General features: G+C 42.2%; 2 protein-coding genes across 2 annotated transcripts in view; one reads left to right on the top strand and one right to left on the bottom strand.

The window, feature by feature from the left end:
* Positions 1–21877: 21877 nt before the first annotated feature.
* Positions 21878–55914, bottom strand: cxcl18b (chemokine (C-X-C motif) ligand 18b). Its single transcript, XM_030778927.1, has 6 exons — positions 55831–55914; positions 55192–55306; positions 54731–54811; positions 23548–23558; positions 23074–23154; positions 21878–21951 (listed from the first exon to the last, which is right to left on the bottom strand). Exons 1-6 carry the CDS (start codon positions 55895–55897, stop codon positions 21878–21880), a joined length of 429 nt encoding a protein of 142 aa, XP_030634787.1. The 5' UTR covers positions 55898–55914.
* Positions 55915–69062: 13148 nt separating this feature from the next.
* caly (calcyon neuron-specific vesicular protein) overlaps positions 69063–72089 on the top strand; it is a 4085-nt gene continuing 1058 nt past the window's right edge. The window contains exons 1-3 of the mRNA XM_030780826.1: positions 69063–69191; positions 70327–70443; positions 70833–70946. Coding sequence (XP_030636686.1) covers positions 69063–69191; positions 70327–70443; positions 70833–70946 — 360 coding nt within the window. The remainder of the gene's footprint in view (positions 69192–70326; positions 70444–70832; positions 70947–72089) is intronic.

Raw genomic sequence — 72089 nt, 5'->3', positions numbered from 1 at the left:
TTTGACTTTAGCAGACGTCCATTGTTTTGAGGACTTTTCTGATATTATTTTTTTTTATCCACTATCATTCTGAAATCACTCAAGCTTGTTTTTTTTTTTTTCTCGTCTTTCTCTTTTCCCACAGTCGTTGGCTCAGGAGTTGGTGCAATCAAAAAGACAGAAAGACAGAAAGAAAGAAACAGATCAGGGGAACGCTCCCAGGTGGATGAGTATCATGATCTTTGTCCTTCTTTCGAGTGACAGACAGAGAGAGAGAGAGAGAGAGAGAAAGAAGCTAAAAAATGAAAGCTGAGTTTCATGAGCCCAAACTCAACTCGAAATTGTGAGGCAGCCGCACTGCCCTTGAGGTGTAAATCTGTGGCTTATAACCTCTCTCTCTCTCTCTCTCTCTCTCTCTCTCTCTCTCTCTCCCTCTCTCTCCCTCTCTCTCTCTCTCTCTCTCTCCCTCTCTCTCCCTCTCTCTCTCTCTCTCTCTCTCTCTCCCTCTCTCTCTCTCTCTCTCTCTCTCTCTCTCTCTCTCTCTCTCTCTCCCTCTCTCTCTCTCTCTCTCCTCCTCCTCTTGCTTTCTCGTTCTCTCTCATCTCCGAGACAAAACTTGGACAGCATTTACTAAGTGCGTGGGAGGTACAGCAGCTTAATCTCACTCTAGCTATTGCTTTTGATCAAGACTGTGAACGTAATGTCACTAGAAAGCCTGACTTTGTCTAGCCTTACGGTTATTGGATAACGGTGAGCCGTACCGGTACAACAAGAGAGCGTTTCTCTGGCTTAATCGAAACTTAGATGAAGTCCACATTCCAGTCGTGTTTGCGTTTGCCGTACACGTGTTTGTGCGGCGGATTCCGCTGATGTCGGTGTTACCCCTGCGACGCGCGCATAGATTAAACACGTTCGTGTTTGCATAAAGTAGCAAACTATCATTTGTTCGACCCTCGAGGCAAGGATCAACTTTTTTTTTTCCCCATTGTTTTTCACCCAAACCAATTTGATCAATAGAATGATTCATTAAAATGCGATTAAACCCGGACATCCTGTCTCACTTGTTTCTCCTTCACACGTACCATTAGGAGCACAATTTGAGATTACCGCCGGTTAGTTGGTGTATTAACTCAAATAACAGTAAAGCTCGTTTTGGGCTCTGCTTTTGTATTCATTTTTAATGAGCGTTTTTCCGACTATTTATTTACTTCGGCTTTAATTGTGCTATAAACTGAATCTTTTAAATGAGTTGTAAATAAAAGCCAGAAGCAAAAAAAAAAAAAAAGGCGCGCTGAGAAACGTTTAGGCCTTTTACTTTTACCGAGACAATTTCGTTGGGTTTGTAAACACTCTTTATCTTCTAAAAGCCTCATTGGTTTCTCACAACACACTTAGTCTTTTACATTTCTCTCCTTTTTTCACTCCATTCTGCCATTCTTCATTTCTACGCAGCTGCTCTCAAACTATTTCTAAACCGAGAGAGAGAGAGAGAGAGAGAGACAGTGAAAAAAGCAGTTATGGTGGCGTTTGTTTGTGATTCCTTCCTCTGTAGAGAAGCCATCTCATGTGTCGGCCTGTTTCATTCACACGTGTCATGCATGTGGACCAAATGTTTCTCCTCTGCTCCACAGATCCCTTTCTGTTCCGTCCTGTCGTTCTGTGAATGCAATATGGAAAGGAGACACTATTCTTGTATGCTCGAAGAAAACAGGATGGTAGAAAAAAAGAAAAAAAAAAAAACCCTCCGGACACACAGAGAAGATCAGGTTTTGTGCAGCACCACCATCCTATCTTTATGGGTCTCCCTGACCCCGCTCGGAATAAAGAGACGACAGGGAACGCAGAAGGGAACGCGGGCGAAAAATCGTGGAAGGAGGACACTTCTCGATTCTGTGTGTTGTGACGGCTTTGCTGTTGGAGGGAAAGATCTGACAATGGGAGCGTTTGTTCCAAAATGGCAGCTTCTCGATGGATGAACCGAGACAGCCTCGGGCAGGGGAGCTAACAGTGCAATCTGTATGCTGCAAGACTTCAGAATGAACTCCGAAATGTGACGCAATCACTAATTTATCTCGCACTGAGTCTCCTCACTGTTTGCTTTGTTTCTACAGCTCCACAGACGTTTGGCAAGAAATTCCATAGGGTGAGTTTTAACTGCTGTTCCCAAAGAAAAAATCACCAGCACATTTTACCACATAAATGTGATATATATATATAGATATATAGATATATATATATATATAGAGAGAGAGAGAGAGAGAGAGAGAGAGATACACACACACACACACACACATATATATATATATATATGTATACATTCATTGTAAGGGGTTGGTGAGAGATGCTAGGAATAGACTTATGATGTGAAAAACTTAGGGGGCAGAATTTGTTTACATTTGGACACTGGGCCTCATGCAAGAACATTTCCATATCCTTATCTTAACTACCATATAAGGCTACGCATTCAGCCCCATATGTCAGGAGGTGTTCATTCATGAAAATGGCATCAAAGACTAAAAAAGAAGAACTTCACGAGCTCAGAGGTTGAAGTCCTGCTTTCGGAGATCCATAAAAGTAAGCCTGTCATTTTTAACAGCGTGATCAGTGAAATGAAGGGACCCGCTAAAGCCAAGGTATGGTGAAAAAAAAATAACCAGCGCCGTTAATGCCGTGTCACCCGAGGGTCGTACTGTCACCGAGGTAAAGAAGGACTGGTTCGATATGAAAATGGCTTCGGAAAAAAAACGTCTCGCCACAGCAAGGCAATCGATGACTGCAACGAGGGGGGGGGGGGGGGGGGGATCAAGGGGAAGTCTCCATCACGGAGATGGACGACAGAGTATGCGCTGTAATAGGTGATGTTGCGCTGTCAGGCAACGCTGTTCCCCCGGACAACGACCGGCATAAACCTGCATGTGAAGACGGGGCCAACGGGCCTGACAGTAACGGTGCGACGTAAAACCGTTTTTCATTTATAAATTCATAAATGCAACCACGTTATCGTGATCAACCGGCATAAAACGGACAAAGCTTAGAAATCGAATTCAGACTCCCTCGATCCTACTCTTTTATTTTCCTTTGTCCGAATGTCGTGAATGTACGTTATGTGGAAGGAATTGTCAAACAATCGTTTTTTTTTTTATTTTTTTTGTTATTCCGAAGAAGATCTCTGCACACCGCAGGCGGAACCGTCCGATGCTCCCCGTCACCGTCGTCTCCCGTGCACAGCGAGCGGTGTTTGATGCAGTCCTGATAGATCAGGAGAAGATGTTGAAACGATGTCTTCAAACTATGCCACCTTAGAAAAAATGTCAGACAGTTTAGCAAACATAACTGATGCGTTTCAAAAAAAAAATCTCGTGCCAATAAAATCGAAAAACTAATCATTCTTGCCTAAGCAAAGTCGTCGATTATTTCCCATTAATTACAGTATGGTTGCCTACCCCACAAGCCGTGCAGTTACCTAATCACGATGGCATTTTGGCGGTGTGGTCCGTGTCGGGGGTCGTGACGCATGTTCTCTGCAGGAGCCGGACCCAGTAATGGAACGTCTTCATCCATCGCAATGTTATGCAACACACAGCGTGCTAAACACACAGCATGCTAAAATAATCTGACATGCCTTCCCTGGGGGGTAGAGCAGCTTGCCACCAGCTGTGTCAGGGCACATCCACCTGGCCTTCAAAAACCCCAATTTTGCACTCTACCACTGCACGGGTGCACGCGTATGACGCTTGTTGTATTAGCGCTACTGTCAGCTCTGCGGGTTGAGTAGAGGTGTCATGAGCCAGGCAGCTAGAGCATAACCTCGATCACCTGGAGAAAATAGTGAATTTTAGTGAAATGAACATAGTTTGCATGGTGACAGTTGACACGTTGACAAGTCACTTGCCAATAGGCCAACCATCTCCGTGGGTGCCTCGTCCCAACCTCTCTGTTCTGCAGCACAAAAGAAGTTGTGCGCTCCCCCAGGTCATCGAACAACGACATTTAGCAGGTTGTGTTTTGCACCTGATATAATTTGGACATGGATTCAGTGATACCGCTTGCGGTTGAGGAAGGGGAATGCGTCAGGTGAAGGCGCTTGGATGCGTACATGTGCACAGTCTATTGCTCCTATGCAGAGGTGGACAAAGTACACAACTCCACTACTTGAGTCAAAGTATAGATACTCCTGGTCAAATATTACTCCGATACAAGTGAAAATTGTTGAGTCAAATTTTTACTTGAGTTAAAGCACTGGAGTCCTTGCTTTTAAAAATACTTAAGTATTCAGAAGTACATTTTCTTTTTAATGTCAACACATTGTTGTATTGTTGCCACAATCCATTTACAGAACCTCACGACTCTGAAACAACCTACTGAATGCACCGAATTGCTTGTAGAACCTGTAGAATAAAAAGCTTTTGGAATATGCTACAAAGCCTATAGAAACCCAGTTGAATCAACAACTGTCATTTTCATTTTCTTACTGAACACCCCACCCCCCACAAAACAGCATGGCAGTGTTCTGACACAGCTCTGGCCGTGTGTGTGCGTGTGTGTGTTTTTTCTGCGAATCAGAAACAATTATAGTTTTTTATTATTATCTTTTTCATCATCATCATCATCATCATAATCGTCATGATTAAGCAAGTATACAAGTTCAGTGTTTAAAAAAGCGGAAATGAGAAACTGACCATGGAACATTTAGTGATTTTCAAGTCGCATCTCATATCTACTGTGGCAACATGGTTGTATAAGTGAGCAGTGAGCACCACATCACAGCCACCTACAAAAAAAAGTTAGGCGAACACAGCGCATGAATGTGTACAGGAACCAGTTGGCTTGAAAACAAGTTGAGACATAACATCGGTCCCAGTACGACAATTTGGTCCCAGTACGACAAATCCATAAAAACTCGAATGCAGCACGCACTTTCAACTTGACTGACAGCGTAGGATTGGTTTCCTGTGATTGGTTTTTCTCCTGTGAGGAACCCAAATATGGCCTATCGCATTTTAGAAAAGAAAATTCATCCTCCGACTTTGAAGCTATGCTTGAAGGTAATGGGGAAGGAGAGCCTTCATAGAAATGTAGTGGAGTCAAAAGTACAATATTTGTCTTTCAAATGCAGTGGAGTAAAAGTCAGAAGTTTCCAGTAAAACTGATACTCAAGCGAAGTACAGATATTCAAAGAATGAACTTAAGTGCAGTACTCAAGGAAAAGTACTTCATTACTGTCCACCCCTGCTCCTATGATATTGGGTAGTCCAGCAATGTCGTGACAGTTCCTCTTAATTTGCACTTGTTCGACGGTGATGTACGGGAATTTGATGCACCTGGGTGATAATCTGATGAGGGCTTCGATGACCGAGGGGAGCACACCACTCACGGAATACCGGGACACACCCGATCCGTCTCCTGTCTCCCGTCTGGAAAGTTCCTGTGGCCAGGGATCCGACTGGGGTGAGTACCTGGACCTGCGGTGGAACAGGGTTGGATCGGGATGTCTGTCTGCGGAGTGGCAGCCCTGCCGAGTTACAGATTTGTGGAAGTACAGCCCGTGGTAATCTAAACCACGAGAACAACCATTCATCCGTCTGTGCCAATACGTCAGCACGCTGTCTAAAGAGACGCTCTCTTCCGAGGGCCTGACGCGCCAAGGCATCCAAAAGAAGAAGGTCAGCCATGACGCGCCTAGTTACATTTCCCGACGACCTTATTATATACGCAGACAAATTAACTTTCAATTAGTGCATACCTTCAAGTCGTTTTGCAGTCTGAGATGTTCGTATTGATATTGTACCATTATACAATAGAATCCCTAGCCAATTTTAATTAATGATGATATTGTCAGGCTATATGAGTACATTTAGTTTTTTTTCATTCAAATTAAAGAGTCAAACAGTATAATGTCAACATAATTATGAAGTACATAATATTTTCAAATTCAGAATTGCTTCAAAGTAATGAAATATACAATCCATTAGTGAGAAACTTAGGTTTGGATAACAGCAGACTAATTGCACATGACTCCTACAACAGGTCTTGACCGCTCGTAAATTGTGTTCGTGCACGAAGAGAAAATTCAAAATACGAGATTGGCGAATGCGGCAAGTTCTTCTAAATCACTCATGCAAGCCACTTAACGAACGAATCTGTTCGTACGAGTGGTTCATGCATGAGGTCTACTGATTGATATACATATATTTTTTTTTCCCCAACAGGCTTCGAGTCACGCGTGCTCTCGTTTGGCGGAAGTATTGATGTGCCAGACGATGGTGATTGGTTAGTTAATCATTTGGACTTTCATCCTTCGTGAGGTACTCCATTTTCTATTAAAAACAGCATTTCAACATCACTTTGATGTAGTCTTACTGTGGGGGGGGGGGGGGGGGGGGGGGGGGGGGGGGGATTAAGCGATACATAAAGGGACGTTTAAACCATTTTTTTTACTCCCACAACAAGTTTACCACCTGCTTTATTCGCTGACTGAAACCGTATTGATTTTGATTACTGCTTCGTTTTCGCGATGAGACCCTGGGATCACATTCATAAACACGCGCGCACACACACACACACACAAAAATCACCATGTGTGTCTGTTCCCTTTTGCAGTAGCTGGAGAATATTCACTGCCTTCCTCCACGCTGCCACACACTGGATGGTACATGGCCTTAGACATGAACCTGCTAAGGGGAAGATTGCGGGTGCTTTTCAAGGTTATGGCTCTCAGAACTGACTCGGAGCATTATCTGTTCACTGGAGCGAGAGTTTTCCCCCTTTTTTTTTTTTTGCTTCGACTAGCCTGCAGCCTGCTGTACAACCTGGGGATCTTTCACCTCAGCCAAACACAGTTCACCAATTACCACCCTTCAATATGGACTCCCCCCCACCCCTCTCTCTTTCTCTCTCTCTCTCTGTCTCTCTCACACACACACACACACCCCTCACACATGTTCGCAACCTCATTCTCTCCAGCTGCTTACACTCTCTCTCTCCCTCTCTCTCCCTCTCTCCCTCCCTCTCTCTCTCTCTCTCTCTCTCCCTGCTAGAGCTGCTGTCATTTTTTTTTTCCGTAACTGTCTAGTTGGTCAGATCTGCCCATGGGCGTTCCTCTCTCTCATAATTAGTGACAAGGTTGTCTTAATACTCTGTCATACACACACTTCATCACGTGAGTCCAGCCAAAAGAGATATCGTTCAGACGATTTACCATTTTCCTGTTTTGAGTCTGAAATCATTCGTTCTCATATTGTCACGTATTGTACATATGGTCATTTTGATCCCAGGGCATTTCATTACACGACATCACTCCAAATGGTACAGCGCCGCCGATTCCGCGCTGTGGCAATTTTGCACGAGAATTTCTCAAAAAAACTGTTTCGTTTTTTGCAGGGGGGGGGGGGGGGGTTTTGGGGAGGAAACCATCAGTTTGAAATAATAAAAGATCATACCTCAGTCACGGTCCTATTATCCAGTCTGTTGCATGCGCAGAATACAAAACGTCAGCTACTGACAGTGAGCGAATTAAGCTAGGAATCGGTCTATCTATGATTAGCATTTTGCGGAGAAGATCAAAGACAGAGGCCTGCCAAAAGCCCAAAAGAAAATAATTGAATACATCCATTGCATAAACAGAACACCTACCAGGTCTTGGCCAAGAATTAAATCAGTCTTAAACAAAATAAGAAAAAAAAAAAAAAAAAAAACGGCTCTTAGGTCTGACCGCTGCAGTCTGAGACGCTTGGCTGCTTTCTCGAGGATTTTGATGGGACGTTAAAAGGGCCCTCGGAGCGTGATCGTTGTACGAGGCAAAGCAGACGTGCTTTTGTGGACAAACCGCGTCTATGTTGTCCCCCTTCTTCTCGCCGGTCACGCCATCTGAGAGACAGACTCAATCTTCCAAGTTTGAGTAGAGGAGTGTAGTATGGACCACCGTCCGGACCAGGACTGGTGCGCGCTGGTTCGGATTCTGTCCCCCTGTGACACCTCGGTGTCTTAACCAGTAGCCCGCCTGAGGCCTAATCTAGTTCAAACTACACTGACAGGCATGAACACAGATATACAGTCGTCAATAAAATACCTCAGCTTACGAGCGTGTGGGAGTGTGTGTGTGTATGTGTGTGTTTCTAAAGAGAAAAGAAAAGAAAACCTGACATTAAGGAGACAACCGTCTATTTAAATCCCCCGTCACTCTGGCAACAATAAAAACAATATAACGTATCACAGAGATATTCCTCTTCACCAGGCAATTAGCTTGACTAATCGTTTTATCCCGTCAGCCGGGAAATAATCAAAACTTAACTGCCTTCAGAACAGTGTTGTAGTTTAAGGTCGACAAGAAAAAAGGCAACACACATGCGCACGTTAAGGCAAACACTGAATAAAGGCATGTGTATATAGTAACCGACATGTTAAAATCAACATATAAAGTAAACATCACGCTAACATGACCGTGAAAATGAAACAGGATGACAGTCTTAAAGCAATGATGCCTGGCTTTCATTAGCACACACCCCCAGAGGGAAATATTAGTATAAACGTAAAATGTGATATTTCCCACGTATATAATTATAATAGTGCCAATCTCGACCACACCACTCCAAACTACAGCGGAACTGGGATGTAGGGCAAAGGTCACACTGTGTCTGAGACAACCACCTATAAGAAATAACAGCTTAAAAACTGTGCAGTCAACGAATTACTCGATAATGAATTAAAACAGACTAATATAATATCGCATCTGTAATGGTCCTGCGATTACAATCAGCACTGGGCCGTTTGGACGAGGAGTGAGGCGCTTTATTATCTGATTACACACTGTAACTGGAATGAAGACGTCACACATTTAGCGTCACTACACGAAAAATAGTACAGGTTTCGTCTGTAAATGAGCATTCGATACTAAAATTTAAGATTGAACAACCATATCGATGATCCCTGCCTCGACCGTTGTAATGGACATAATACGGTACTCTCTCTCTCTCTCTCTCTTTCTCTCTCTCTCTCTCTCTCTGTGTGTGTCAAACTCAGGAGAAGAAAGTTTAAGACATTGAGGAGACGTCTTTGCTGGAAGCATAGATTCATTACATCCCCTGTGTACTGCTGACGTCAACTTTTGTTTTGATTAATAATCAAACGGAAAGAACAAAACTGGCGGCATTTTCTCCAGTACAGAAAACGAGATCGGTTCAAAATGAAGAAAAAGAATAATTTGTTGAACCACTTGGTGCGTGAAACTCAATTTGAGTGGTACATTTCTGAAGTGTGTTTCATTAGAATACATTGAAGGTTGTGTCTATGATTTGATATCATGAGATGAGATGGCTAGCTTTGTGGGGGGAAAAATGTGTGTGTGTGTGTGTGTGTGTGCGTGTGTGTGTGCGTGCGTGTGTGTGTGCGTGTGTGTGTGCGTGTGTGAGTGCGTGCATGTGCGCTTGCATGTGCGTTTGCACTTGCATTTGCAAATGCGGGTGCGTGTCTGTGTGTTTGTATGTAGATGTGTGTGTATGTGTGTGTGCGCACACGCGTGTGCGTGATGAAAAATATGCACGCTGCCAATCTGCCTATTTCAAAGAACTCTTCCCAAAAGAAATGATGAATGTGAACACTCTGAGTCATACAGGTTAATTAAAAAACCGCCACACCTTGAAGATGACGGATTGCACACGTGAAAATAGATCAAATCATGGGAATCAGTCTCCACGGGTTTTAATCCAAATGACTCCTAACTTGTTGTGTAGGAACCAAAGCTGTTTCTTCATCTCAGCTCATTGACAAGTGGTTACACAATTTTCATCAAAACACATTAAAACTACTGCCAAAATCAACTTAAGAACCCCAAATATGTGAGTGCTTGTGGGCTTTCGGGGATGCGTTTCAAAGTTCCATTTTCATAATTAGAGTATTTGAGCAAAACTGGACCTGTGCCCTTATGTGGCTCCATTATCTCGTGTCTTTTTTTTCACTTAAGTGATTAAAAATCGGACTGGACCGAGGGTGTCGAAGCAACACCAAACATCACATGAACGTCTTCATCCAAAGTTTGACCTGTCGATGAAGAGAGTAAGGTTACACAGGAAGCAGGAAGCGCTGAAGTAAATTGGGACAAGGCCCAGATTTTCTAATACTTTAAACCTTTAGTTGTCATATTGTTTCATTGTCATAAATACATAACCTGAGCTTTAACTTCCATAGTACCATATTTCCAGTCTTTTTGTCAATGCCATCAAATAAAGTGTCCAGTCTACGCACACAGCTTACCTGAGGTTACTGAAAAAAAAAAAGTGAATTACTTTGTTTGGTTAACAGATTTGTAGTAAGGTTTCAGGGTGGCTTGGCACTTATGGGACACAACTGTGGAATATTTCTAGAATATTTATTATTTATTCTAGAGTTATTCTAGAATATTCCCTTTTTTTTCATAGTCAGAGAGAGAGATATGCATGGCCAAAGGAAAACGAGGCATGGCACAATAAATCCCCTGTAATATATCTGTGGTCTCCACTCAAGGAAGGTCAAGACTTGAATATCTGTCAGAACAGTGGCGTTCGGTCATCCGAACTTTGACCTTTCCAAGGCTTTTTGCCCACGGGGACTAACCTAAGTTTCCCTGTGTCAGCGATCATTCCATCAAGCAGAATTTTCCGGCGTAAAGCGGGTTCGTCGTTTATCGACGTATTCGTATTCACCGGGGGTGGGGACAAGCTCCATTATGACCTTGATCTCTTCAACGACCTGCGGAAGGGTACTTGTTCGCCCACTCGCTGGGCGATCTCCAGCTGCGCCTCGCTGCTGATTGGCAAACACTCGAATCAGGAATGAGGTCCCTCTCACGTTTGTCTTGACTCAAGGATTGTAGAAGTGAGCAGTGAAAAAAAAAAAAAAACTTGAGTTTGTTTTAGTTGTTGTCCTTCAGCTAACAACTATCAACAGCTCTTCAAGAGCTCGACTTTTATCTGTTATTGCGTCAAGAGCAGGGTACAAAAGAAAAAAAAAAAACAACTTTACCGCGCGAAACACTCAGGCTCTACCTCACGCGAGATGAAAAAAACGGCTTAATGGATATTGTGAATGAGGCGATCACTGTTGCCTCAAGGTTGTGTTCGTCTCCAGTGCGGAGACCATAATTTTGGTAATCATCGCTCTCTCTGCAAACACAAAAATCCCTTATCTCTGTGCGTCGGAATGACACAATGACAATTATCTCAGCTGCCTCGATGGAAATCATCAGAATTCCGCCTTTTTTTTTTTTTCTTTTTTCTTTTTTTTTTGTCCGCCGCTGCTGGCATTGTGCTAAAAGCTGCGTCAGCTATTTTCGTCCTGTCCTCGGTGTACGGAGACATTGCAGTGGAGTAACTGCAGAGTCACTAGTAGTTCTGTGCCCTTTCTCTGTCTCTCTCTTTTTCTCTCTTTCCTTCTCCCTTTCTCTCTCTCTCTCTCTGTTTTCTGGGAACACAGCAGGAGTCTGGCGGTAGAGAGGAATCCGAGGTCTAACTGAGACAGAATGCATGAGACAGTGGCTGATGGTCATTATCAAACCCAATGAGGCCTCAATTAGGCAAAAAAATGCTAACGATGAACGCGGATGCAAACACAGGCACAAATTAAAGAAATGCCATTAACTTACCACTGTGAGTACACCTACGACTAAGTACCGACTTCAGAAACACCTGCCGGTTACCTGTGAGGAGGCTCGCGGCAGGGGGGTGGGAGGGGATTAAATATTTGATAAATAATCAGTTTGTCATTCTGAGAACAGTCCTTCACTGTTTTCCGTCTCTTTTCGCGAAATGCGCTATTAGAAAGCGATTAGAATGTCTCCGCGTCCCCCTTTTTTTTATCTCGTTCGCATCCGCGCGTGTTTATGCCTTCGACGTCTCCCGTTTGATCGTTTTTGATGTAAAGGTCTCCATACGATGAATAACGCATGAGATACAAAATGCCGACGCAGTCTAATAATCAGATGCTAAAGTGGATCCTTTAACAAGAGGCAATTACAGGATTTTTCAGCTTTTTCTCCCTCGTTCTTCTACTCTCCCTCTCTCGTGGGTTTTTTTTTTCTTCTTCCTCTCAAAACAGTGGCGGTTTTCACATATTTAATCCAACCACAACAGCGCCCAAGTATTGTACTTTTTTGAGAAGCCGCACAGTTAAACGGGGGAAAAGGGGGAAGGCTAATTTTGAAAAGCAAAAAAAAAAAAACATCCACTCGTCATATTGGAAATTCAGGAAATAAGGGCAAGGATTTTTTTTATTTTTTTTTTTTGTGAGGAGGTCAGTACGAATGAAATAGCTGCATTTCTACGTATGGGCTGTTTCTTTTGTCTCCAACAGTTACCAAGACACCAGAAAATATTTTTGAGAATAAGGCTCAATTTTAGAGCCTTATTCTCAAATTTTTTTGTTCACACTTTTTTGCGCTGTCCATGTCGTATGGAGCTCAACTGAAACTCCCGCCTGATTTAATGCAACCAGTAAAAGCAAATTAGCGAATTGGAAATAAAAGCGTGTTCAGTTGCGTGTTCGGAAAAGACTAACGGTCACTCGGTCTCTCTGTCTTAAAATCAAGCTTTCTTTTCTTTTTCAGTGTCGATAATCAATCAGTCAAAAAAGGAAAAAAAAAAACAGAGCGCATGCATTCTGTAATTTTACTTACACACCTTGACAGCCTGAAATGAATCTCATAAACATTTAATGTTTACATGGAATGGACATGAAGTTAACAAACGACTCTGGCACCTCATCAAATAAGAAATATAATAAATGCACCGTCTGGCGTTATAAATCTCACCAGGCCCTTTCTCCTACTGGACGCTTTCATACCAGCGCCTGGGGACAAGCCACAAAGTACAAGGTATCGCGCACACACACACACACACACGTACATACACAGATACACACACACCCCAACACGGCTTGTGGTTAATGTGGCATGCATTAAGAGGGAGGCCCGTACAAAACCTTACTAGGCTTGTTAAATTTAATGTTCAAAAAAAGAAAAAGAAAAAAAAAACAAATGACTAGCGATGTACCCTGTCAAGAGGTGCACCGTCAATGCAGAGACGCTCGGTAGTTCCTGGGAGAAACATCAAATGAAAAAAAAAAAAGAGCAAAGAAGTCTACAATAATGTATAATTTAATGTTTTATAATCATTTCATGGTCCAGTAAACCAATAAGATGTTAAGCAGTGGAACAGTCTGGCGCAGGTTCGGAACAAGTTTTCCTTGGAGAGACCTCGAGCTCCACTAGGAAAGAGGTATAATTTCACTCCACATCATCAGGACCGTCAGGCACTTAATGACAGGTGGTGTGTCTTTTTTTTCTTTGGGGGGGGGGGGGGGTATCTTGCTTCTATACTCCGTTTCAGAAAGCACATATTTTTCTCTTTTAAGAAACGATGCCACCCTTTGGATTTGCTACTTTTAGTCGAGGATGATCTGATTTTAATGGGGCGTCGACCATTAAGTCAGCTTCAACCGCAGGGCAGGTTGGAGGCACTGCTTCGTCTGCGCGGTTCTTCATTAGACAAAAGAGCTGCCGGGAGTCCCCATGAAGCTGCCTCTGCCAGGCTCATAAATGAGCTTGCGTGCGCAGCTGCCAGCTAACGCCAGCTTCGGCTGGAATTTATTTTTTTTTTTTTTTTTGCTACTCCGAGCGGTTGGACGGCCACACAAAGTCAGATCCGGGTAATTAAATGAAAGCGTTTTCACGCCTTTTAGATTTATTTTTATATTTTACTCATCCCCACCCAAATGGCGAGCATTTATAACCGGACAGCAGACAGGCAGTAACTTCGTCTGTAATAACGGATTCCACGGAGGTCTTGCGGTGCTCTCTGAAACTCCGTCGCAGCGTTGAGTTTGTCGTGGCCCAAAACTATCGACCGTCACCTACACAGTAAACTGCCAGTTTCTAGCATTAAATTTCCTGCAGGTGCATTCTGTTTCACAAGTTGGCATTCTAATGGTCAACATCTTTAACTGGTCAGAATCAAACAACACTCTGGGGAGTTGATTCAAATCAACATTTAACTCCAAAAGCAGTGTTAACACCCTACTGTTACGAGTTATAAGAATTCATCATACATAGCTGAGAGCAGATTATATTAACAGTGAAAAGTGTTCAAACCTATTTTAACACCGGTAAAGTTGCTTTATATATGGTTCTTATATAATGAACTACAGAGATGATTGAAAGGATGGAGAAGCCCAGAGGCGTACCACACAAAGCAGCATTTCTCCGTCAGCCACACAACTTCAACCAACATCAAAACTGTCTACAAGAACAGCTGACAAACAGTATTGACCTTCGACCTCAGTTATCCTCCTAACCGAATAAACATGCTGTGTAGGCGCCCCCCCCCTCCCCAACACCTTCCTCCTCAGACTCTCTCCCCTGACATAATAACACAGAAGAGATGACTATATATGACTTATCATATATAATCATGTCTTTATGTGTGTAACATAGTCATGTGTTAAATGTTTCCCCTGGATATTAGTTTTAGGAAACTGATCTGGTCATTATGGGACAGACATTGTGAAGGGAGTCCATATTTTCCCAAAGTCACAGGTGAGGAGTGCGTATTTCCACTCTCGCTCCGCGTAGACAAGATAAGCGTAACAGAACAGACTCTTTTTTTTTTTTTTTTAAATCAGGCTCGCCCATTACCAGAGCGTCTGAAACGCCTTTGACCGCAAACCAAAATGTGTTTTCTTTTTGGGTTTGCTGTCATTTCAGATAAATAAACAAATAAATAAACTCCACTGATTTACTTTACCTATTGAAGATATCGCATATCCCAACACCTTGCTTTTATTTCAGAAATAATCCTTAGTGTGTTTATGCTTCGTCTCGTCCCCCCCCCCCCTCAATTACCCACCCAAATGTGATTAGGACCTTCGCCTCTGGAATATTTACCATTTCAAAGACAAGGGAGTGATCTTTTGGCTACGCATCCGTCCCATACAGCAAACAAAGGCGGCAGGCTTTGCGTTTTGTTGACATCAGCAAGCCCGGTAATGTAATCTCCATGCATCCATGGCTTTGTGTTGTTTTTGGAGGAATACCCAGGGAATATTTCAGTATCCTCCCTCAATTAAAAACTGTGTTTGCTTTTATACTGTTTGCGTACGGGTTGATGGAATACCAATTTACTTGATGGCTTTGACGCAAAGAATTGTCGTGGTCAGTAAGGAAACTTTACGGAATTGGAATTGAATTCCACTTGAAAACCGTCCCGGCAGGACGGAACGATGACCAAACCAAACTTTCAGCGGAACAGCGAGCTCCGAGAGACACCTAACGTAGCTCGTCTTTTCATATAAAACAGCACCAGAGTTTTATGAGGGTCAAAGACAAAAGTTGAACCTTTCTCTCTCTCTCTCTCTCTCTCTCTCTCTCTCTCTCTCTCGGCTATGAATATTTTCATTTCGTTCTCTCCTCTCTTTGTTGTTTTAATTGAATTCATAGTCGAGTCCAAGAAACCACAGGTGTCTGTCTTTGTCTCTGTCTCACTGTGGTTGGATCTGATCTGGTTCGTACCTTTATCTCTGATCACATTTAATGTTTATCTTAAAGATGAATAACCAGTCTCTCTGGTCTCCCAGATCATCCAAATAAAAAAAAAAAAAAAGAGAGAGGACGAGACTGATTTTAATTCGACGGTTTGGCGAACGCATGGAAATTCAGGTATTAGAGTGTAAATCCTCCTTCCTCGGCTTTGCAGCTTGCCACATTGTGTATTGTTTGTTTTCATCTTATTCCAGAGAAGTCACATCAAAAGCTACATCCTCATATTTCTCTATGCAAATGAAATCTAGTCACCAGGTTTCTAAGCCTTCCGTATTTGTGCTCGTACGTTTGTTAAGATCAACACTGTCTTCATGAGACCAGAGGAAAACACATATCCAGTTATCTGATCTGACACATGCAAAGGATTTAATTCATATGGCAAAATACACTATTCATGAAGGCCAACTATACCCGTCATCTGGCGTACCACTTTTGACGACCAGGAAAGTAAGTTTATTAATATCCTCTTGATACAATACACAGAAAAGGTTTCTGTGCTTTATATGGTTTTATATGCTTACAACTAATTTTACAAATTTTACAAAAATTTTGTAAAAACCTACATCTGTTTGTTGTGCTACAATGTTTGTTCCTGTCAAAGGCATTGTATTATACTGTATTTTTTAATGATGTGATATGTGACTCGTGTAACATATGTGTTATGAGAGCCCAGGGTGAATATGAACTTTTTATTTAACTAATGTATTTATTCCATGTTCAAAATATACTATATGTACTGACATTACACTGGCTTCTTTCTCCACATCATTTTAGGCTTTATACTGGTTTTTACTCAAATTCATATGACAGCTAACGTTTATAAAGCAATTGTATGTACTTTTCTTCTTACAGTTTTCCTCATATATAGCAATAATGTAACATTTGCATTGTATGTTTTGAACTTTTCTAAACATGACCCCAAACTCTCTCTCTCTGAGCTCTTTGCCCATAATATAGGGACATGCGTCTGTTTCATAGTCCATAGACATTAAACTATATGTTTTATACTACGTCGGTGTTTACTCAGCTTTGTGTTAAATGAAAGCTTTGTTGACCCATACGCTTTGATGATGATTCTGTGTTCTTTCCGAAACAGTTGCACAGCATACAGCAAGATCGGGGGCCAGGGACCGGTCCCCTTAGGAACTTTTCTTTCTGTAAGAAAATAATGAACAGACAACCATCTTTAAACTACATGTTCTTTTAGTTTGGTGAGCAGTTGTTGTGTGACCCAACAAATGAAGACCAGCAGATGAGACACAAACTCACTTGCCAGCATTATTGAGCAGTTTCACTTGTTCTGTATGCGCTATGAGATTGCCTGTATGAAATACCCCTTCCCCCCATCCCCCACCCCCCTTGAAACTTCTCACATCTTTATGTGCCTTGTCTTAAGCATTACTGGTGTGTTAAATGTGATAAGCCTGCGTGTGCTTTTGAGATATCTAAACTCTTTAAACAAAGAGTTAAACATCAAAGAAAACCGGGGGCGGGACTGAACTGCAAGGCCGAATTATGATACTAGCGCCTCGAAACTTGTGATTCTTGTTCGTTTCACGTGGAATCGACGTTTTGAGCTGAGCTGACCTTTCTGGAGATTTCGGTGCTCCTCTGAATGACAAACACATCCCACGGCACAGTACTTTTGTCTCTTATTAAAATTAAGAACTCTCTCTGGGAGCTCACAGAAGAATCCAGAAATTTCACAGTCACACCTGAGTAACACAAAGCTCAGCCAGAGACCTATGCCTATGCCGATAAACGAAGGAGCAGACGCTTAAATAAAATGTATTTCTCGGAAGAGCTGCACGCAACTGTACGGACGTTTAACGTTAGCGGTTTTAGTCGTGCGTGCCGATAAGAACGCATTTGAAGTGCGCGGATTCTGGTGAACTTCATAAAACATCAGTCACGTTTCTCACACAATCTTCGTGAAACTCATCCCTCTGAACATTTCTAAGGTCACCTTCACCATTAACCTCGTTTCACTTCCTTGTTTTGGAACCTATTTTTTTTACGACCTTTGTTGCTTTTTGATATTTCTTTTTTCATGTCAGACCTTGTTCTTAAGAAATGCTGAAAGCTGACTTTGAGACTTTTAAAGAAGAGCCCAGCTTTCTGTCTCTTTTTATCGCTGATTCAATGAGGAGTCGATAGACTTTCCAACCGAAAAGACTGAAATGTTCTGTTAGCGCCGCGGTTAAATAACCTTGGCCTGAAACTGACAGGTTTGCGGTGGCTATTTATTACAGACAACACCTCCTAAATCACGGCCTTGAAAATGATTAGCTTTGCATATCCTGTGGATGTCAGCACTGCTGTAGAAGTGGCAATCTTCTAGTCTCCAGTAAATTAAATATTATCCCTCATCCTCCCCCGCACTGTGACGGTGTGTAATATTTTACTGAATCACCAGATGAGTGTGATTAACGCTGAAAGGAAAAAGCTCACCATCTATGTGAGAGAGAATTATCCCTCTGCCCATCAGTCAGGCAAAGTACCTCTGAGTACGTTCCCCGTGCAAACAACCTCATTCTGTTCTTTCGCTCTCGGTCATAAACGTTTTTTTGGACGGCTAAAAATTAAAATTTTGTCTTTCAGTGTTTGGTACATATGTCTTTCTCTCTAGAAAGAGAGCTGATCCCAAAATTTTCAGAAAAGAAGCTTAATAAGGACTTTTTAATATCATCCAGTTAGAAACACTAACATCTAACACCCAGTTAGATTAATCCCTCGGTTTGAATTTGAGAAAATTATACGTGAATTGTCCCATCCGTTAAGCCACGAGTGCTTTGAAACATCACTCGAGTCTCACTGCACAAACATTCGCGGCAGTTCACAGAACACCTTTGTGGTGGGTCCGATTTCAAACAGAGTGAGATGACAACGTAATTTTATCTCAGAAATCTCTCACCTTTTTTTTTTTTTTTTTTTTTTACCTGAAATCTCTGTCGTTGTATTGCAGTATACTTCCATCGCAGCCTGTCAGGATTCTGTGTTAGAGTGGCAATCAAAAGGCCATCTGAACATCTTGGATGACAGCAGAGGTTTGTTCTCTGTTGACACTACAAGTGGAAGTAAGAACGCCATTTGTCGATTTTCCTCATTAAAACGTTATCAGAAAAAAAAAGCTCATAGCTAAAATTCTACACAACACTTAAAGAAACACAACACTAAAATACCTTACCTTAAAAAAATGTACAAATGGGCCACTTTTTATGTACAGCATATATATATATGTGTGTATATATATATATATATATATATATACAAGCACGTATGACTGGGCACAAAGTAAGGATTAAGTGATAATAATAATAATAATAATAATAATAATATGAAATGCAAAACCATTCTGCTGAATAATCTTTAAAATGCTGATATTGTCTTTGTTTCAGTTTAAGATCCCATGAAGAGTAAGGAGACATTCATTTGCACTTTGATCTATGAGTGTATCTGTGGTAAGCCAATCCTTTCATTATGTTACTTCATGTAATCTGTGTTTTGTGACAGTAGGCTAATAGGTGTTTAATTATTTTTCCATTACAACCAGCTGTCAGCATTTAAAGTGTTAATATACTATTTATTTAAGCAATTTCTATTTATATCAATATATTTTGTTTAACTATTAATTTACGTAACAACAAAGAAGAGCTTGGATTGTTATACTACATATGGAAGTAGTTCATTAGTAACAACTATGTAATAAGCAATTTACAAACTAGTTATTACAGTCGCTGTGTAGTGATGTCATTTCAAAGGGTTGCTAGGTAACCATTAACTGTAAATTTTCACAGGAGGTAGTTAGCCCTAATCAGCGTTTTCAAATTCGGTCGAATGCACTGGAACACAGCACCCTCCATATGCCACAGCTAATGAGGTCAGCAAAATAAACCCTTTTTTTTTTCAAGAGTTGGCCAAGCTGCTGTATAATTAGTCTATGTGTTTGTGTATACTAATGGTCTGGCATTAATAAGCTCACCCTGACATCCACAGAGGGTGGGTGTCTGATTCATCTTCTCCACCTCCATTAGACACATGTGCAAATTTTATGCGAATCAAACAATGGCTACCGTCATTTGAGTGGGGTTTTTTTGGGGTTTTTTTTTTTTTGTGTGTGTGATGCTAAGAATAGAGCCCGTTAGTTTTCAGCACTTTCATCATAAAGTCCTCATACTTCTGCTTGTTGGCCCACACCGGTTGCCATGGTTATGAAAGGAGCTCTGATATATTTGGTACCCTCTGTTCTATTAAATTTTATGACCTTGAGTTTCTGAATGGTTGTTATGCATTATGCCACAGGGTCACTTTGTTAACGTTTAATCAGAGGAAGAAATTAATTGACCCGGGACTCTGCTCTCAATGACCAAAGACGCCGTCTCATTCATTTATTTATTTATTTATTTATTTATTTATTTTGCTTGCCTGAAGCAAACTAAATAGTTATTCGGCGTAAGTGAGATTTTAGTGGCTATAGCAGCGCCGTGACTTTCCGGGAGTCTGGCACATTTCGCTGATGAGAGATAGGGGGGCGAAAAGGCAAACACAGATCTTTTCTTAAATCAGCCTTCTAGCATTCGTCCTCAGGGCAGCAGTATGTTTTAGCTGATACCAGTGGTTTTTATTTATTTATTTATTTATTTTGTCATCAGGGACTGTGGAACGCGTCGACAAAATGCGCTGATTTACGCCATCTCGTTTAACAAAAAAAAAAATCCATATTTCATCATTAAACTTGAGACCTCCTCTCTTTCACGCCAATACTCGTCAACAACGTTATTCTTTCATTTAAAGGGCTGACGACAAACCCGTCGCCTATCTGCTCCGAGCCTGGCTCTCCGCTTTTTGTGTCGGGCTCACTCTGAACTGAAGCATCTGAATTTTTGTGATAAGCGTGTCCTGATAGTCGTATGGAACCTCGCACGTCCCGTCTCGGGACCAGAAACCACATTACGTCTTGCGCTGACGGAGCACTTTGCTTCTCAATGAGGTCAGACGGCAGTAAATGACACTCCGAAAAAGACTCTTAAACCGCTCGACTTTGAGGATCGAAGTGTATTTGGGAGGTAATTGCACGTTTGTACCCCCACACGAGTACAGCTAAACCAGCAGTACGACCACGTCTGACATTACACCTGCCGGTCGTGGAAAAGACGGTCGCTCCCGGCGAACGATCGTCCGTCAGTGTTATTAATGTGATCCACAGGCGCGTCCTCCGTAGAGATGTCGGGCCTGCAGTTTGTATTGTAAAGAGTATTGGTACAGTCATAGTTTGTTTATGAAGTTATCCACATCTGTAGTGGAGAATACTATTAAGCTGAAGACACACATGGATTTGAACCACCTACTGATTTACAGTTTGCCAATCCTAAAGATTAGCAGTATTTTTTTTTTTTTTTATCTTACATGGCTCACCTTCCTCTTCTTTTTTTTTTTTTTTTTTTTTTTTTAAAAAGGCCACAGACATGTAACTACATTACTCTGACAACAATTGTATTGACATTTCTCTGTGTACCACGCGATAAAGTGATTTAAAAGTGGTCTCGTAAGCAAGTTTCATCCCTCACGTTTATTGGTTAGAAAAAAGGCACGGGCAGCATACCAGGTTAAGAAAAAAAAAAAGAAACTTTGGAGAAAGTGAACAAATTGCTGAATCAGGTCAAATACCCCCCCCCCCAAAAAAAACAGTCTCTTTAGAAAGAAACAGTCTCTTTTTTTTGCAGTCATGGCAAAAAAAAAAAAAATCACGTCATATGGTGAAACCCATGTCATGACGTGTACCTTCAGCCGACGCCCCTCATTTTTCCTTGAGCGCCCTTTTACTGCGGGATAATTTCTCCGTGTACTAAAAACAAATGGGAGACGCTTAAAAGCCTCTCTCACAGATAAGTGAAGGCGCAAGAGGAGGGTCAGCGCCGCTTTTTATTTTCACATTATTTCCCAGCATGCTTTGCACCCAGCATGTTACATTTGCCTGTGCTCCATCACATGAAGACACTCTCTCTCTCTCTCTCTCACTCTCTCTCTCATATTTTTTTCCTCCCATATTACTAAATAGCAAATGAAGACAAAAATCCTGCTCTTGGGGCCCATTAAATTGCCTATGATTAGTAGTTTTCCATTTCGTGAGCTCTCAACCATCACAGACACTGAACGCTCTATAATATCGCCAAGCAGAGCCATTGCTCTTCAATCCTCCGACTCTCTCGCGCTTGTTTTATTGCGTCTCCGGAGTAACAAAACGGGCTATTATTCACCCGGGCCGGTTCCCCGGGAGGACTGGCCTCCTCATTGTCACCCGGAGCATTTCAAAAAGCACGCAGCCACGGGGGCAGGTTACTCTCCCTGGGCTCCTTGAAAGTAATCGCAGATTCGGAGGCCCCAGGGGGAGGTGCTGAAGTGACAGTGTTCTGTCCACACCAGAGGAGAGGAGAGGAGAGGAACAGAAGAGGAGAGATCCTCTCAGGCAGTCCTGTTGTTCCTATAGCCTTTTTTTTTTTTTTACTTAACCACACGGAGCGGTGAGGAAGTCTGCAGACGTCTGTCCAATTAAGACCAGGACAATATGTTCACACTCACTCTCTTCCTCCCAGAGAATTAAAGAGGGAAATTGAATATGCTGAAAGGATGTTCATGTTTCTTATATAACCAGTATAATAAGATATGCCCAGGGCCTGAATTCACGGAATTGTAATCCTTTGTGAACGTATAGAGCCTGTCACAGGATATCTGCCTATAAATTTGAAAAAGGAAAAGATTGTTATTTATTGAATTGTACTTTTCACATTGAAAAACCTGCATTATACTTTTTTTTTACATTTTAATCAATACAGGTAGACTGAGGGACACGGCTGGAAATATGTTAAAAGAGTAATGTGTTGGGGTTTTTTTGTTTTTTTTCCAGTTGGTGCCTGTCCTGCATTACAATGAGCTTGTGTTGTGTCTTTTTCTCGGATCAGTTGTAATAATAATATCAGTCTTAGAGTGAAATGCAGTGTGAGACTTCATTTTAAGTGTTACAAAAGAGCAACGGAGTCATTTTAACAATTTTCTCGCGCCAGCCTATTCAACCAAAATCGCTGCTGCCAGCAGCCAAAATTCAGATGTGACGTTTCCTGATATATTTGGTTGTTTTGTGTTTGAAAGCTGAGACAAAAATGAATGTTAAATACCTTACCCAAACAACAACAACCACAACAACAACAACAATGCCAATGAAAAAAAAATAAATAAATAAAAACGAGATGTCTTGAGAAGATAAAAACAAAGAGAACGACAGAGGAAATCAGGTGACCCAGAGTTTGAAAGAGAGCAGACCAGTCGACAGACGCTGGTGGAATGCAGGCAGCCCTCACATCGCCTGGCAACAACACGCACTCGGCAGCTGATGCTCCTGTATCAGCACCATAATGTGATTTCACTTCCAAACGGAGGATATTGCCGTAGCGGGGCGATGGATCCGTAATGAGGTCATTCCCGTATTGCCGAGCGCGTGGCACATCAGACCTCCGCTCAACCTCATTTGTCGTGACGCCTCTGAGACGGCTGAAGGTTTGACATCTGAATCTGCAACAGCGGCGGGGCGATTTCGTCAGGGTCGGAGAGGGAACGCTCTGAGAGTTTAAACACTGAGAGATGCAAAAGTATCACTTTTTTAACAAGGACTGAAGCGACTCACTTGCTCCGACTCCGCGCTCTTAGCCCACGTTCATCAAACAACGTCACAGAACCCGTGTCTGACACGCGTAAGACGTGCTCGGATTTGGACGGCTCTGTTTTGTTCTTCGTCTCCCCCAGAGCTATATCCGGATTCTTTCGTTGTCGCCTGGCGTGTTTACCCCATCATGTCATCTCACCTGCGATGCACCGTCATTATCGGCTATTAAAATCGCCTGGGCGACATCTGACAAGAAAATCTTGGAGTCTGACTGGATAAACGGTTATTTTCCCAGTACTAAGTTCTAGTATTTCATCAACCAAGGCTGGCAGCAGCCCCTTAGACCTACCAATGGAACATCTGCAAAAGAAACAACGCAATTATGAAAGCCATCTGGAACAATAACGCGGCAGAATGGATATGATTAACACCACCATAAACAGATGGTAAAATGTTAGATTGCTGTTCAACAAGCCCATAATGAAAGCGACCTTAAGTCTAATTATTTGGCCAGTGCTGCCTGTGTAAAAGGAAAGGTGGCTAACTGAGAACCAGAGTCGTGGCCCCAACAGAAGACCCACGTCAGCCAGCCTTGTTTGGAGAAAAGGATCATCTCTCCAGCAACAATCGCGCAAATGCGGTTGGGTATTTAAGCGTATCGCGACAAGAGGTCAGAGCACGTGACGGTTCACGTGCGTCATATCGTAACCGACCGTGGTTCAATTACACGTTGTCAGATTAAATTCAAAACTCAGGGACAGGCAACGCGCTTTGGCGCGACATAAGGAAAGCCTCAACGGGCATACTTCCTATGAGGTTACACCATATGACAAATCATATTGTGTGATCCCATCACACCCATCTCAATTCAGTGCTGAGAATACTTTGGTCTAAGTCCTTACTCAAGTCCCTCGTGGAGTTACACTAAGGTAATTGAGATGATTGGTGAGGTGGAGAATCCTTTTTTTTTCGCCGGCTCTTTTTTTTTCCAGAATCGAATGGAAAATTCCATTTTGAAAGCATCAGGTTTTTTTCTGCCTCATTTAGAGACCCGTCTCAAACTCCCCGGCTGTAATCGACCTGCGTGAAGGGAACGGGGAAGGGGAAAGAAAAAAAAGGAGAAGACCAGCGGATGAATGGCCGTCCCCACAGCTCTCTTCTCCGTAGCAGCTTGTCTTCGCTCCCTGAGAACGTAATCAGAAGGATGTTGACAAGTAATTGCATCCAGCAGGACCCACCTCATCAAGCCATTTTCGACTGAGCATCTGTTCCTCTTCCACCAGGGCTGCAACAAAAACTATTCACCTTCCAAAAAATCATTTCCCCCCTCTGCCCACCAATAGGCGAATGGTTGTTCTAGAGGCTAGGTTTGCTAAGGGGAGGGGCGGGTGGGGGGGGGGTGGGGGGGTGGCTAGAGGGAGTTCTTTAAGCATTAGCAGGTTTTTTTTTTTTTGGCTATCGGAAGGTGAAAGATATACGACAGCCCCTCAACATTTCATCCATTTTAATCATGCCGAGGAACACCCTGGGACACTGCGACTCATCTTCCACTCTGATGAAGAAAATGAGTTAGGAATAAACACAATAAACAGATGATATATTCGGGAGCAATAGGAGTAGATGAAGTAAGGTAGTGAAGTGTCACACACACACACACACACACACAGCAGCAGCAGCAGCAACATAGGGAAAGAGAGAGAGAGAGAGGAAAGAGAGACAGAGAAAGAGAGAGGGAGGGAGGGCATTTGAGGAAATACTAATGCTTGCACTGGCATTAACCCAAGTTAACATTTCCATATAAGAAGTTCCCTGCATATGTTACCTGGTTTCTCTCTCTCACTCTCTCTCTCTCTCTCTCTCTCTCTCTCTCTCTCTCTCTGTCCCCCTCTCTCTCTCTCTCTCTCTCTCTGATGTGTGACTAATACTGAGCAAAAGCCATTCAATCCAGCGTTATGCTGACTGTTATGCGCGTGTACCTCCTTCGCCGGGCCCGGCCGCCGCGCCATCATAAACCCGCTTGAGTGGCAGCACAGAGGGGTCGTCGTTGAGGACATCCAGGGGAAGAAAAAAAGACAGCTACAAAGCCCCTTGGCCCATGCATACTTTATGAGCAGCAAAGGCAATGGGAACAGCCTCCGCTCAACCCCCCCCCCCGTCGACGCGTACCTTGGCGTTGTCATTCAGATTCCATCGAGCGCCAGACGAGGTAAACAAAAAGACGTGTAAATATCAAAGCCGGCGCCCCAACATGCCCCTTCTGGTCGTTTCCATTTTTAAAACAACAAAGCCGCCGCTTATTACGGGCCACAAAACCCAAGGGCTAGCTAGGCCCTGTCATCGCAGGACTGACTCGGCGCCAGGTACGGCACTTAAACCTCGCGCGTTTTCTGCCGCGATTAGCTACGTGGACTCATTAGTGGAGCTCCCGCTAAATAAATGAAATAAGAAAAGCTCATTTGAATTTATTATTAATTTTTGCTGGCAGGACGAAAGGTTGCATGCACGTCGACAGGGCTGACGTGCTCTCGGGGTTTTTTTTATTTATGTGACAGTTTCAACCTGAGATGCTTTCTCCAGTCGCAGATTGAGCTGAGAGAGACGGGTTTTTTTTTTTTGTTCGTTTTTTTTTTTACCGTTGAAAGATGTCACTGTCAGTTCCTGAACATCACTAAGCAATTACCGGGCCATCTCTGAGGAAAACGAGAGTGACATTTGCCAACATGTTTCATTCTTTTCCTTTTTTTTTTTGTTTTCTTTTCTTTTCTTTTCTTTTTTTTTTCTAAGCGACGGTTTTGAATATTTTACATGTTAAGTCTTTAGGCTTTGGAGGTTGTTTATGATTCAGAACTACCGGCTAACGCGTTTGCTTGCCAATTACGTTTAATCCTCTTTGGGGCTGAAACGATCTTTCTTTCATTAAGTGCTTGTTTAAGAGTCGCTTTTTTTTATATATCACGTCCGCGTCGGACAAGCAGTGACTCATTTCCAGCATTTAATTATTCATTAAAAGAGAGACATGAGTGTGTGGCCAATGAGAGAGGCTCTTCCCTCCACATCCTGCGCTAACACTCTTGGACAATACTTTTGGATTATTCGAACATTCTAATGAGAAGTATCTCCCAAATGGGAAATTTCCAGTGAAGTCGAAAGACAGAGATGAGGGAGTGTGGGAGAGCCGGATGTGAGAGAGACGTGTTAAAAAAAAAAAAGAAGAAAGAAAGAGAGAGAGAGAGAGAAAAAAAACAAACCGCTAGTCACCATCTGCTATAATCAAATATTAACCAAAGCTTGAGCTGCTGTTTCTGAGTGAGATGTAAACCCCGCCAAAGTTCTGGTACCAGTCATTAATGGGATGGTTTCATGTGAAACTGAGAATGAAGTTAGTCTGAATAGTTAAACCGTTTTTTAAGTCAGACATTATTCCTCTGACATTGCAGAATGGCAGCACCAGCGGAGACAATATCGTTCAGATAAAAAAAAAGAGGGAGAGAAAGAAAGAAAGAGAGAGAGAGAGAGAGAGAGAGAGAGACATAGTTTCGTTTCTGCGGTCAAGACTTGAGACATACTCATTCACACCTCTGTGGAGGACTTTTGAAATGGATGTTGAGATGTATGATGTTTAGCTGACTGTGATTAAGTACGATGGAAATTTTCAAAAACAACAAACTCATATCCTTTGGAATCTAATGGGCTGTGACGTCTGTCACCAAAGAAATTAATCCACAGAAAACCAAAACTCATTTTCATCATTAGTTTTCTTCTTTTTGTCCAAACTGAGTGGCATGTATTGACTATAGTGGACAGACTGTCGTTATTTTTGTTGTGTTGTATTTCCTTTCTCATGAATCATTTTGAGTTAAGGTCCTCAGGCTTTTGGTTTGATTAGTGTTCTGTTACTCTTACCGTTCTTGCCTGAGTCAGTCTTGCAGAAAAAAACAAAACCCAAAAAAAAAACAAAGAAAACAAAAACAGTGAAAGTAAGTGTTGTTTACTCTTTGGTACACTGTGGTCATTTCTTGGTCGGTTTCTTTGTGTCATCACAGATTAACCACCGAGTTCATTTCCTGAGCGTCTGGATGTGATTCCCAAGGCAGGGATGCACAAATAGCAATCACAGATACACGCGCGCACGCACGCGCTCACACACACACGCACACACACACAAACGATCAGTATATGTATTTATATATTTATGGACAGAGAATAATTCAGAGATCTTGGGAATGTTGAGAGGTTGCTGAATAGCATTATTTCAGGGAGTATTTCCATGTGGATTTAAAAAAAAAAAAAGTAAAAAAAGGAGGGTTTCAGTGTGTGTATGTTTTAAAGAAGAGGTGTCTTCCTTTTTTAAAGTTTAAAGAGAAGAGGGAAGAGTTGAGAGATTGCACTGACCGAATCATTCAAAGTCTAGAACTTTCTCCAGCATCGCATTCCTGCCGTTCGAATGATGTGACAGCCTTAAACAGTTTCCTCCTTTGGACAGGACAGCTATTTAATGTTAAACTCAAAGCCCTGGGCACCGGACTTACCACCCCCCTCACCCCCCGTGTCCGAATGTGCTCAATCTACGTTTCAGAGAGCATTTGAAGAAGGGAAAGGCAGAGAAATCGGAACATCGCCACCAGAAAACCCTATAACTTTCCGGGGTTTTTCATTTATTTATTTATTTAGTTATTTATCTATTCATTGAATTCGGTTTAAAACCAGAGCCGCGTTAGATCCTGCAATGAAAAAGAAAGGTTCTCCTCGCCATCACTCTCTGTCTTTCGCCTTCTGGTCTTTTCCCTGATCAAACTCATCTCACCTTCCTCCCACGCTTATAAAACCAAAGACGCTTCGCCAATTATGAGAATAACTGCCTGCACCGCGTTAGCGATCAAATGAAACATGTTATTCAGGCCCACCGCGTGTACGTAAAACACATCGCTGGACTGTATCAATAAAACATCTGATGCCCCTTATATTAAACCGTAGCCCATATGGTTCTTGCCTGAGGTGCTATATATCTGCATTAGCTGAGTCTATATATAGGCTGTAGAAGCAGTTCGGCAGCGGTCTAGCGGATGGGACCCCGGTGCACGCTTTGGCTGTCTTGCCCTCTGTGGGTGTCGTACTTAGGCCGATGTCTTATCATCGAAGAGAATAGGCTTTGTACAGACTTGCCAACTCAGCAAGGGGAATCTCTCCATCTCCCTGCTCAATTGAGACCTCACACACACGCCTGCATACACACGCCTGCACACACACACACACACTGCACATATACGCACGCACACACACACACGCACACGTGTACACACACACACGTGCACACACACACGTGCACACACACACACATATAGTCACAGTCCTCAAGGGTAGGTGTGGGGCACGGCTGGCTGTACTGGCTCCATGGTCTGCACAGATGTGCTGGCTGGGCGGGGTGTTAGCATGGGTCAGAGCAATGCTAACTCAACCTCTGCAGATTTTTTTTTTTTGGGGGCGGGGGGGGCGGGGGGTTCAGTGGATGGTGCCAGAGCGAAAGGGCGAGTGCAGCTGTCTGGGTTCCTCTGTTCACTTTAATGAGAAGAATTCAGACTCATGTTGTAATTAGACCTACTTTGCACATTTCATCCTTTCTGAATACACACAGATTTTTTTTTTTTTTTTTTTGAAAGCGTGCAGAAATGATGACTGTATATGTACAGGGCATAACTGTTTTTCAAATGTGGTTTTAGAAATTTAATTCAACAGAATAAATTCTGTTGGGGGGGGGGGGGGGGGGGGGTTGCTGCCCCGTTTAAAAGGATGACTGAATATCTGACGCATTAAACCTAATTTACCACAAAAAAAAAAATAAATAAATCACCCTGGAAACCTCCATTTCATCTGTGCTTATGCCATAAATTTGAGTCGAGTCGTTATGGAGGCCGCTTCTTCATCAGACACATTTGCCCAAAAAATTACCTTCATCTCAACGGCTTGCCGGCCTGTCCGAGTGCTTTGGAGGGCCGGCACTCTCCGGAGTTTAAACTTTTCATTATGACAGATTCTTCATCGAGATTGTTCATCAGGGGCTAACCGTTTTCGTCGAAGGTCGTTTAACCTCTGATAGCCTCCGTCAGCTTCTTTACCTTCCTCAGCCCTGCCGACAGAGCACGGAGCCTCCGGCGGAGTTACACCACCGGGGGACCTCCAACTCCGTAATTTAGTCGTCATTCGCAGAGAATTGGATTAGTATCGAATTGCATTAATTGCGTATTTAACGTGACTCTCCGTCGGGGCCCTCTGAAAGACTTCTGTCTTCTAGGCTTTTTTGAAACAGCTTTTTTTTGGGGGGGGGGGGGGGGGGTTTGGCGAACAGTTTCTAAAGGGGCCCCGGGTTAAAGGGTTTTGTTTCAGAGGAACCCTGGTCTTTTGACAGTGTAAGAGGTACTCTGAAAGCAAAATGTGGCCTGAGGCTAGACAGATCAGATGGTGGGGGGGGGGGGGGGGGGGGGGTGGGAATTTAAGTTCAGGATAAAGAAAGGGATAGATAAAGATTAGGGTTAGATTTGAGGTTATACTTACCCCTCAGTCTACTCTTAGAAGTGCTTTGAGTCCACTTAAAAAAAAACCACCATGTGCCCTTTTGGAAAAAGTGAGAACAGAAAGGAAAAAAGAGAAAAAAAAAGGGGGGGGGTGGCATAAGAGAAGCACATTAACATTCATGCACTGGTTTGGAAGCAATTTAAAATGAGCACCTCTCCATTGCTAACAGTATGTTATGAAGTGTGTAATTTTCACAGGTGACATTGAAGTTACCTTACATCTGTCTCCTCCAGAGAGTGGGGGGAGGGTGGGGGGTGGGGGGGGGGTGTGGAGGGTTCAAAAACTGCATTGCAAACTGTACTCCGTACTACCTCTTTTTTTTTTTTTAAAGATACTAGCACCATCACATCAAATGCTCCTGACAAAGTCGAATTCTCAAGGTCCGTATACTTATTGTCACCGAAGTGGATCCTTCTCGTGGGTTGAGGACGTTCGAGCAAAAAAAAAAAAAAAAAACAAGAAAAAAAAAAAAGAGGATGAGAATTTCGTTTCCTGCTCAAAGAGAAGATGTAAACCTAATGTATATTCATCAGCGTTGGGAAAGGTGACGGACCTATTGAAAATATGTCACGACCTATTCAATTTCGGATCCGCGCAGGGCACGACGCCAGGGAAGAGCAGGGCACCCCGAAAGGAACGCGGATCAGATGCGGAGAGAGGTCACGGAAAAGAGCGACCTTTCAGAATTTGATAGATACTTTGCAGCGTCGTCGCGTCCTTCCGTGTCTTCAAGGTCACGTCGTTGTTCAGCGCACGGTTGCCCGATAGGAAACGTAAAGAAAGAAAAAGAAAAGAAAAGGTTTTTTGAGGATTTTTTTTTTTCTTTTTTTTTTTTTTTTTGCATTGTGAAGCGAATTATACAGCTGTAGAACTATTGGACTATGGGATGCACACGTGTTGAAAAGAACAGCAATTTTACAGAGTGCAGTTTCAGTCAAAGAACATAGGCGATCAACTAGTTTCTAATGGCTTTCTTTGAAAGCACAACATGCTTCAGACAATGGAGGCATATGCAATCCATATGACTGGAGCCAATCCCCCCCCTGTGTTGAGTGGCAGCATATCAGTGTCAATATCAAGCCCTTTAACACGCATCCCGAGTGTGTATGTTCTTGGTCGAGCGTTTCGATTCATTTTATGATCACATAATTTGAGCCGAAGTAAATTACAGACCGGTTCGTTGAACACATCAATACGGGCTGGGATAAGAGGAAAAATGATGCATTCGTGTTTAAACAGGCTTCTTTTCTGTGCTGAGAAGTAATTGTCTGTTATTTGGACGGGAGTTGAGTGACGGGTAATTGCAAGGCTCACGATTCATACTGGGTGTTAGCTCCTCACACACTGTGACCAAAAAAAAAAGAAAGAAAAAGAAAAAAGTACTAACCCAGATTCACTTTGGGGGGGGGGGGGGGGGTGGGGGGTCCACAGAACTCATAGTCCAATAATGTCAGTCCATGTTTGCAAAAAGCCACCTAAGCTCAGTTCTTGACATGTTCTTTATTACTTTAGAGGGCTGTAAGCAGTAGGCGATTTGTTATGTTTAACTGGGGGGGGGGGGGGGGTTCCAGTGGTAACTGACACTATTCTATAGAGTATATGGGGGGATGGCAGGTTAATGAGGGGGGATGCATTTTGGTCATTTTGCTAACAAGGGGGATGGCACCCCCCCCCCCCATCCCCCCTACAAATCACCTAGCGGCTGTAAGTCTCATATCAACGTTAAGAAGGGGGGCATACCAGTACTACTCTATTCTCTCTCTGTCTCTCTCTCTCCCTCCCATACTCTCTCTCTCTCTCTCTCTCTCTCTCTCTTACACTCTCTCTCTCTCTGTCTCTCTGTAGAGGAAAGTAATTTCATATAGCGTACAATGCTTTAATCTAAAAAAGAAACTTAAACTTAGTATGTTTCTATTTCATATGCACAAACATTCATTTCATCTGTCCTTTTAGTTCTATTGGCAATCATGTCATTCACAGTGTGTGTTTCATGTTTTTTTTTATTTCTTTTTTCAGACTCAGTGAAAATTTTACACAGGCTAAAGCCCTCCTTTATTTGGTCCAGATATTGCAAACCTTGTGATCTTATGAAATGAAAGTGCTTTTCGTTTCACTGATTTTAATTGGATTACATTTTTTTTGCCATGTTTGATATGAGCCACTACTTCTTTAAGCTAAATCTCTTTTTAAATTATTTCTCCATTTCCAACTTTTGAACAGCTTAGTCTCACCTTTACAGAGTCAAATCGAAACGTTTCGTCATATTCCAACTCTCCAGAAGCCAGCAAATACGACCGTGATGCATTCAATGCATGCATTGAAACAGAAAAAAAACCCCGAGGACCCGTTAATGACATAAATACTACATATTAAATAATAACGCAATACATCCCTCATCATTTGGTGGGAAACAAAACATTTTTTCGGAGATACCGCAGGGAAATTGATTTTTTAGACAGCACTGTAAATCATTAAGACACTCGCAGTATAAATCTTCTGGTTGATTGCGTTTCGCAAATGGCCCGGTGCCAAGCAACGGGAAATCTCCCGTCCATCGAGAGGGGAAGAGGGTGTCCTGATCACCAAGTTCAAGGTAACGGCGGAGGTCAACGATCAAGCGCATGGCGTCTCATTTAATTAATCGACCGTCGTCGTCAATACGGATACCTGATCAGCAAAGATTCCAAAAGCAATCGATCAACTCTCTTTGGCGTTGACGACACAATAACTTAGGATCCGTAAATCATTTAATTGCTGAACGGTTTTGCTTGGGACGTCCGTGTGCGCTCATGCGGTTCTTTAGATTACAAGCCAACACCAAATTTATCATGTGGAAGTGTTCTTACTCAGTGTGTATGAGAGGCTTCTGCGTTGCTGGTTTTCATAACATTTGTCATCTGTTCTAATCAGGATGGTGGAGCTCACTGCTTAGTTGGCATATCTAGTAACTGAGTATATATTTAATTATCAGGCCATGTTATTTATTTATTTGTTTATTTATTTATTTGTTCGTTCGTTCATTCATTGTAAACCCTTTAGTATTATGCTGAAGACAATGTCTCTCGATGTATGTCAGTGTGTTTATGTCAGTGTTTTAATACTGCTCTCCCATATTAAATTACATGTTCAGTATTTTTTTTTTCCCCTCAAGTATCACATTCTGATCCTAAGTGTGTTTGATGCCACCAGTTCACAGGCTATGGCGTCTGAGTTTCAAGATGCAAATGTTAGCATGCTTACCTATTGGAAAACAGTGGTAATGTGGCTAAAATCTCCAAATCACGACCTCATTTACTCCCATTACTTCACGGATCCCCAAACTCAGCATTCTCAGCCGGTGGAATAAATCAAATCTCCGTCAAGGTTAGAGACACTGACGGTCAAAAAGTTAGTGAGCACTTTGATATCTATATATTACCTGTGGATATGTGCAGAACAGCCCTGATAGAGAAAGGCTAGACCTCCCAGTACAGTTAAGAAATATAGTGTTAGTGGGAAACATTGTGTGTGAACTACAGTTTCTATAAATAACTGACCTTGAGGCACTGTGTCTCAGACACAACTCATTTTATACCATGGCATAACACGCGTGTCGCTGATATGTAGAGGAAAACTGTTTGGAATCATGATACCCCTAGTCTAGCTTAATAACTGACAAGGAGAACATTCCAGAACCTTTGCCATGGGAAACAAAGCTGGAACTTATTCTAATGAACCTTAACATTCTGTTTTTGCCCTTTTTTTTTTTTTTTGCTTTTTTTTTTTTTTTTTATTAAGGAAGAGTTCTGTTGGCTATGTGTGCAACACAACAGCCTCCTTCATTTATTCTCTTAGATGGCAACCTTTCAACTGTGGCAGCGGATCTATTAAAAACTACCGCCGTCACGCTCGTCACGCGCGATAAAAGCGCCGTTTGAAAACAATGTCAAAATATTGTACCATCAGCATAGCAAATAATCTCCATGGCTTCGGCAAGCCACCGGGTAAGGAGAGATCGCCCCGGTATCAGATGAGAAAGGAACAGCGGAGACGAAGACAGCCGTATGACAGATAGGCGGCTACGCACAGCACCTGTAAATTTAAAGACAAAAAAACACCTGCGACTCTTTCTCGGTACGCTCAAAGCCCGGCCCGCGAATCAGGCCACGATAAAAAAGAAACCTCAGGCTCTTGACCTACAAAGACAGAGAAGCGTGTGCGCGCGGCATCTGAATCACTGTACAAAAACATACTCCCTCTAGTGGCAACTGCTTAAGCAGCACTGGCAGGTGCTTGGGGGAAAAATATCTCTCTCTCTTTCTCTCTCTCTCTCTCTCTCTCTCTCTCTCTCTATATATATATATATATATATATATATATATATATATATATATATCACATTATTGTGATTTGCGAGGACTGATTGTGCTGTGTGTAAAAAAAAACACACTGCAGCATTGCGAAGGCCGTGAGGGAATACCGTTAATTTAAAAAAAAAAAAAAAAAAAAAAGGACTCCGTGGAAGTCGAGCCGTCCCTGAGTTTTTTGGCTGTTTCCTGCTTGTATCTACAGAGGTCTTTTGTCTTTGAGATTTACTGTACGCTCTAATCCACAGGCATAGCGTGCTTTTACAGCCGCGGAGAGCGAGACGCGTTCATCACTTCGCCCTCCTTCCTCGGGTATACAAGAAGAAAAAAAAAACAAAAAAGCAGTCGTAAATATGAGCTCTTCAGAACACTCTCTGAATGGAGGAACGGGGATTTGCATTCATTGGTGCACAGTTTTATTCTTTATTGGTATGTAGGCAGTCATTAAACTGAATGGTGTATTAACTTGCGCGGTTATTAGGGGAACCTGCATACCTTTTAAGACCGAGCGAAAACAGGATTTCAAATGTAGTCGATGAGAACTTATTAGTGTACAAAGGCTTGTAACCGAGCTAACATATTGCGTACAGCTGGGCGGTTTCCTTTAATAGTGCAGCTTGGATTTTTTTTTTTTTTTTTTTTTAAATGAGTACAGATGGTAATTATTCAAGATTTGTCAAAAAATTGACAAATGTTTCAGCCATTCCCTTCTGTTCGTCTTTGTATGGAGTGTTTTCACTCACACCAAATGCAGTGGAAAGCATACTTGGCTTATTGATGGAGTCTGAGTCTATTTTTTGGGGAGATTCCCAAAACCCCAATAAGTCATATGGCGTTTGAGTTGATTGGGACATTATGTTAATGTGATTGCGAATATGTCCTAATTTATGATGATTGAGAGCTGTTTAAACCATTAGCGTTGGTACAAATTACAAATTACAGAGTAGTTAGACTGACTCATGGCTCTTAAAGGGGAAATTTTGATAATGATGCTCGTATTATAAACCATTTACACTATTAAAGTGATGTTTTCCCCGTGGCAAGGAGAGTATTTCTGTTTGGCTCAATCGTGCTGTTCATGTTTGGAAAGACACGAAAATTTGAGTGAAAAAAAAAAAAAACATCATCATAGCACAATGAACTTTTGTCTGTCTGTCTGTCTATCTCTCCCTCTCTCTCCCTCTCTCTCTCTCTTTCCCTCTCTCTGTCACAGTGTCAGTGAAAACATACAGTTTGCAAGACAGAGCTCTGTTTTTGTTGGTGGTGCATTAAATGTGGATAATTGACCAAACAAAACGAGCATGGCTATGTTCATGAATGATCAAAGATTAGCACTAATAAGATGCATCATCAGGCTGCTTGAGCTTCACTCGTCTAACAGCAACAAAAAAAACAACAGACAAAAGAGGACAGCAGACACAGTTTTATCTGAAATAGGAACATACCCACCCCCCCCCCCAAAAAAAAGAGAGAAAAAAACCCCAGAATGGCTCAGTTGGCTTACTGCATTGCAACAGCTTCAAAGGAACAAACATCCAGGGATCCAATTTATTTAGTCTGTATATATATATATATATATAGGATCCGTCTGTGTGTTCTCACTTTCAGCTTGACTGGATCACTGTGCCTACAGACTTAGAACTGGTGGGAGAGAAAAGGTGTGAGCTTCCATCCGTTTGTAAGATTGTGTATGTGTTTGTTTGTTTGCTTGTTTGTTTGTTTGGGGTGGTGACCATTACAGAGCTTTATCCGATGCTTCCTCTTTGTCCACGACTTGACCTATGCTGAGCAGTGATTGATTGATTGAGTGAGTGATTGATTGATTGATTGATTGGTTGATCCATTTTTTCATTGATAATACCTCAGATCAGATTCAAGCAGGTGTGTCACACTGATTCTCATAGAGTCACTGTGTCGCTGCATTAGGTGTCGCTGTGTGTGATTGGTGGATATGAGGACAATGTTACATTAACCCTGAGAGTGTTTCCACTGCCTGACACTGGTCCAGACTGGGACAGTCGGAACTCTCTTAAAGCTCATTTCAGATTGGCCAGTCTGCTGTGCTGTTTACTCGAACCCGCGACAGAGGATGAACAAACGTTTTTCAAGATCTCTGTTCAGTCACCTCTGCCTTAGCCATTACATTACACTGGATATAAAAGAGAGAGAGAGAGAGAGAGAAAGAGAGAAAGAGAGAGAGAGACAGAGAGAGAGAAAGATTCTGGCTCTTGTCAGTTTTGAAGAAACGCTAGAGAACGATAACAATGCACTAACTCAGTGGCTGCCCAGAGAACGTCAAAACGCTGTTCATCATTAGAGGGGGAGAGAACAGCCCTGTATTTCTCTCTTTGATAAATGTACATCAAGTCTAACACCTCACAGATCTTGTAGAGGAGCTCCGTAACTAGGGGCAGGGAGTCCAGGGTGGAAACGGCTGGCGGGAGAACAATTATTTTACAGGAGAAAAGGACTTTGTTGGGTTTATGAGATACTTTCTTACGGTGTCGTGCAGCGTAAGACTACATTCGCCGAGCATCTGTTTGTTTCGGGTTGTTCTTTACATGCTTTAATATGACTTGTTTTCAAGCATGGATGAACATGCTGAATTCGAAATAGGTTGTAACCTTTTTTTTTTGTAACACAACCACAACAAGCCGTGATGCGACAGAGCACATAGCGCTCCTTATATTATTTTTTATATTATTTATCCTTGTACATCCATATGTCTGATTTTATTTTATGCAACTAATATCAAATGACTGGTCATTGGGAAGCGCTGTGTATATGGGCCTAATGTGTTTGTTTTGTTTTTGTTTGTTTGTTTGTTTCTTTGTTTGTTTTCTTGTCTTTGTTTGGGCCAAAATGAAGCCTGCATCGGAGATTACCACCATTTCACTGTTACTGGTTTCCAACCTCACTGTCGCATGATTCCCAGCACTATATGACAGCGGATCAACAAGCATACATTACCCACAATTCCACACATATCGCCAACGGCCGCCTTTAAACCTTTTAAAGGAGTAAAACCAGTGATAAAAAGATGTTTGAAATCCATGAGAAGTGGAACACAACCCCAGGACGAAGGCAGTAAGGGGAAGAAAAGCTATGGGAGCAGATGGCTATCAGAGATTCATTCGCAGTAGCCTATTAAAAGATTTTGCCATTAGTCTCCCCGGGTTGGACAGGAGAGATATTGATTGGACGTATTGACAGGTACTGGGCAGACCCATCCGGACAGTGCTGAAATGATTGATCGGTGCAGGAGAGAAAATTTCAGGCTCCACCGTCTCCCGGTAGCTTCACTTCCACATACTCGCTCACACACACACACACACACACACACAAACACACAAACACACACACACAAACACACACACACATACACACACTCTCTCTGTGCACCTTGCCACACTTGGCAGATCTATCTCTCTAAATATCCCAGCAGTCCTTTAGGCGTACGCTGTGTGTCTCCAGATCCATTTCAGGTATATGTGCGTTGGTCTAACCAGTCAGTCACCTGTGAAGCCACAGGCCCCACAGAGATCTTCAGGATGCCCCCCCTCCCCCCCCATGCTCATCTCAGTCTGAAGAGACTCAAATAAAATACTAAAGACGTTAGGAAAGCTCTTTCTCAAAAGAAGAACAAAAGAAATGGACCACTTTGGCCCTCTGTGGATACCAAGCAACTAGTAAATTCAATCCACCAATTAGCACTGAAAACTGATATAATAAAACTTAAGTCAGGGGAAAGCGAGAGAGAGAGAGAGAGAGAGAGAGAGAGAACAGAAGGAGGCAAACTGAATTTTTAGGATGGCTCCGTGGAGTACGTAGTGCTTCGGTAATCATCAGAACGGTGAAACAACAAGCAGTGCGGCCATTCTGCCAAATCAAAGCAAATAAAGCTAATTCAGATACAATGCAACTCCAAGTTCATTAAGATGCGTTGATATGGAATTCGGCACGCAGAGTTACAGGTGAGATTGATGTAATTAAATGTGGTTATTGAAGACGAGACAGAAGCTCCTCTGAACATTGTGATACGACTGTGGTATGAATGATATTTCAATTACTGCCCTAGCTTATCGCTACCATTGTAATCATGTTTCATAATAGTCTATTATCCATAGCCACAGCATGTTTTTCATGCCTGATTATTAAATAGAATTCCTCTCCGTTCAGCGGCACAACCGCTACCAGCAACCGTAAATAGCGAGGAGAATTGAGAATTGATTTCGTATTCCAAATAGACACACGCGCATGCACGCACACACACACTCTCTCTCTCACACACACACACACATGCACGCGCACACAAACATAGGCACACATCACACAGACACACACACATGCACGCACACACACACACACACACACACACAGATACACGCACATACACACACCTACCAAAGCAAAATCAAAACACAGATTCCAATTTAGAGAGAACATGATTGTGTTATCAAGAGCTGCCAGGCCGCAACAGCCACATCGCCCCCCCCCCCCCCGGCCCCCCCTCCTTCTGCTTTAGTTTTTTGTTTTTTCTCTTTAGCTGAGCTGCTGCCACACCGTGGGTCCACTGGGGGAAACGTCAGGGCCGGCAGTGGAGAGCGGTGGCGGGGAGAGATAGCGGTTAGCCCGCCCCACGCACGTTTGTGTTATAGAGTGTCCCCCTGTCCCCGGCCTTCCTTTAACGATTTGACCGGCCTGCCGCGGCGCTCTCGACTTCAGCGCTGTCACGGTTACACGCTCTGAAACCCCCCCCCCAGACACAATGATTCGGTTCACTGGTCTGTCTCCGGCCCCTCGCCCTCACCAGGGGTGTGTGTGTGTGTGTGTGTGCGTGCGTGTTGTGTGTGTGTGTTCCAAATCATTATGCAGAATACACACATAATAATTATGCAGAATACATACATACACTGATAAAGCAGATAGCTAGATACATAGATAGATAGATGTATTTTTATAAGCAAACACATTTTAACCCAGCATCCCATGGCCCGTAGCTACTAAAGAAGTCCACCCTCAGGGGTTTCAGCACCACGGAGAGTGACAGCCACATGCAAAGGCGTTTTACCAGCTGTTCCTCAATACCAGCTGTATTGAGTCGCCCTTTCTCATGGTAACTGTAGGTTATGACATGAAGTTGCATTCATTCAACTAGTTCTATTTGAAATGCCGAAAGACAGCAACTCCCATGGTTCTCTGTGATGAAGAAGGCCTTGAGCAGAGAGAAGAGGCGGTGTGCGATTAGCACCACAGTCAATAAAGCTCACAAGAGTCCTATGCCCTTGTTAAACAAAAGAAACAGAGAGGAACCCGATTTTAAAAAAAAAAACACATTCTCTTTCTCCTCACCTGCGCGTTTCCTTTCATGTTGTCATAGTAACCGTGACTCTAACGCGAAGATCCTTACACCTAATATTAGAGCCGCTGGTGCACGTTATAACGCGGTTGAAAGAGAGAAAAAAACAGAAAAAACTTTCCACACTCATATACACTGAGGAATGAGAGCAATGTCATTCATATCATCATTTCCCCCTTCACATTACACCTAACTCATCTTTTACTGATTGTTCATTCAAACCGCACACTCCAGCTTAACGGTTCACTGAGCGTGTCTTTGTACTAAAGTTATTCAATTCTGTCCTAATTATTAGCCACAATTACTGACTTTGGAATTTGGAAAGGATACATCATTTTGTTCACGGCCTATTTAACTCAGTTTTTTTTTCAGAGTTATTATAGATAAGCTTGGGTGTTAAATATCTTGCGTTTCTAGAATGCAGAACTTGAAAGTGATGTCCTCAACTATCCTTCTCTCTCTCTCTCTCTCTCTCTCTCTCTCTCTTTCTCGCTCTCTCTCTCTCTCTCTTTTTTTTGGAGGGAGCTTCAAATGTTGAATAGAAGGAACGGTGATGAATTTCTAAAGTAGGAGATGCCAAATGCCGTGTAATACAGCTAGCGTGTCCTGTTCAGCGAATCAGATCTTTAGGTTTTGATTTAGTTAAGATGAAGATCAAAGGTCCCATCTGGAAAGACAGGAGTCTCACAGGAGGGTTTTTTTTTTTTTTCCTTTTTTTTTTCTTTTTTTGGACAGGAGTGAGCTTTTGACAACCATAATCTGCGATTTCATTTTGAAATCTTTCAGATACTTTAATCAGCCTCTCTTTATTTCCTCGGGCAAACTACAGTATCTTATCTGCCACATTCCAAGATACCAAAGCTCTTAGGTCCAAAAAACACATTGAGAGTTTGTGAGTGAAATATGATTAAATTATACATCAGAGACACTGGGTATCAGTGGACTGGCTTCAACTTCCCCACGTTGTCAGGTGCTTTTTAAACCGCTTGTGAAACGTTTCAGACGCTTTTGAGAGTTTCTCTTTTTTTTTCTTTTTTTTTTTCTTTCTGGTGAAAAAAAAATGGAAAACAAAAACAACAGCAACAGAAAAAAAGAACACTCAAAACATGCTTTTATCGCAGTATTCTGAATTAAACATCTTGTCATACCTTCTGGGGTGTTTTTTTTTGGGGGGGGGGGGGTTTCTAGTGATTACATTAAGTACTTATGTTAATGCTTATCCTTCATGAATTAAATGAGGAGTTTGCTCCACAAGTCATGCAATGGAGCCACACCACAAATTGTGTCTAATCTAAAGGTTTTTTCTTTTAAATTCAAGAGTCAACCAGTGTTGTTGTTGTTGAGTTTCCACCAAGCTCTACTGCTGTGAAATCCTACGGTACTTGAGAGAGGACTTGAACGTTCGTTGGTTGTTTAAATCTAGCCCAGATAGTTTTATTACGATATAATCCCAGTTTATTACAATCATTAAGCGCTGGCGGGCTTTAAAGACAATGATTTGGCAAGGTGGAAATGAAGCCATTCGCTGTTAGCGCTGATATAAACAGGCTTCCGGGAGAGTAACAACTTTCGATTGCCGTGAGTCTTAAACTAGCCCAAAAATTGAGACTATTCATTTTAGGGCGACTCCATTTCCCTTTCTACGACCGGTGACATTTTAAACTTAATTTTCTAGCCTTCTAACTTTTTCTGTCTCAATGAAAGGGTTTTTTTTTGGGGGGGGGGGGGGGGGGGGGGGGGGATGAAGAACAACCGGTAGGCAAAAAAACCAAAAAACTTTCAGTTAACTGCAACAAAGGCAGGTGTATGCATTGTAATCACTGGACCCTACATGAGGCAGAGGCTCAAATTGTGAAACAATTATTCTGTCATTACAAAGCATGAAGTATTAAATGGAATTGACCTAGAGGGGAAAAGAAAGGAGTTGCTGATGGATTCTGAGTTAATGAAACATGATCTTCCACTTATTAAGGAAATTGCTCCGTTAAGTTACCGTTGCAGTGACCTGAAGCTCCGGTGTGTGTGTGTTGTATGGATTAATAGAATGACTTAACCTTAGACTTCGCTAAGTAAAGACAGTCGTGTGTTATTAGCATAATAATGAACAGGACAGTTTCAGGCTAACGCTATTCAAATCGAGGTGAAAAGAGTTCACATATGTTCCGCGTATGGTAAGGTAAAGACACTTACTTAACGTATTGTATGACTTCAGATCTCACACGCTGACTCTAAACTTGCATCATACATTGTTAGCTTTGCTCATCTCGCTAGCAGATTTGAGTACCACACTAGTGTAACTACACCTCACCATGACAACGTTTCACCTTAGCATAAGGGATATGGAGACCCGTCTGGGATTTTCTGTGCTCTTTTTTTTTTTTTTTTTTTTTTTTGGCAAAGGCAAAAGAGAGAGAGAGTTAAGAAAAACGAAGCAAATACAGTTATAAATAGATGTGAACTTTTTTTCACTTCACTGCGAAATGCCAAACCGTTCCTACTCTAGTTCCAGCAACACAAAGCACAGCTGTGTGCTTCTCCAAGCGGCGCACTTCTCCAAACGTGAAGGAAAAGAGGCAGGAGCAAAACAGAGTTAAATCCTTTCAGAATAACCATGAATGTTTCATGAATTAGCAGAAAAGTGCAGCATAGCATACACACACACACACACGCGCGCACATATACACACACACACACACACACACACATGTGCGCGCACACACACACACACACACACACACACACATACACATAAGTCACATTCACACTCCAAATACGATGACGTTAGCACACTGGCATGCTTAGACAACAAAACACGGAAACTGCTGGGATTTCTTTCAGTAATGATATGAATAATTAATTTCAGACCTTAAGCTCCAGTGTTTCCTCAGTAAAAAAAAAAAAACCTGCAGATCTGCTGAGCGAAAAGGGAGTGTAACAACCCACCGTAAATTCGAGAGGGAGATCCGAAAAACACCGAGATGAGGAAATACAGAACAAATTCACCACAGTAACCAGACAGACTGGTTTGATTAAGGATCAGGAGATCTCGGGAGATTTCTAGGGCTTGATTTCATGACTTGCTGCAAAACATAGACAAAGGCTGATGAGAATAATACGACGATGAGTAATTTTTTTTTTTTTTTTTTTCATGCCGCCGTGATAAAGACAGGAGAAATGATGTGTTTATTTTGAAATTTCATTGTTTTGTTTTGGGGGTTTTTTTCTTGAACTTCTCTTTGGCTGAAAGGAAAATAATTAGCAAACTCTTTGTTACAGCACATTCTAGCAAAACGACTGCCATTGACAAAAAAAAGGCTCACGCGTCTCTTTGAAAAACAATGCGCTTTAAAAAAAAACCACACAAACGCTACTCCATTCACACTAAACTTCCCCCTATTTGTACTGGATACACTTTCCCGTCGGAACCTTTTTAGTGCTAATTTCACAGTTGCATGGGTCCAGGAGAATTCAATCTGCATAGGCCAAACAAGTTCTCCATGATCTCTGGACTTCAAACAGGAGTATAACGAAAATTCAGCCCAGCTCCTTGTCCAATTAGCTTTGACATATCCAATACCTCTTTTTGACTGAATGATTTCCATCACAGTTTATTGGCTGTACACCCAATTAAATAACTTTCAACTCGTCTGACTAATACAGCCCCCCTTTGAGTCTTTCTGTACGCCGTTGATAGATGTGAGGGGATTTAAAAAAAAAAAAAAAAAGAAAAAAGGGGGGGGGGGGGGTCCAAAATTGGCCTCACGCACTTGAGAAATTAGTTGAAATGCGTATTCTGTATGAAATGTCAGCTGTAAAAAGTTACGTTTGATGAGTTTAAAATCCTCCGACGCAGTCCCCGGAGGGACTGGGTAAATATCTTCCCCCAGATAGATTTCATTTCCAGTCAGCGGCCGCTCGGACGGCCGACTGAGGCGAACAGCGAGCCGGGGGAATGCTCTGGATTACTGAATCACATTAATTGTCCTTTTAAAAGCACTGGCCTGAGGCACATCTTCTATCTCCTCCTCCAGAAGATGCTGAGTGCTTAGCTCTGACCTGCTGACTGTCTCACATGCATTAACTGCCCAGGCGTGGAATAACGGAGCTGATAACAGGCTTAGCTTGTTACACCGTCTCAAAGACCGTACACAATGGCTATTCAACCACGTGACAAGATACCTGCAGCTGTGTCTGCGATGTGTTATGCGGCTGTGTCATTGTTAATGTGACGTCACGTGATTCTGATTCCGACCGTGATGGGATTGGGATGACGGCGCCGTCGCTGTGTGTGATGCGTCCTTGGTTACGTCACCTGATTTTAATGTGACTGTGATGTCATGCAATCGTGTCATGCGACTGTGATGTCATGACTGCGACGTGATTTGGTCGGGTCATTTGAGCGTGACACAGTATTAATGTCATGCGATGTGATGTGATGCATTTGCAATGTGAAATTATTGCGATTTGTATTTATAGTGCCGTTCCACTGCGCGCAGGGTTGGCGAAGAAGAGGAATGCTGAAATATTTATTTGTTCTATTACAGAGACTGAAAGTGTTGGCAGCTGGGCCAACAGAATATTTTTCACCACATGAAATTTATTATGCATTTGAGCAGATGAGTCTTTATTGTGGTTGAATAACAGACTTTTTAGGGGAAAAAAAAATTCCTTAGAAAATGATACGCTGAAATATTTCACAAATTCCTCTGAACTCTTAAGTGCATCTGCAAATAAGCAAACATTTTTCTTGAAAGATATCCTTCAAAATAAGCTGACTTTTTAAAAAAAAAAAAAAAGAAAAAAAAAAAGAAAAGAAAAGAAAAAAAAATCGCTTTGTGTGGCATGGTGCTTAAAGAGACAGGAGAGCTATTGAAAAGTCTCTGCCTTCAAAGGTCCTCGTTTCCTGTACGTCGGGGCAAGATCTTCCTTATTTATGATCTAAAGGCAGTGGTGTACTGATGGGCCTTCTCCGAGGGACGCAAGCGCCGTTCTCTATTCGCAGCCGTGTCATGTTTTTCTGTCGGTTGTTGTGCAGTCCTCAGGAGAGTCCTTTTATACTCTTGTCAGTGGAGCATCACAAAAGTCCACAGTACTGTTCAACCAGAACCTCTGTGAGTCATTATGAGGGCTCTGTAACCATGACGAGGATGGAATGCATCCTCAGAACCCTGCCTGTTAGGAGCAGTCGAAATCTTAGCGGTGAATACCATAAGGAAAAAAAAAAAACCACAAAAAGCAAAAGGCTAATTAAATTACAAAAAAAAAATCGAATCGAAGGCTGAAGGTGACGCCCTGTCTCACACACACCAAAAAAAAAACCTGCTGTTTATTTGTTTGTTGTTTACTTCTTTGCTTTGTTTCAGATTTGTTCTTTAACAATTCGCAGTTCATTTTCATTCGTCACATGCTTCATGTGTTTCAGTGATGTGTCACCCCAATAGCTGTTTGTTTGTTTGTTTGTTTGGTTGTTTGGTTGTTTGGTTGGTTGGTTGGGTGGGTGGGTGGGTGGTTGGTTGGTTGGCTGGTTGGTTCTTGGTTATTTGTTTGTTTGTTTTACAGACATGTAATCTTGTAATAATGTAATCTTAATTGTCACGGCCCTCTGGGCTTTGCCCCTTTTCCCCCAGGCCATGGTTTTGTTTATCTTTTTGTGTGTTCCCTGGTAGGCATGCTGGTGGTGTGGCAGGAGGCAATCAGCCCAGTTGGGTACACCGGCGCGCAGTTGTACCTGAGATTAAAAGCTCTGCACCCTCCACCTCTCCCCGCCCCTCCTCTCCTCTCTTTTTTGTTTGTCTGCTTTAGGCTGCCGGGGTGGACGATGTTCATTTCGGAGGTGGCCGGTCAGACCGACGTTGTGTTTTCGGTCATTGAACTTTTTTTTGGAACCCCTGATGGCTCGCATCCGTTTTCTTTTGCGTTGATTAAATAAATGATATTTGTTCAAGCCTGATCCGCATTTTCTCCCCCCTTAATTATTGTTGCACTCACTTTGTGAGCGTAACATAATTCAGTACTTTTAATTCTGTACCACAGATTTCACATTTTCTAAAACAGTCAAGTGAAATACGTTCTTTGCCATGTTCATCGAGAAGTCATTTCATATCTAATTACTTATTCATCATATGACCACTATCACTGACACAAAGTACTCATCTTTCACCAATCACCAAGATTATCCCTGCCTCATCTGGATTTCACCAATCACCCTGATTAATCCCTGCCTCATCTGGATTTCACCAATCACCCTGATTAATCCCTGCCTCGTCTGGACTTCACCAATCACCCTGATTAATCCCTGCCTCGTCTGGACTTCACCAATCACCCTGATTAATCCCTGGCTCGTCTGGACTTCACCAATCACCCTGATTAATCCCTGCCTCATCTGGATTTCACCAATCACCCTGATTAATCCCTGCCTCACCTGGATTTCACCAATCACCCTGATCAATCCCTGCCTCATCTGGATTTCACCAATCACCCTGATTAACCCCTGCCTCACCTGGACTTCACCAATCACCCTGATTAATCCCTGCCTCATCTGGACTTCACCAATCACCCTGATTAATCCCTGCCTCACCTGGATTTCACCAATCACCCTGATCAATCCCTGCCTCATCTGGATTTCACCAATCACCCTGATTAACCCCTGCCTCACCTGGACTTCACCAATCACCCTGATTAACCCCTGCCTCACCTGGACTTCACCAATCACCCTGATTAATCCCTGCCTCGTCTGGACTTCACCAATCACCCTGATTAATCCCTGCCTCATCTGGACTTCACCAATCACCCTGATTAATCCCTGCCTCATCTGGATTTCACCAATCACCCTGATTAATCCCTGCCTCATCTGGACTTCACCAATCACCCTGATTAATCCCTGCCTCGTCTGGACTTCACCAATCACCCTGATTAATCCCTGCCTCATCTGGATTTCACCAATCACCCTGATTAATCCCTGCCTCGTCCGGATTTAACCAGTCATCCTGATTAATCCCTGCCTCGTCTGGACTTCACCAGTCACCCTGATTAATCCCTGCCTCGTCCGGACTTCACCAGTCACCCTGATTAATCCCTGCCTCGTCCGGACTTCACCAATCACCCTGATTAATCCCTGCCTCGTCTGGATTTCACCAATCACCAATGATTAATGGGCAGCCGTGGTCTAAAGGTTAGAGAACTGGGCTTGTGACCGGAGGGTTGCCGGTTCGATTCCCAGGACCAACAGCCACAGCTGTGTGCCCTTGAGCAAGGCACTTATGCTCCCCGGGCACAGAGGAATGCTGCCCACTGCTCCTGCGTCTGTTGTGTGTTCACTACTGGTGTGTTGGATGGGTTAAATGCAGAGACAAATTCACTGTTCACAGTGTGTGTGTGCAATCACAGAGACTTTACTTTACTTGATCCCTGCCTCGTCTGGACTTCACCAATCACCCTGATTAACCCCTGCCTCGTCTGGATTTCACCAATCACCCTGATTAATCCCTGCCTCGTCCAGATTTCACCAGTCATCCTGATTATCCACGTCTCGTCTGGATCCTCATCAGCTCCAATATGGCATTCCTTTGCCATGGCGACAATGGCCCGTAACAGTGAACAGTTAGCACAGATGCTCTTGTCATGCTTGTGTAGCCATGAGGCTCATGGTGTGGGAATTGGTTTAAACTTAACTACCCCATGCTTTGACAAGGAACTCCCAAATCACAGGGCAAATTACACGCTAATAAAACATCACATTATAACAGAAGTTTGACTCTAGGTTTTTTGTTTTTTTTTTCTCCTTGAGAATGGACATTAAATTGTTCAGCAGTAAGACAATTCTATAGGTTTTATCTATAGTATGTCTTTCTCCATATGGACAGGCAACAGTGGCACAATATACCTAAAGTGAATTTCGTAACAGACTAACATAGTTGCACAGAAATCACTTCAAAAATCAATGAAACTGTTTGCACTTATGGGCCAGTTCCACCATGGCAGGTGAATAACGATTGAGAGGAATACTAATGATAATTTCAGTTTTACACGCTGTATTAAATATGGTTCTAAACAGAGGCTGCAGCAACTTGATCAAACGTTTCTGCATAATTCTTGCTCCAAGCACCTCTTTGAGTATTCTCTCCTTTGTGTTGAAGAGCCAAAATTTAAAAAAAAAAATGTTCCTGTCAACTTTTTTTTTCTGTAGTGGTGAAAATAATTCAACTAATTTACATCAAAAGTGCTTTCCAGAAAAATCAAGCTCACTGGATGAAACGTGTGGTCAAACGCTAAGTGCAGGAAGTAGAGAATCAATTTTACGTTGTTTTCTGACCAAAATGAGGGCCAAAACGTTTTTTTTTTTTTTAAACAAAGCTTCTCGCTCTCCGAGCACACCACTCAAACACGTTTCAAAAAAAGCGTTCACGTCGTTTTTTTTTTTTTACGCAGAACTGAACTGGACTCGTACCCTGCCGCGTCCGTCTCGGAACGTTCTGGCATTTCTTTCTCACTCTCAACGTAATCTGACTTCCCCTCGTCTCACACCGCAGATCTTAAAAAGCGTATACGGGTCCTCAGGTGCGCGTAGGTAGAGCCACGTCCCCTGTTCTGACCAAAGCCCAACCTTGATCTCACTCCTGTTACATCCTCCCTCATTAAAACTTCTCTCCCATGCTCAGGCTGCCGTTTATTAATACACAAATCTCTCGGCGTGGCTTCGTAATACAGAGAGAGAGAGAGAGAGAGAGAGAAATTTCTACCACCTCTTCGAATTTCCTTTATGTAACTCCCCGCAGTGTCTCAACCTCTCCTGATGCAAAAACGCGTTCCTCTCTCTCCGACGGAGATCCCTCTCATTTTCTGTACTTTTAATTCAGATTGATCTGCCTGCTCATCCCTTTTCATGCCGATGATCACTTGTTTTCTGTGCCGCGGATCACACGCAGAATCGAGAAGTCCGGGGGTTGTGAGGAACTGAGTTTTTTTTTTTTTTTTTTGGTACTGAGTCGCAAAGCACACACACACACACGAAAAACAACTCAACACCAAAACATTGACTCAAACTCTGTATAATTCATGGCAAGTTTTCATCTCTTCTGCGAATTCTTTGTTTATCATGTGAAATGTTTTTGCTGAGCAAAGTCAAGCACAAAAAAAAACATCACTGTGTATAAAAGTTTGCTCTACAGCTCTGCATTTGGTAAAGAGAGAGAGAAAAAAAAACAGGAATTCTTCTTGTTCCCCGAGGCTTGCAATGTTTCGGTCAAACAGTTCAGAATCAATTTAAGGTCATGGCCGGGCCACTCCAAAGCATATCATAAGTTTCAATTATCCTAAAACGTTACAAAAGATATAATTAGAAGTATAGAACATTTTGTACAAGACGTTCATTTAGTGTGAGGGGGGTCTTTAAGTTAAATAGAAAGTTCACAGTTTACTCTGTCTGGTCATACAGCATGAAAACCCTGAGGGTCAATTTATACGTTCTCCCTTCCCTTTTCCTTTCCTCTCCTGCAGCGTCTGCCGCCTGTCATGGAATATTTGTCTCCTTCCTATTCTCATTTTAACACTGCCTCTTTTTCATCTGTCGGTTTTGAGGCTTTTGGACTTTTCTGGTTATTAACGAGGATTCTGTGTTCGGCTCTACGGAGATTTCCATCCAAGGTCACACTAGGCCTAGCGTTTGCAGGCGAGTTTAGTCGACAACAAAAGATGTCAAAAATTCGTTTGGAAAAACATTGCCTCCTCATGACGATATTAATTTGCACGCCTAAAACGAAAATCTCTTGGTATCAGGTGTTAGTATAGAGACTCGCTTGTTTTACCACAACCCTGGAGTATAATATATTTGTATGATTTGAAAGTTTGAAATGGAGATGTCCCAGCATTGACACTGAACAGGTATACCCCCGAGGTGTCCGCCAATTCAGTTAGTAAACAAAACACTTTTAGACGCTCTGAGGCCAAAACCCTAGAGGCTGCAGAGCCTTTTACACTCTTTAGTTTAAAACTAGATTGTACTGTGCAAAAGAGTATCTTCTGACAGAAAATTGAGCTCTTCCCTCATTTGGAGAATAGCCCCTTTTCCATAGATGTCAAAGAGAAGAGGACCCTCCAACAGCCACAAGTGGATTTTAAAAATTCTCAAATTCAGAAGTTCCATTTTATCCGAGTATGACAAATCTATTGAAGATATGACCGTGGCGACAGTATTAACTGGTACGTTATGGAGTCGTCACAAACATCGCATTTCGGGGGTTTTTTGCTTTCATTAAAGGACCAGAGGAAAGTGCTATTGTTCAAAAATTCTCTCTACAATGACTCGCAAGAGTGCTTATCTTGACACAAATCATCGCTGAAAGCTCACTTATAACTGCAAGAAAACCCATCACAGAAGCTCCGATCAGATAATTGTCGGCGCACGCGTAAAGTTTCAAACAATTTGTCGCCTGTCGGACAACGACACGTCAAGGTTTTTCTGGGGAGCCTCTTGGCTTGGTCGTGTTGCCACAAGCGTTGAGTGAGTTTGTGAATAACTAAGTGTCTGATGGGAGATGACACTTTTAGATGAGAACAAATGAGGGGCTGAAACCTTCTGGAACCTTCCACCACCGTGTGGCTGACCCCTAATACCCCCTCCCTCGCTGAAGCGTTTATGAGGCTCAGAGGCAGGTCTCCAGTTGCGCTTGTGTTTTCTAGCAAAAGCGGTGAAAAGGTTAATGAATTCAACACTGTGGAGAGGCCGCATCTCTAACAGCGGCCACCGCGGGATCTCAGAGGATAGCAGGGCCTTTTTTACACTGCATAATGATTAGCGAGAGCAGCCTTAGAAGATGCCTCTGCTGCCCCCTTTAGGTTTGATGGTGTGATTACAACGTCCTTGTTTATGTGTTTGTTTTCTTGTTTGTTTGTTTGTTTTTTGTTTGGTTGGTTGGTTGTTTTTGCAAATATCCATAAGAATCTGATGCCTGACATTTCAAAACTGAACAAGACAGTGAGAAGTGATGTTACATACTGAATACTCCTCTTCATTGTGAATTATAGTGTGGCATAATGGCTAGGGTGGCTTTGTGTCTTAGTTTTCTAAACTTGAGTACCTCAGTATCTCAGAACACGAAACAACAGGGAGTGGAGTGTCTCATTTGGAAATCAGCTCTGTGTGTGTGTATTTGTTTGTTTGTTTGTTTGTGTGTGTGTGGGAGGGGAGAGAATACTCTCAGTTGTCCAGAATTTTAATCGGTCACTAAAAACTAAGTGCACACAGACAATAGCTTCAGAGTTTCAAAGTTTGAGAAAACAGCATTCAGTTCCAGTAAATGCGTCCAAGCACATACGGACTATAACACTGAGAGAGAGAGTCTCTCTCTCTTTCAATACTCTGTTCATACAGTCATACAGACTTCGATCTGTTTCAGCTTAATCATTCATCCAAAGATTTGATTTCATTAGTCGCGTTACTGGAATTCACGGTTATTCTCGGTGGAAATGCCTACAGTTATGTGCCGGGATGTGCACAAACGATGCTGCTACAGTGGACATGTAGGAGCACCTATTTACATGATGATTACCCGTGGCTGATAATTGTGTGTGATTTGGAGTACGTCCAAGTCTATGCTGAACAAAGCACCCACTGTTGTTTTATACTCTCTCTCTCTCTCTCTCTCTCTCTCTCTCTCTCTCTCTCTCTCTCCCCCGCCCAATCTCTTTGACTTTCAAATGACAACCAGTGTGTTACTGTAGAGCATTCAAGCACCACAAATGCAGGGCTTGTCATTCTTTATTCATGGGTCTTTCTACACAGTTTGAATAACACGTGGGCGTTAACTTGTTCCCTGTAAAAAAAAAAAAATACTGGAATGGGTGACACCTCGCAGCAGAAGCTTTCAGATTTGTCGAGACATGACTTAAGTTGCCCCTTATAAGTGTTGCGTGGTGTGTCCGTGAATGTTTTTTTTTGTCTTTCTTTCTTTTCATTTTGTTTTTCTCGCCTTCTCTGTTCGTTCTGTTCTACTTGAAGTCCAGTATCACTCGCCCCACCGATACGTTTCGAGTGCATGAAAGCGTTGTCGCACAGCGACGCATGAATATTGCATTGGAGCAGACGGGTTTGGCCAATTTACACTTTCTGTTTGTGTGACCGCGACATCAACAAGCTTTTGGGCGCGTTCCGCTCCTCTATAAATAAAATATGGTGTTGTAAATGTAGGGAAAAGTTCTCTGTACATCAGACGATCTAGCATGTGTTCGTTGGACAGCACAGGCGGCAATGGCAGCTCTCAAATGATTTTGTTTCAACCCTTCATTGTGTGTTTGTGTCTGCCTGAGAGAGAGAGAGAGTCTTTTTAAAAGCTATATATAAACTTCAAAGCGAAGCAAACGACACGTAATATCATGGAAATAAAATGTGAAAAGTTTCTCTCTGGAATTCTGCTTGCCGCAGAATGTTTAAAAATTAACATCACGAGCGGTTCTGGCAAAACGGCAGATAAGCTGTTAGAGGCTTTTACAGTGCTTAGAATGGAAACAAATGTGTCTTCTTTGTGGACTTTCGCAAGGGGATGTATCATGTATTTCTTGCCCCAGTGGTGCGTGGCAAGGAGTAATATAGTGAGTGGCTATTGGAGCTGTCATTTAATGCAATGTACAAACACAGGGAGCATTTACTAGAATTAGAAAGTGTTTGCAAAAGGGTGCGCTGCGAAGCTAGGGGAGTGGGTGTGGTGATGCTTTAAGCGAACAGTATAATAAGCCAGTGAGGAGTCAGATTCAAACGTTCGCTGTTCAGCTACACCCGTTTTAACAGCTATGAGTCAGAAAAGAATGCTGTGTATGAATGCGATAGCTTGAATTCAAAGCAAAGCATTCCCGTATAGATAAGTGTGCTGTGTAATGTTGTAGCCGTAGTACAACGGGAGTCTCTCTCTCTCTCTCTCCCCCTTAAAACAAGACAGAGAGCTGACTGGCCTTGAAGACTGTGTGGGAGAGAGGAGGACATTTATCGTAGATCTGTTCTCTTTCCTCCTTTCAGAGAAAGGGAGAGAGAGAGAGAGCTCTGATTTCCCCTGAGGACGAGTAGAGGAGTTCACTCCTTCCTCAGTCAGCTTTATCTCCTCCACACCACAAAGACGCAGTCAACATCGCCACACAAGTTGCCCTCTCAGAACTGGGCCAGAGATGGGCGAAGTCTTTTCATACGAGTTCTGTTGTGTCAATGGAGATTTATTGGTATTGTGCTCGTTAGACGATTGGATACAGGGGATATGCCCGCAGAGACTGATGACCGGACAGGAATTGGTCTTTAAGATAATGCACAGGACCGCTTTGTACTAGATAACATTATTTACTTCGACGGTGGTTTATCCAGGGTAAAGAAATTAATATGAACAAAGACGCTTTCGAGAGAGAGAGAGAGACACACACACACACAGATTGGCCGCTGGAGTGCAGTGTAACATCGAGTGCGCACGAAAACGAACGTAAATTTGTCCTCCTGACTGCACGCGTGCACGCAAGTAGCCCATTTGAGTGTATTATTACTAAGCGACAGTGAATCGGCCACATACTTACCTTTAATTACCGACGTTAATTTTAGAGTGAGTCTTCTTCGTTCCACAGTATCAACGGTGATTACTTCTACTGGAACGATTTCTCTTGTTTTGTTTCTCCTATAACATTTATATGTAGAGATATTTTAATTCTCTCTCCTTGTAACTGTTTTACTGTCTTCAGAATGTACCAGGAACGTCCACTAGGTGGCATTAATTCACACACCAACTATATCTGTCTGTAAATCATTCGAACCTGCTCGAACATCGGATAAAGTTAATTCATTTTACGTGAAGAGTCAATGGTGGATTTGCCTTTAATCAGCTTTCAGTCTGCAAGTCCTTCAAGATTTTCTGATTTCACTTTGTCTTAGAAAAGTGACGCACTTGGGTGCTGGAGGTGAAAATGAAAACGCATGCTTAGAATTAATGTGAAGGTGCACAGTATTAATGTTTGTGGCCCACCAGACTTGCTTCAGACTACAGTTAATGAGTTGCCAACAGTTGAATTATTGCCATGAGAATTTTAAGTCAAATCTTTAATTAACATAGACCTTGTAGAGCATGCTGGTATTTACAAAAATTACTATTTTTTTTGGTGAAATTTATGGAATTATGTCAGCCAAACTTGTCCCTGTGGATGTTTTGAGAGGCATTGTTTACTAAGGCATTGAGTAGCTAAGCCATTTTTCATGCATGCACAGTAAACAACATGAGTTTAATATCCACATATTCCTTTCTCATATTTTTAATAATGAAATGTTTCAAGTGTAAAAACCAGAAATACTTCAGCAACAATTCAACATGTTTCCTCTGATATTAAAAAAAAAGTTTATAGCATCATAACTTAAAAATAATAAATAAAATGGTCTCTGCATAATATTCCAAATGTACCTGGGAAACAACAAAAATAAAAAAAAAAAGGAATCTTTTTAATATTTCGGCTTTAAACAGAGCTAAATGTCTCTTCTTTTCATGTTTGTACATGCTGACATTCCTACAACTAAGTTACTACCATTCATTGGAATCCAAACAGCTTCGTGTTAGAGTCCGATAACAAAAGGCATTTATGGACATTTGGGGTATTCACCAGTATCAGAGAAATGGGGTGAAAGTCTTTTCAAATGTCTAAAAGGAGAATGTTTCGCTTGGAGGCCCAATGGGGAAAACACACCTCCTCCTTGAAGTTTCGGGGGAGGAGTTTTTCCTGACAGTGACTCCTGTCAGCTGTGCCTTTCACTCTGGGCAAGAGCGGGATGTCTGCCCCCTATCATTCCTACTTCCAGCTACGCGGTCGTTGGTCATGTGACATCTGAACAGTTCTGGGAAATCCAAACTCTTCCGCTGGTTCGTCTGTCTCTTCTCTTGTGTCCTCTGTTTTCAATCAAGGCCTTTTGTGGAAGCACGCCGATAATTTGAGAGACTTCTTGTTGTCTGAGTTGTGCCTGTGTTAAGACAGTGAACGAATTCAGTCACACAACACGACTCACACTCGATTTGTCAACGCCACGTCGTGCAACTCCAAACCAACTCAAATTTTTGGTTTATGGTAGGTTTTTACAGTGACTGCTTTCATGGATATTAAAGGAAAACATTCAGTTCATTTAGCTCTGTGAGCTTGGTCCTGGCATTTTTTGAAATAAGAAGAAATAAGAAGATGTTCTGGTGTTTATCCAGTGATCCAACAGATTATGAAAAGGAGGGCAGAACCTATGAGACACTGAGGGTTCTTACCTGGCCCAGCACTGCTGCAGTACCTTGCCCTGTTTGCTCTCTGGATCCAGACAAGTCCTTTTCCCGTCGGTCAGTTTCGCACTAAAACCAAAGAAGAAAAAAAGAACGTGAATGACGTTAGGATCGCACCAATATAATATCACTCCAGAAAGAACAGTTATGATGAGATTCAGTGTTATGTTATGTCTGGTCATATTTGAGTCAGACGCTTGTACAGTACGGTTCCTACAGAGCAGGGGTGTCAAAGTCCGGTCCTGGAGGGCCAGGGTCCTGCTGATTTTTTGTTTTCACCTCTTAGTTACCTCTTGATTTTCACCTTGTAAAACAGGTGTGGGCACTCTTCAGCCAATCAGAGATTCTATTTAGTTGGTCTACAAGAAAAAACAGCAGGACCATAGCCCTCCAGGACTGGATTTTGACACCTGTGCTATAGAGGGTGGTCGTGACAGGTTTACACTTACATGATGTTGGTTTTGGTGCATAGAGACTGCGGTGGAATGACAGAAAACTCCGCCATGAGATTCCGTGGGACAAATGGTATTGTGTCCACACACGAGCATCTGCCTGGCAGAAACGCTGTATGTCAGGGAAAAAAAAGAAAGAGAGAGAGAGAGAGATCAGTAGCTGCACACAAGTTGATTATCCAATGAATTACGTGCCTGTTTCGAAGGGGAGATCGTTCAGGTTTGTAAAATCCAGTATTTGAGTCGGTACTGATCCTGCACGGATCATCAGAACTACCCCCAAATCACTCCCTTCTCTCTCTGTTCTTTCCCTCTAGTGCAACCCAAAAGTAATTACAGTCCAGTGAACACCAGAACGACCAGCTGTTAAACTATATGTAGCACCTTAGCATCACTGTTGTTCTGACTCCAACTCTAACTACAGTCATGCGCAATTTATTTGACTCTATTATAAGTGTCATTTTAAAAATGAGAAAGTCACAAATTACAAAATGGTCAGTAAGTTGCTAGTTTCAAACTGACAAAATATTGCCTACACGTATGCGTACCTTTTCCTCGTTTATAAAATAGTTCAGCGTATGCCATGATAATCACGCTTCTAAAATGAATGATAATTCAATAGTTTCACAGACTTACCCTCACTGGACTGGCAGAAAACCGCTGCAAGCGCGACCAGGCAGAGAGCTTTGAGTGCGAAGGCCATTCTTAACAAACAGGCAAATAAATATGCAAATAAATACACTGTCTATAAATAGGAGGTTGAAGGCGAATAAATAGCGGGGCGGACGTCTATCCTCCGGAGGCGAGGAAAAAGTGAAAGTGTGAAGTGAAGACTGCATGTTGTAGGGCTCTTTTATACGTTAGTCGGTGGGCTTTCCCTCGGTGTTTTCCCGGCAGCTGGATAGCTTCACTGGATCGGACTTTCCTGTCTGGAATGCACAGATTGGGAGGGGACATTGTGGGGAAAAGGGAGGAGGGGTACAAACGTCAAGCGAAAGCGTGGTGGTTGTGGCTGAGTGCCGGTGAAATTGACTAACAAAGGGAGTATCGCGGTAACCTGCTGAATGCGCGCGAAGTACCAAATCTCACCGCAAAATTACAGTTTGGCAAAGTTGTCTTTCGCAACAGAAATATATTCAAAAGTCATATTGCAGTATTCATCTTGGAGTAGACAACTGTGCATAATGGTCGGAAGCGTCACTGTGACTTGTGCGTAAGGTTCAAGAATTTGACGTTAAACCCCTCTCACAGACCGAGAGGAGAATACACCGCAACGGCAATCAACAAATTATCGGTGTAGATTACTGAAATTGCAAGCTATGAAAGTTACAGTAAGAGCCCGAATCCTGTCTTGTTTGTGTCTCCCGCTCTGACCAGCGAGGTCATGAACTTGAATCGTTATACCCAAATTTTTCAGTCGTTAGCCCACACTATTCTTACGAATTAGAATGAGTCAGTCAAACAATTTTTCCGTTGCTCAAGATTTTTAAATCTGACCAGGTCCATGACATGTCTTGGATGATGCTTGATCAGCCATTGCAGATTATCAGGGGAAACGGCGACATGATCACGAGATAGATAGATAGATAGATAGATAGATAGATAGATAGATAGATAGATAGATAGATAGATAGATAGAAACCATAAATTGCACTCTTATAGTCAGCTGTTGGATAACGCTCAGCGGGCGGATATTTCCAATATCTGAGGATATTCTTAGGATTCCGCCTTTGGCATCTTGTATGTAATTGGTCATATGTTCTGGAATTGCACAATGACCAGCGGCAGACATAACAGGCCCACTGTCCTCTGTGACACAAACTAATGCGCTCCCAAACCTACCAGTGCTCTCCGGCATTTCCATTTCAGTCAGCTCCTTGTCTTCTCCCTTAGTGAAAAAACGCATACAACTCACGCTGATGTTTTTCAAGTCTGGAACACTGCTCCTAATTTGTTAGATATCATATTGTACGGCAGTAGTATGGACAGTAGCCTTGTCATTTTAGCTAAGTTTGTTTTATATATCAATACGAGAGAAAGATAAAGACTGGAAGCAAGTTCAATTTGGTCTCAGAGAAAAACAGAAAAGGTTTTGTTTTGTTTTGTTTTGTTCAACTTTTACGCTCTCGACACCGACAGTGGTCTGCTGGCGGCTGAGTCATAACTTGTAATTACATAATCATGAGACAAGACTACTCCGTAACTGAGCAATTAATCAAATTTACGATCAAGACGTGCACCTGTTGAACGCTTTCACACACGGCGTCTAAACTCATGAATTGCAGCCATGATTACGGTCATGTGTGAACACGTGTGGGAATCGGTCAGTGGTGGAAACAAGTGTCAGTCTGGCTACGCTCATTTAGAGAAAGACGACACATTCTAAAGGAACGTCCTCGGTCAAGACAAGAACGACTGTACGTCAAACGGGGGAAATACTGTTTATAAATCATTTGAGTAACATAAATAAGGGCGACAATCATAAGAAACTCTGAAAGTGCAGCATGGTTTGTGTTAACGAAGAATTGTGTTGATGCCTCAGAAAAGTGCAATTTGTCGTTCGGTAAAGTGTTTTGATCAGCACAAATCCGGATACATGTTTCTTCTAAACGCTTTACACAACATGCTCCTCACTAATCTTCAGGCCTTGTGTAGTTAAGATCATATAAGCGTTGTTTTTTCATTTATGTTTATATATAATTTTATATACGTACATGTACCGAGTTTTGTGCTGTTTTTGAAAAGGTGTTCCAAAGAAGAACATTCACATTACGCAGTGTAGCTGTGAGCTAGGAGGTCATTTAGCTCCGTAATTCTTTTAACATGTATTATTACTTGTGCCTTTTTTCAAATGAATGTAAAAAAAAAAAAAAAATCGAAATAAAGGTAATCCCAGATCATTTTACTGACAAACCCAGATTTAAGGCCTTGTATCAATAGCGAGCGGCTCAGATTTATTTGCAAAAAACAACCCATTTCATTATACACAACATTAACAGACACAACAGCAGTTTCTCCAGACAGGTCCCTGCATTGGTCCTTTTCTAGGAAACCGAGAGAGTTGAGAGCCTTGTGAAACCACTGACAGTATGAAGAGTCACTCACTTTATTTCTTTTCTATCAGTGCAAAGGATCTCTCATTTTCTTTCTGCTCAGAGATTAACTGCATTACTCAGCTGGTCTGGGAATCGCAGGGTCACTTTCGCTTTTCATTCTCCCCCATCCCCCCCCCCCTTTTTTTGGCAAGGTGTTTGAGACAGCATCTGGAATCCGGTTAAAAAAAAATTAAATCTGGCACACAGACTGAATTCTTGTGAAAACTTGTGGAAATATGAAACAGATGGGTATCTCTGCTCGGTCTGATGTAGGGAAAAACAGTATTTACAGGAAAACGATCCATGGTGGTCTTGTGACATGCGTGTGACAAGGACTCCAACATTTTCCCCTCTCTTCCAATTGGGATTGTTCCACTCACTACCTCACACTACCTATGAGTAATGACAAATTGTATAACACAATGACCTTTCCAATTCTGTTTATTTCACATAGAGTTTAATATGCTTAAAAAAAAAGAAAAAAGCAAAAGTCTATAAAGCTATGAAGTGCTCTTTGTTCATTAAACTCAAATGTTAATGTCCTTTCAACAGATCAGCAGTTGTTCATACCTAACTTTGACCAATAGCAGTAAGACATGAGTTCTCTATGACTTTGGTTAAAGTATTCACTTATGGTTACACAATTCAGTGCAATTCTGCTGGGAGTATGTAAATATTAGTGTTCCTGTGAGTGCTTTTGCCTTCACACAAAACACTGTATTTATCATTTAAAAGTCACAGAAGATGTAGTGTTGAATGAGGATGAAGAAGGTAAACATTAAATCCATATTAGCAAAGGTTTGTGAGATTAAACACATTCAGACTGGTTACTTTCCATAGAGGAAACTACAAGTATTTTTAAAGAGCCCAAGTTCAGGTAAAAGTCATGCTTCTCTGGAGCTGTCTTCCCACAGACCACAAACCCATGGCCCAAAACCGGACCAATGTGCTGGTTTCATAATTCCCACATTTCCCGCAAAGCTCCCGTAAACTCTAATTGTCTTAAGTGCATTTCTCTGGTTAGCTGTGGTTACGTAGCATTTAGTCTGATGATGTAAGCATTTCAACAAATCAACTCTCAGTCCTCCTTATTGTAACTGTCACGCTTTAGCTAAGGCAACAGCTCAAAGTGCTTGAAGACATCGCTTTTTGAATTCCTGTGTTTGGTGTTTACTAAAGATGCTGTCATCATGATAAGTGCTATACACAATGCATGGTTTCATGAACTATACACACGTAATTATTTTAAGCACACACACACACACATATAGATAGATAGATAGATAGATAGATAGATAGATAGATAGATAGATAGATAGATAGATATCTGTCTGTTTGTGTCTCTGTGTACTTATATCTCTGTTTATCTATCTATCTATCTATCTATCTATCTATCTATCCATCTATCTATATGTGTGTGTGTGTGTGCTTTTGTGAGTTCATGTGCACATATGTAAAGACAGATAGCAAATGCAGAGGTACAGAGAGATATAAATATATATCTTAAAATAGTTACAACACCAGCATTGCAATTTAAACTTCTTTTCTCTTCACTCAGTTACGTAATGTTGGACTCCCAGATACGGAAACCAGCAAGTGTTGCGTGGACACAATACAACTGAAGAGGCAACTTCTTGTGCATTGTGATCCAGTAAACCAGTTCAAGTAGCCCCAGTTCTCTCTTCCACTCAGTCTAACACAGCCGCATGCTCCACCCACCTTGACCCCTTTTAACGTCCTTTTAAATCATGCACACTTCGTCCGCAGCCGCGCTCTCCGTCAGGGAAGACCCTCCGTCTTGTGCCTGCGTGAAAAGCCAATCCAGGGGATCCTGGTTTGGACATCCTGGGGTTCTGGAGTCCGAGCGAAGGGTCAGAGTGAAGGAGACGTTGTCTGGACCGATCGGGGCGAAAGCTCTGTAGGCCAGCACGGGGTTGGAGGCGCCGGACATCACGCTGGGGTATTTAGCCATGCGGGGGGCGGGGAGACGAGACCCCTGAAGGGGGCCGCTGAGCGGGTAGGCCGGCTGGGAAAGCTCCCTGATGGAGTCCATGTAATCGTCCAGAGACTGCGTGGAGTAGACCTGCGACATGTTCTCCTGAAGCTCCATTATCGTAGGCATGTGGTCAACGGCGGAGAGCAGGCGCCTGGGTTTCATTCCGCTGCGGAGATGCTAACGTTAGTCCGTGTTCGAGACAATCCAAGTCCGCGTAACTTGGATCTTTTTCGCCAAAGCCACCAACATATGTGGCTTGCGACGTTTAGCTGAGGCTGACTGCTAAGTGACTCTGACATCAACCTAATAGCCTTAGTCGTGCAGGCTTCAGCCATAGCTTTAGCCCACTGGCCTTAGTCATAGGATTAGCCTATTGGCCTTAGTCATAGCATTAGCCCTTTGGCTTTAGCCATAGCATTATCCCATTGGCTTAAGCCATAGTGTTAGCCTGTTAGCCTGGTGACAGGCTGTGCCTGAGATGTATATTGCCTTCCACCCCCCCCCCCCCCCAAAAAAAACAACCGTGACATATAATTTCTTACACTGATAATAGGCGAAAACACTGTAAACACATTAAGTGTAAAAGATTCACTTAGTATAGCTTACATCATTTATGGCCGTTAACACGATAAACTTCTGTTTTCATGTCTGTTATTCTGTAGCTTCTCTCTGTTCAGTTTCATTCTGCTCACTTACCTCAGCTGTGTAAAGTGGTTCTCTCCCAGAGAACAGTCCTGTCAATTCTGTGGTTAGAAAACTCCAGAGGGCTCTCTGTGAGAAACCACTGCTCGCTTCAGGCACTTCTGACTTACTTAGGCTTTGCGGCAAGAATGGGGTTTAAATCCCGGACACTGGGCATTAGCGCAGCGCGGGCCATACCCTGTTAAATTTAGCACACCCTGCCGAAGGTGTTGTGTAAAAGGTGATCTAATGGGGAGGATACGGTCGACCTTGCTATGATACATAGAACTCCACGTAACACGTGTTGAAATGTACTGTAATGCATTCCCAGTTGGGCATTGTACTGGATTTCACTACAGTGCTTTCAACTAATGAAGGGAAGGTTAATTAATTGATTATCAATCTGCTCTTGTTCTTGATAAATGTTGTTCGTCACGGTATTCAGAGTATCTCTGTATCTCGTTTGAATTGACCGAGCTGAGCTCAACTCTAACGTGAAAAGTGTAGTCTGCGCTGCTAACAAAAGTTTTGCTTTTTGGGGGTTTTTGGGGGTGGGGGGGGGGTTTAGGCCATGGCTGACCTATTTGTGAAAGCTTACATCACTAAGAATAGGAAATGTTTGCATGTGTAACAGAACTAACAATGCAGCAGGGTGAGGTCGAAAAGGAAAATCTCAGATCTAAATCTTGTTGTGTTAGGACTGGCCACTTGCCTGATCTCCTTTTAATTAAATGCTATGTACACTGAACAACCCCAGAGATGGATGTGGGATGCCGACAGGATTAGTTTGGAAATCCCAGCATTATGTGCCGCGGTGGTGTCCTCAGGGATAACCGTGGCTTCCAAACAGATCTGCTTGTTTGTTTGTTTGTTTGTTTGTTTGTTTGTTTTTAAGGAATATTGTCACCTCAAGTCTCTTTGATATGAAACTCAACACATTGTCTCAATATGTATGACTATACATGAGTATATCAGAGTATATAGTGCTACACTTTACATTTCATTTATGTCACTTAATCAGGTTAGTTATAAGCCGGGGTAATATTAAACACTCGTTTTAAAATGACTGGTGTTAAAAAAGGATCAGAGCGGGAAAAACAAAAAGGGTCTAGAATTTTTCAAGCGCTTAAAAGCAGACCCTGTTAACCTTAATTGACGTTAAGGTGCAAGAATCTATTTCTTGTATGTCGCTCTTACATTAAAAGGTATGGTCCAATTTGCCCTTCCTTAAAGTCTCAGAGTCTTGCAACAGATTAAGTCAAGCGAGATGGATTTTTTTTTTTTTTTTCTCCATGGAGTGCTCTGAAGTCCTCTTTTAGACTGACCTTTTGACCTGTGCAGGTAAGTGAGTTCAGCAGAGAACAAAAGAACATGTCTTTATTGGCCATCTGTAATTAACACTCACACAAATGCTGACCTCATAGACAGGAGAAAATTGGAAAATTATTCCAGCCAGCCGTTGTGCGGACACAAGCATCATAAACATTAAAGTCATACCCCCCCCCCCCCCCCCCCCTCACACACACACACACACACACGCACACACACACACACATGCACACACACATTTACTTCATATTAGCCACTCTCTGACATTTTAAAGTTCACTTTAATGCTACATCTCTGTACTTTTGTCCATGGCCTCCAATGCTTATCGGGTCATGATTAAGAGTCTTAATTCCATAAGGAGCAGAGCAGACCTTAGTAATCTCCGGGGAACTCGGCTTTCAAGGACCTGGTGGTGCACGTCTTATGTTATTATTGTAAAGACCTGCTACTGACTCACTGACAGCTCTAGGCCAAAGCCTCACCACTGAGAACGGTCTATGATGTAAACCCTCATTGTGACTCATGTCTACTGTTAAGAATGGCACACAATTTTATATCTTTTACAGGAAATCCCAATCTTCACCTGTGGCAATTAGCAGAAATAATAACGATTACTGCTGCTTGTGTTTCATTTTTAACGAAACCTACGAAAATCTAACACCTAAATTTGTGACACACAGGCTCATGACACGGAACTCGGAGACTTACTCTGTGCCACCTTGGTGGATATTATTTTTCTTTTTTGGAAGCAACAGATAGTGTTTGATTACTCTAATGCTTGTTTTAATTTATGACTCACTGTCCTGTCTGTTTCCCGCAAATCCCGGGTCATTTGTAGGGTGACCATACTTCCTCTTTTTCCCGGACACGTCCTCTTTTTCGGACCTGAAAAATGCGCCCGATTTATAAATGGCCAAAAAATGTCTGGGATCTGGCTTTTGCTTTCCACAGTCGCCATTTATTGTGTGTGTATTTGCATTGCTTTGACCTTTTTCTTTGGGTCCCGCCCTCTCGCACGGCACCAATGGACGGTCATGTACACTATCATGCCATCATAACCATTGGTTAAACTGCATCTCATTCATTACCGTTAACGCCGCAGCAACAGCCAAGAGACTCTAAAAGCCGTAATGCAGCCAAAACTTGAATAGATAGAAATAAGGTGATCTTACCACTGTTACTATGCTAGCAGTTATTTGTCATAATAAAGACTAGACGGCTATGTATTGCGGCAGATAATTACAGATCAGTTTCACATTGCATTGTCAACCACCGGCCTTACATGCGCAACGACAAGACCCAGAAGTGACATATACACTTAAATTTCCCCGTAAGTTAGGAGGGTTAACGGATGACACACACCCGTCCTCTTTTCTGAAAACCAAAATATGGTCACCCTACTTTAACACATAGTTATCTAATAAATTTAAGTTGATGTTGGCTGTAACTCTGAATTCTTTCATAATGATACATCCAAAGTTGAAAATTAAACCACTGTTGTACACACAACCCAGTGTTCCAGAGAAATGATCCAGGGTTAGCTTTTTTCCATGCTGAGTAACGGCAGTACATAATGTGACGCTATTTGCGGTATCATCCTTTGGCTACAAACCCGTTAAACCACCGAGATTAGAGTCAAGTTAGAAATAGCAGCACTTGTTTCCGTTTATAACAAGAGTCCAGTCAAACAGGAAGTGGAAGTATTTTAGCGTGTCTAATTAGTCTTAGACAAGAAGTAAGCGTCGACCTGATATTTAGTTTTGTAGACTAACGTTTTCTTTATTAATTTCCTGCTAAAGTGTCTGACTATCTAACAAATGGAGCACAGGAGCGTTTAAAAACCATAGGCTATGCATAGGCTTGCTAGAACTGTGAAACTGCGAAGAAGTTTTGTTAAGCGTTCTTTCACTGCCACCTAGTGCCACCTTGAATTACAACAAGGCATATTTTGCCTCCACTAGGTTAAAGCGTGCATTTTAAAACCAACTGCATTCGACAGAGCAGGATCAAACACGTTCTTCAAGCCGTTTCTGAAGTCTTTAGAATAGCTCATATTATCATAAAGGATATTGGATGCATCTTGCAGCTTCCATTTAACTCCAAAGTAAACAATGTTTGTGAAACCCGTCTGTTCATTCTTTGTCGTGGTCAGTTTGTATTGTTACCTTCATTGTCTGATTCGAATTCGAAATCGAATGTTTCATCTTGTGATAACCCAAACCAATTTTAATCTGAATTCAAAGACATTTTTTCACTGTTTTTGAGTGCGATGGTTCAAGCTCTGTTGTAATAGCTCCCAGAGTGAGTGTTTCGACGTTAGATGGCGACACAGTGCTCATTTGGGAAGGTTAAAGACTAATGCAAAGTGTTTGTTGTTCACTTTAACGAAAGTTGAATCTTGTTATACTTCATACGATGAACATGAAATAGATTGTCGACACAATCAACAACAGCAGTAATGTTTATAGCTTAATATTCTTATTTGCTATTGTTACTATGGAATTTTTTATTCCTGGATTTAATATGAATTTAATATGTCCAACTTTACAGTCTTTTTTTTTTTACTTTTCTGCGCAAAAGTGTGACCTACTGGGACACATATGACAAACACTGCCAGAGACAACGTTGTGATGGTTAAACAAACAAACAAAAAACGTGTCCATTTCCCCCATTTAGGAGACATTCAAATAAATCATATATTTCCTGTTTATATAAAAGCTTTCAAATAAAATTCCTAATTAAAATGCACATGCCATGCGGCCGTGTAGGAACGTTAACTCTTGCATGGATTTGATGCATGTGTTATTTTTGGTGTCTCTGTATGAAAGAAATTGATCGTTACTGGGCTGATACTTTGCAATATTAGCGTGCCCCACGTTTTTTTTTTTTTAATTTTCTCTATTTCCTACCTTTGCTCTATTTTACTGTTTTTACGTTGATGTAATGCACATAATTCTGATGTCTCAGCTTTCAAAACTTTAAAATGAAGTGATAATCAGATGCAGAAATCATAGCAACCGATCACATCCCACAACCTGTTGAACTTCTATCTATCTAAAAATCTATCTGAACAAAATCTTACCCCCTCAAAACAAAAACAAAAAAAAAAAAAGTTGAATTTCATCTTCTCACTCTCTCTCTCTCTCTCTCTCTAAAAAAATCTATTTAACAAAATCTCACCCCCTCAAAGAAAACAAAAACCTATACTAACATACAGTCAAAGTACATTCTGATCATTGTTCCAATGACCATGTTCTATTTTTCTCCCTCATCAACACAAGCCTGGAATATCTCGAGTCTTTATCCAATACACAAAGGCCTCCTTCTGCTTTAAAACCCCATAACCTAATTGATTCTCATTTTCATTACGGTCACCCCAAGAAAGCTTTTGTCCTCTGAGCTTGGGACAAAGCCAGAGAAGAGGGTCAGACTGCTCCTCTCGCCAGGGACGACACAGGGCTCTCCTTAAAGAGGAGAAAATGAAGGCTCCTCTTTGAAGTCCCCTCCCCTGCTAACTAAAGGTCAAAATAATAAATGTAAGCTCAATTGATGCATTGGCAAGTGATGAAGGAGCTAGAAAACTGCGGGTTTTTTTTTTTTTTTAAGGGGGCCCAGTGTCTCCGAGGGGGTAATGAATTCACTGGGTTCGGCGAAAGCCAAAGACAAAAGCAGCGTGAGTCCAGCGTGGTGAGAATAGGGGTCTCGAGGACCCAGACGGCCCCGGCTCCTGCCTCCTGCTTCCTCCGCTCGACCCATCGCTCCCCTTTTCTTTTTCTCCTTTTTGCTCTCCTTCTTTCTGCTGCTGTCTCTCTTGTTTATTTGGTCTCTCGCTCCCTCTGTGTTTCTCTCTCGCTCTCTCTCTCTCTCTCCCTCTCTCTCTCTCGCATACATACGCCCACGCAAACACACACACAAACACACACACACACACACATCTCTTTATCTCTTTCTCTATCCACAATATCACTCTCTCCTTTCCTGTAAAAAAAAAGCAGCTGAGGAGATTGTCCATATCAGTGAAAACTCACACTTTCATATTTCAGAAACCAACACACTGAAAAGCATTGTATACCTGTCAATCATTCCGTTTACAACGCATTGAAAGTCATGAATACATTTGAAAATCCACAATATCCCGTGGGATTGCTTTTATTTATCTCGCCATCTTCTCATCCCTTCTCCCAATACAGCAGCTGTCGCGCTTCCTCTTTCTTTATTCAGTAGGCAAAACGGACATCATTCACAAATCAAAGTCTAATCTAGAGCGACCATGGTACGACCATGGAGCAGCTGGTGACGACTATGTGCTGGTCACCACGTTCTGGACTCAATTTTCATTTGAAAAAATGCCGTTGAAATCACTGGTGTAAAAGTTTTAATGGAGAATCACACAGTGAAGTATATAGGACCATCAAATTTTCATTACAATTGAATGTAGCCCATTTAGTGATATTATTTTTTTTAAAAAAAAATCAGAGCACTGTTGGTCAAGTTAAGCGTAAATTTATAGTTTTAAATCCTGGTTTAAATTCTGGTTTTCTGTTGTAGGTGGCCTGTTTGCTATTTTGGCTTGTCTCGTTTATTTCCGCTTCATAAACACACGTTTCTACAATTCATTTAAGAAAAGCATTATGTTGGCATTGTCTGTATCACAACGGCACATATGGTTTCTTGACTTTTGTTCTCTATGTTTTTTAATTATATGCTACCTCAGTATTTTTCATGAAAGTGCGTGTTCTAAGTGGGAGGGAAGTGTCAAATAGTCCCTTTCACTTTCAACTCTTCAGAACATCTCTCGCCAATTAGAAGCTTCAGTTTAATTAACCCCGAGTGTATCGCAATTGTACGGTTTATAATTTATGTAAATTAATTGGCTTGATGCACTGAAATGATATAACTAGATGCTTAAAATTTAATTATCCAGATACACACCAACCACACCCCGTCAATTTTCCCTGCGCAATTTACATCATATCGGAGCGACAATTCCATGCAGGATGCAGCGACACACAGCTGATGCACTGGCGTAAGCATCTCCAGCGAAAGAGGCAGTGCCACGGTAGCCAGCTTCCTTTATTCTGCTCTCTTTTCCCTTTCAGAACACGACAAAAAAAAAAAAGGATCACTGTAAAGATTTTCAGTTACGCACTCGGTGAGTTGGAAGTTACTTACGTTGTATGTTTTGTTTTGTTTTTTTTTTCTTCAGAAATAATAACATAGAGGGCTTCGGTTATTATTCTTGAATGTTAAATCTCATTCTACTGTACCCTGTGACACGGGTCGATAGCATCGGCTTATCAAACGTTGCAAAGGCTAGGTTTTGCTCCGTCGTGGATAAAAAGGTAGCGTAAAATAGCCTACCGTTTTTATTACACATGACTGGTTTCCAGATCGATACCTTCGTTTTGAAAAACAACAGAATCTGGCAGATGTAGCCTATGTTTCTTATCCGTGCCATCCCTGTGGGTTGTAAGCGCACAACCAGTGGGTGTTGAAGATGTGCGCTATATAAATTATATATTCAGTTTAGGTAGAAATAGCAGTATATGATCAGAATAAGTGATCGTATTGGACCTTGTTCGTGGTCAGGACAGCTATGTTTTATCGGGGTATCCGCCGTGCTTTTATCGCTGATCAGCGGTAGTTCATGTAGGTTGAGGGTTTAGATGGATATTTACTGTTCGAGCCCGATTCAGTGACCAAAGCGTTATGCAGGTTCATTTGCAGTTCATGGCCGTTGCGTAACGGAAACTTGTAAAATAATCGTGCTTTATGGATATCATACGTATTACGAATAACTTTAGGGATAAATTCAATGTAAATACAAAATTTGATATATTGTCAAGGCGTTCCGTCCATATGTGGTTGTGTGTTATTACGTTTTTTGGGGGGGGGGGGGGGTAATGTTACCAAATGCATTCTGTTCTTTTTGCACTTCCAATTAGCGCAGTGACTAATCACACCCACGTTTTTTTTCCCGACCCATTTGTGAGAGAAAAAAAAGCGAGTGGAACAGAGAAGGCGCGTATTAGCTTGTCAGAGACTTTCACGGGTTAGCTAATGGTTGTTACAGGGCTGAACTTCAGCCTCCGAGTGTTCTGACTCATAATTACATGGTTTGGAAATCTGAGATAAAATGTGTTGAAAACGAGCGTGTACAGCCAGTAGAGTAATCTACCGGCAGCCTTCCAATAGTTGCAGTCTTTCTAGAAGAATCCATTTGAAAAAGAAGTAGATAAGGCATCAAAGAAAAGCAACATTAAAACAGGTGCAGTGTGTTTCCTGGAAATTGTGCACTGCAGAGAGATGTGCTGTAAACGATAACAAGGAAAATACACAAACAAACAGAGATACACACACACACACACACACACACACACATACACACACACACACACGCACACCCACACACACACACTCGTTCACTCATCCATATAGAGGCATGCGAGCTTCTGTGAACATCACTACAGACGACTACAGTGGATTAGCATAATAAGATTCACAGATGTGGCCAGAGGACAATAAAACAGCGAAAACTGTGTTTTGTTTGGTTTGTTTGTTTTTTTTCTTTCTTGGGGGGTTTCTGCACATGAGGAAATAGATTAATTTGAAAGATCTAGCAAATGTAGTAATTTTCTAGTGTCATTTATGAAGACACGCCGTGTGTCATTCTGTTACTATGGTTTTGAATATTATGTTTCATTTGTTTGTGTGTGTGTGTGTGTGTGTGTGTGTGTGTGTATGTGCGTGTGTGTCTAAACTCAGACATGGTTAAGTTGGGCAGTAACCTGACGGAGAAGGCGGAGAAGCAGTTGTCCGTAGATGATGGCTTTGACAACATTCCTCTGATCACACCCCTGGAAGTCAGTCAACTACAGCAACCGTTTCCTGACAAGGTAACCACAGACCTCCCCAACAGAAAAAAAAACCACACCCTCTTTTTCCCTATCACCACAGACCACTATTACAGGAAGCATTCCCATATACCTGCGTTTCAGAAGAAATTACCGTTCGGCTCTCTCGTAAAGAAAATCGACACGCAGCAATTAGAGACAAATCTGGGTTTAAGTCTATTTTAAGGGGAATTTTTTTTCCTAGACACAACATTCGACCTCCAGTACAGACAACAACAAAAAAAAGGAAAGAAAACTGCAGCGCTTCGTTACGGACGAAATGCGTTTTAGTGTGGGTGTAAATATTCGTATTCTGTCCTATGCTCACACGAGCAGCAAATTCTTCAGGAAATGGCAAATTGACGCACGCTGTCTCTCACACACATACCCGTACACTCTCACTAACCTCACATAAACACACACACACACACACACACACACATAAATTCGTAGACAATAGACGTGTTTAAACTCAGCTCATAGCGTTCGCCTGTGCCGTGGGTGGGACCGTAGTGGCAGAGGAGGAAATTCAGAATGGTTTTTGAGCTTTAGATTCACATGACTCATCCTGTTATGACAGTAATGACTGAAATGATACTTTATTCGCCAACCGCTGTCCGCATATTTAACATCCAGTCTCTAACCACCTAATTGTTTATCACTTTACCCTGCGAACCTCCAGAAGTGATATATTCAGATCGGTCAAGTGTGATTCAATTAAAATGAAGATACTTCCCTGTCAGATAATGTTATGTGGTTGAGGGGGAAAAAAAAGGGTGATTTTTATTGCCTTTGCGTGCAAGGGTAAAGTGGCAAATTATCCCCACTCACTGATCAGGATGGATTTGAGCGAAGCTAGCACAATACATTTAACAGCTACAAACTACTCCAGACAGTAAGGACGGCGAAAGGATAAAGGAGTGAGTATGTTAAGATACTCTTTGCCGTCGGGACAAGGAATGGAAACCAAAGAAAGAGAGGCCCAAGGCGCTTTTCAAAGCAGAGATATAAAGTGAAAAGATTGCATTTCTTATGTCCATTTGAAGCAGGAGCGATTAGCGTTTGATAAGATCGATTCTGTCTGTTCGTTTAATCTGTGGCCGTCTCTTGGGGGTTTTTTTTGTAACGTTCTCCTCAGGTGATCGTGAAAACGACGATGGAGTACCAACTGCAGCAGAAGAAGAAAAAGTTATACGTGCCAAGCATGAAGAAACTGAACATAAACCTTTATGATGAGGTTTCTGAGAAGGTCAAGGTAAGCGCAGCCCAGCGTCACTTGTGCTGTAAAGCAGACAACTGCTTCACCAGCACATTGAGAACAAGATATACTTACTGTTTCACCTGCAGTCTGACGGTTTTCTCTCCTTCTCATTCTCTCTCTCTCTCTCTCTCTCTGTCACACTCATTCGCACACTTTTTGATTTCTTTCTTTCTCTCTCTCCTTCTCTCTCTCCCTCACGCTCATTCACACACTTTTTGATTTCTTTCTTTCTCTCTCTCCTCTCTCTCCCTCACGCTCATTCACACACTTTTGTTTTCTCTCTCCTTCTCTTTCTCTCTCTCTCCCTCACGTTCATTCACACACTTTTGTCTTCTCTCGCTCTCTCTCTCTCTCTCTCTGACGTCTTCCTGTCTGTTTAACAGCTTACCGGACTGATTCTCATTACCTTGGCTTTCCTTGCTTGTCTTCTTCTCTTGGTCATGTACAAAGCTCTGTGGTATGAACAGCTAAGCTGCCCTGAGGGTTTCGTTCTTAAGGTAAGCACCCGTTCACATACGCTACGACCTTTTCTCCCCGAGGACCATGTTTCACCCTCAAGTGCATGATTTTTTTGCCTCCTCCTTTTTTTTTTTTTTTTTTTTTTTTTTTTTGGTCTCAGAGAGCTGTCATAATGAGCCAGGAGCTTTGGACAGCGAAATAAAAAAAAAAGTTTTTGTGATCGCCCACTGGACAGCATTAGCCGTCATGTCCGCGCATCATCTGAAGTCTTTATTTACAGCGTCGTTGACGTGGCTTCTCACGTGGTGTCATTGGTGTTTATTAAAGTGGTGAGATGGTGAAGGTGGAAAATAATTGCGCTGTCAATATAATTATAGTGAGGGTAGAAATTCTTGGAAACGTTGCTTTGGTTGAAACTTGCCCCGCAGTTTGCCTAGCTATCTAACCCTAACCCCAAAAAAACTCTGTCATTTTGATATATTGAGTTAACAATACTCAATGAACTGTTTTGTGTCCCCCCCCCCCCCCTCTCTCTCTCTCTCTCTCTCTTTCTCTCTGATCTAATTATCTATGAAGGACAGCATGCTACACATACATGTGAGCATGTGGATGTGGCTTATGGCTATCTCAAAGAGACAGCTTTTGGGCTAAACAGCAGTAGTGACAGTTTCTCTGTGTGTGTGTGTGTGTGTGTGTGTGTGTGAGAGAGTGAGAGAGAGAGAGAGAGAGTGTCTTTAATTATTCTTAGCCGCGACTAAACTGTGATTAATGCCTGCCAGGCTTTCCGCCTCAGCCTTTGATGCTGACAGCGTAACCGCTATTAGCGCAGTATGCTAATTCAGCGAGGAAAAAAAAAAAAAGCTTGAAAAGAGGGAAAATTGCTCTCATGTTGAAGGACCGGCTTTGTCTGCGTTAAACCAAACTGACGTATTTTTGATTGACGGCATTCACTCCAAGGATATCTGTGCTCTGATTCGTCCCCGAAGGCCCTCCGTGATAATCCTTTGGTGAAACTGTCACTTCAGACCTCTCCACTAAACGACAGTTTGACAAATTGGAAGCAGACACTCTCTCTTGTTCATTCTCTCTCCTTCTTCCACTCTCTCTCTCTCTCTCTGTCTCGTCCACAGACTTGTAACAGCACTTGACACTGAATTTATTAGCGCTCCAAAGCTGTCAGC

The sequence above is a fragment of the Chanos chanos genome, chromosome 7, assembly GCF_902362185.1.
Source record: "Chanos chanos chromosome 7, fChaCha1.1, whole genome shotgun sequence".
In the NCBI taxonomy this organism is placed as follows: Eukaryota; Metazoa; Chordata; class Actinopteri; order Gonorynchiformes; family Chanidae; genus Chanos; species Chanos chanos.
Note: the sequence above shows the minus strand (reverse complement) of the source record. Positions and strands in the feature narration are given on the sequence as shown.

Excerpts from the sequence above, each read along its gene's own strand:
- cxcl18b (XM_030778927.1), bottom strand. The coding sequence starts at position 55,897 with ATGGCCTTCGCACTCAAAGCTCTCTGCCTGGTCGCGCTTGCAGCGGTT. Across the intron at positions 54,812-55,191 it reads TGCACCAAAACCAACATCAT|TGCGAAACTGACCGACGGGA; the intron begins GTAAGTGTAAAC and ends CTTTGGTTTTAG. Across the intron at positions 21,952-23,073 it reads CCTTCAGCCGTCTCAGAGGC|AACACTGTCACTTCAGCACC; the intron begins GTCACGACAAAT and ends TGGTGTGGACAG.